At 39.1% G+C, this 72,089-nt stretch overlaps 2 protein-coding genes across 3 annotated transcripts; both read right to left on the minus strand.

Moving 5' to 3' along the window:
* Positions 1 to 17,574: 17,574 nt before the first annotated feature.
* Positions 17,575 to 38,615, minus strand: cbsb (cystathionine beta-synthase b). Of its 2 annotated transcripts, none has more exons than XM_067409180.1 (15): positions 38,486 to 38,615; positions 34,257 to 34,604; positions 32,603 to 32,709; positions 30,119 to 30,253; positions 29,610 to 29,689; positions 29,275 to 29,479; positions 28,163 to 28,254; positions 27,797 to 27,922; positions 26,912 to 26,996; positions 26,730 to 26,835; positions 25,169 to 25,246; positions 24,789 to 24,923; positions 22,940 to 23,048; positions 22,455 to 22,539; positions 17,575 to 18,690 (listed from the first exon to the last, which is right to left on the minus strand). In XM_067409180.1, exons 2-15 carry the CDS (start codon positions 34,595 to 34,597, stop codon positions 18,554 to 18,556), a joined length of 1,821 nt encoding a protein of 606 aa, XP_067265281.1. In that variant the 5' UTR covers positions 34,598 to 34,604; positions 38,486 to 38,615; the 3' UTR covers positions 17,575 to 18,553. The 2 variants fall into 2 exon arrangements, with proteins under 2 accessions (XP_067265281.1, XP_067265280.1); XM_067409179.1 differs by having other exon boundaries at positions 17,575 to 18,732.
* Positions 38,616 to 42,121: 3,506 nt separating this feature from the next.
* Positions 42,122 to 52,153, minus strand: u2af1 (U2 small nuclear RNA auxiliary factor 1). The gene is made up of 8 exons (XM_067409418.1): positions 52,017 to 52,153; positions 51,405 to 51,492; positions 51,232 to 51,295; positions 51,053 to 51,102; positions 49,148 to 49,246; positions 43,592 to 43,725; positions 43,290 to 43,382; positions 42,122 to 42,635 (listed from the first exon to the last, which is right to left on the minus strand). Exons 1-8 carry the CDS (start codon positions 52,058 to 52,060, stop codon positions 42,488 to 42,490), a joined length of 720 nt encoding a protein of 239 aa, XP_067265519.1. The 5' UTR covers positions 52,061 to 52,153; the 3' UTR covers positions 42,122 to 42,487.
* Positions 52,154 to 72,089: the final 19,936 nt, after the last annotated feature.

Consider the following 72,089-nt stretch of genomic DNA (forward strand, 5'->3'; position numbering starts at 1 on the left):
TCCTGATAATGAGCTGCAGCTGGGTGTGGTGATAGTGTGGAGTGATTGTGAAGTAAGTGCAGGTGATGAGCAATGGAGGATCATGGGAAATGTAGTCCGGGATGTGACAGGAACATAACAGGAACAGATGGTGATCGTGACAGATATGTTCTACATGTCTAAAATATAAGGAAAGAATAAACTAATCTTATAAACTCATTGATGTCACTTTAAAACAACTTAAAATATAATATACATGTACAATAAACCATAGTAAAATATATTCACCTCTCTATTGACAGAAATGTCTTTGCAGGGTTTTAATAAAATGTTATTTAATAACAGTAGTCATAGTAAGCATATTTCCAGAATGTGCCTCAGGCTTGCATTGTATCATCAACTTACATATTAAAGGAAAAACAGCCAACCCGTGTCCAGTGTCATTCATAAACTCCTTCAGTACTGTTTAAAAGCATCTCAGGATGCACTTCGTGAGGATGGTTGAGTGAATGTCCAAAGGAAGATGAACTCTTTAAAATAAGTAAGTTTTGATTTGTTTTAAATTTAAAATTACTTCCATTTGTGTTATTTTATAGTTTTGGTGATTCAGTTATTTTAAAATGTGTGAGTAATCAGTAATTGTGTCTAAACAGATATTAGACTCTAAGCTGTTCATGTGCATTTCTCCATCACACTGTCTCTTTTAAAGGTGCCCTAGAATCAAAAATTGAATTTACTTCGGCATAGTTGAATAACAAGAGTTCAGTACATGGAACAGACATATGTTGAGTTTCAAACTCCATTGCTTCCTTCTTATATAAATCTCATTCGTTTAAAAGACCTCCAAAAAACAGGCGAATCTCAATATAACACCGACTGTTACGTAACAGTCAGGATCATTAATATGTATGACCCCAATATTTGCATATGCCAGCCCATGTTCAAGGCATTACACAAGGGCAGCCAGTATTAACACTATCGGGTCGGCGGTCACGCCGGCGTGATCACTGCGTTTTTTTTCTAACCTGTGTGAAAGAGACTCAAAATACTCTGTCAATGTTGCACATACAATTAAGAGTTATACACCATTTTAATCTGTGGAATATCTTCCTTTATTTGTGTACACTCAGAGTAACAACAAAATGTTGTGCTTTTTGTAAAATAAAGAAAACTAACATGATGCGTGATCTCTCGTCTCCCTCTGAACGAAGTCCAATCTGATAATTCTCAGAAAATGAACTGTAACTTAGTGAATACTAGTGACAAAAAAAATTTGACTTATGTGTAAAAAAATGTTGAAATGTCAGGTTTTAAATCATGTAAGTCAAATCGAAAACAAACCTTCTGTTTTTATGTTATCTGTATGAAAAGAGAGCCATGTCAGAAGTCCGTGATTCAGCTCATTATCCGCTAATGCGGACACGCCCACGGAGCCAGCGCTATTCAGACGCAAATTCTGAGTCAATGCATGCATTCATCGTCTCAATCGCGTATTCATTGTCTTGAAAAGTGTTTTGAATAGCCATAGTTAGCGATCTCTGGCCTCTGTTCGTTCAGTTATTTCCTGGATTACCTATTCTTCTTTAGTGCTCAGGCATTTGTGGACTAAAGGTGTACAGAGCGCCCTCCGGCTGCGAGTATAAAAACACAGTATCCAGCACTCATAGTAATGACAATAAATCCTGAATAAATATTACTCCTCTGTATAGAAAATTGACAAACATATGAGAATCCATCAGTATTTCTCCAAATGTGCATGCTTTTAAGCTAAAAGCCTATATGCAATGCCATAGAGGTAACATAATTGTTCAGACACTTTGCATCACAGAAATACATTATATTTTAAAGAATATAATAGAATACCATTATTTTAAACTGTAATAATATTTCACAGTATTGCTATTTTTTCTGTATGTTTGATTTACATTATGATGAAATTTGAGACATGATCAACAGAGGGGTTTTTTCACAGCCTACCTGACTGAAAGGCCTCATTATTTATGCAGCTCATTAGAGCTCTTTATGCAATTCTTTTGTCTTCTCAGGTGAGAATCATCCATTATTCATGATTATTCACGCCTCCACACATACTGTGTTTCTTAACCAAAGATGCTTTAGAAAATTTAAATCTCTCTTTTGTTTTATATGAACAAGCAGGCAGCATAGTTTTTACCTAATTTTGAAGCAAAAACTCTTGTCTACAACCTAAAATACCCAGAAGTCTTGTGAACAAAGAATTAATATATGTTTTTTGGCTTTATTTCAGTTACTTAAGTTTTTAGTTTTTTCAATAACCACGCATAAACGTTATTCCTTCAAAAACACAAACATGTACATACATGTTCCTTACATATTATTGTAGCCTAGTTTGTGCTGAATACAGTGTAATTACACTTTTTCCAGTAATATGTTAATGAACAACTTAAAAAAGCACAAATGTCAGGGCATGTCAAAACTTCTCCAAGGCCCCAAAAATCCTCAGACCCCTGAGGGTTAATGTCTGGATCTGTGCACAGCAGAATCATCAGACTAGGTAAGCAAGCAAGGACAATAGTGAAAAATGGCAGATGGAGCAACAATAACTGACATGATCCATGATTACATAATATTTTTAGTGATATTTGTAAATTGTCTTTCTAAATGTTTCGTTAGCATGTTGCTAATGTACTGTTAAATGTGGTTAAAGTTACCATCATTTATTATACACTTGCAGTCTGTATAATTCATAAACACAACTTAATTCTTTGTAAATCTCTCCAACAGTGTAGCATTAGCCCGACAGCCACAGAACATAGCCTCAAACTCATTTGGAATCAAATGTAAACATCCAAATAAATACTATACTCACAGGAATAGATGCATGCATGCAGCATGAATGAAGAACATCAATAGTCAGATGACTTCACTTCCGGTGGAGAGAACGGTGGCGCATGTTGGCTGCCGCTTCTCCGTCCGTGTTTTTAACTAATTACCTCATTCGTCTGTTTTAAACCTTTTATTATTTGGTGTTTTCATGCTGTTTTCTGACACTGGAGTTCTACTATGGAGTTTCTCTTGGCTTTTGGGCAAAACATCGTGGGATTGCGGATCCTGCTGACTGGGAACGCTGCGGCCTGTGTGATAGCTATTTACATGCTGCGGTGTGATAACGCGTCTGGACTCTATTTCAAGTGACTCAATTTGGATATTGCTCCTCATATCATGCGGATTCCTTTGCTTTGCATTATCATCATCATCATCATCATCATTATTATGACCCTGTCTGGGCTTCGTGGAGAGCGGGTCCTTCAACAGTTGGATTTCATCATGTTAAGGTACTCTTTTGCTGAACTTCTCTGACTGGAACATTACTTATTTCCCGACGCCTGTGTTCTAAAGACCTTGAAATCATGTCGGCTTTTACGTCGGCCGAAATATTTACACAGAGGATCACGGCAGAATGTTCATACTACTGAGACTGGCATTAAAGTTTTATGCTCTCGATCCAAGGACTCTGATATACAAAAGCATTCTCTACTACGTGGTGTTTGCCATGCAAACTTGTGTTATCCGCAACTGACTCATCAGAAAATGCGACTTGAAACTGCTCGATTTGCACACCTAAATGTTCGTTCACTGAATAATAAGATTGCTGTACTTCATGATATCATATGGAACAATTCTCTGGACGTCTTTTGTATCTGTGAGACTTGGCACCAGCCAAATGAATTTATTAACTTAAATATGAGTGCTCCAGCGGGATATACATATATATTGAGAAGCCACGTCTAAGTGGTAACAGCGAGACCGCGTCCTTTATCTACAGAGCTGATATATCCGTCACAGAAATTACCATTCCCTGTGTAACATCATTTGAGTGCATTGCTTTTAAAGTGAACGGTGTCTCACCTGTCCTTATTGTACTCATATATCGACCTCCAAAACCAAATCCTTTGTTTTTTACTGAACTCACAGAGCTACTTACATCTCTTAGTGCTGTTTGTCCAGCAATGATTGTGACTGCTGACATTAATATCTACGTGGATAACTCTAATAGTAATCTAACAGTTGATTTCATGGATGCATTAGACTGTTTTAACATGACTCAGCATGTGAAATTTCCCACTCATAATAAAGGTCACACACTTGATCTGGTATGTTCTGTTGGGGTGGACATTGATCAGCTAGATAGTAGTGACTTGTGTATCAGTGATCATAAGCTTCTCACTTTTAATTTAAATTTTCCACTTCTAAGAGGTACTCAAAAAAGGGTCATTAGTTTTAGAAATGTCAAGAATCTTAACTTTGACAGTTTCTCCTGCCTGATCTCAGAGCATTCAGATGTTGAAACTGTTGATCACTATAATTCTATTTTGTCATCTGCTTTGGATGAATTAGCTCCTAGGAGGGAACGTGTTGTTTCATTTAGTAAATCTTCTCCTTGGTACACCACTGAGTTAAGGGCCATGAAGATAAAAAAATAGGCAGCTTGAACGCCAATATAAGAAATCAGGATTAACTGTTCATAAGCTTATGTATGACGATCACTTGAGTCAATATGCTGAAGCACTCAAAGCAGCAAGAACAAAGTACTATTCGTCTATCATAAGTGATGGTGCTGCAAACCCTAATAAGATTTTTAAGACGATCAACTGCCTTCTTGCACCAATCAAGTCACCAATTTGTTCCTCTGTGCAGGAGTGTAACAAGTTTCTTAGTTTCTTCATGGAAAAAATTGAAAATATCTATAAGTCCATCAGTTTGGTACCTTGCTCTAAAGTTCCTGTGACCTTTCCACCTAGTTTTCCTGAAAGTGCATTTTCTAGTTTTAACATAGTCACCAATGATTGTATTCTTAAACTAGTGATGGCAATGAATACAACTACATGTACTCTTGACCCAATCCCAACATCTGTTCTAAAGAGGTGTCTCTCTTCAATTAGTCCCCTCATCTTGAACATTGTGAACACCTCTCTCACTACTGGCATAGTACCAAAAGCCCTCAAAGTTGCAGCTATTACATCAGTCCTTAAAAAGCCTGGATGTGATAAGTCAGATCTATCTAATTACAGACCTATCTCAAACTTAACCTTTCTTGCTGAAGTTCTGGAACGTGTCGTTGTTGCTCAACTCCACTCACGCTTGTCTTCCAACAAGCTTTTTGAACCTTTTCATTCTGGGTTTAGAAAGGGACACAGTACAGAGACAGCCCTGGTTCGAGTTATGAATGATCTGCTTGTCTCAGCCGACTCTGGAGCCTCCACCATCCTGGTCTTGTTAGACCTTAGTGCTGCATTTGATACAGTGTGCCATTCTATCCTGATAAATAGGCTGGAGAGATGGCTTGGTATCACTGGTACGGTGCTTAACTGGTTTAAATCCTACCTCACTGATCGTACCCAGTTTGTTGTCTTGGGAAACAAATCTGAACTTGGACAGGTCTGTCATGGTGTTCCTCAGGGATCTGTAATGGGTCCTTTATTGTTAAGTGTGTATATGCTTCCTCTGGGACAAATTATTAGGAAATATGGTTTGGGGTATCACTTTTACGCTGATAAAACCCAAATTTACATCAGCTCCAAATCTGATCCTACTCTCACTTCAACAATTCTTTCAGAGTGTGTGCAGGAAATAAAAACATGGATGCACCATAACTTTCTAAAATTGAATTGTTCTAAAACAGAGGTCCTACTCATTGGTACACCGGTTATTCACAAGGGTAGCAATCTTAATTTGATTATGGATGACAGTGTAGTACTTCCATTTGCTCAGGCTCATAAACTTGGAGTGATTTTTGACACTCATCTGACACTAGACTCTCACATTAAGAGTATCACAAAATCTGCTTTCCATCACCTCAGAAACATTGCAAGAATTAGGCCTTTCCTCACTCCGCCTAACGCTGAAAGGCTTATTCATGCATTTGTTACTTCTAGGATTGACTACTGTAATGCACTATTCATTGGTTTACCTGCTAAATCTATCAAACGTCTGCAGTATATCCAAAATTCAGCAGCTCGTGTTCTCACATATACTCCATCACGTCAGCATATCACAGGTGTGCTTCATAGTTTGCATTGGCTTCCAGTACAGTCATGTATTGTTTTTAAAACTCTCACATTAACATACAAAGCTATACATGGAATGGCCCCTTCTTATATTTGTGACCTAGTGACCCGTTACACGCCTTCTCGTTCCCTTCGGTCTGCTGACTTCCTTATTCTTCAACAGCCTCCCTCTAGATTTAAATCTATGGGGGAGAGAGCTTTTTCTGTTGCTGCACCCAGGTTATGGAAAGCGCTTCCCGTTGCTGTTAGAGATGCTCACACACTAGACAGTTTTAAGAAGCTGTTAAAAACTCATCTCTTTAAAATTGCTTTTATGGACTGTTAGTAATTTACTATTGTGTTTTACTGTATTGATTATTTTAGGTTTTTAGTTTCTACTTTGCATTACATTTAATGTAGTTTTGTATTTCACTTGTTTGTAGCGCTTTGGGTTCCAGAAAAGCGCATTATAAATAAAATGTATTATTATTATTATTATTATCTTGTAAAGATCCATTTGAGGGTTTGCTGTGTGAACTTTGTTTATGCACTGTATAACTGCACTTATAGTCGAGAGCTCGGGAGGGCAGAGAGCGAGAGATTTGAAGGGGCTGCAGCCTGAATCGGAGCATAGTTAATGATGCCTCAAAATAGGCAGTTAAAAAAATTAATAATAAAAAAAAAAGGGGGTATTTTGAGCTGAAACTTCACAGACACATTCAGGGGACACCTTAGACTTATATTACATCTTTTGAAAATATGTTCTACAGCACCTTTAAGAGAAACTCACTCATGATCTGTATGTCCATCATTACCGGAAATGAGAAGGACTGAAACCAGATGTTGGCAGAGACATTTTTGCAATAAAAGTTTGTCATGCTCTTGGAGGTTGTCCAACATGCTGCATTTAAAGAAGGTTATATACCAAGTGATATAGACGTTTGCACAAACATTCCCTAAACCATCCTGTCTGAGGAGCTTTAAAAACATAATGATGAGTTTGCCTGACCACAGCCTGAGGATGAAAAACCACTGCATGTTCTTGGCAGTGTAACTCCTGTTATACGAGTCTTTACAACTCTCCAACATACAAAACAGACAAAACCACACCAATGTTTCAAGTTCAGGGAATTCTGTGGCTGAACACTTTAGCCGCAGCAGTGAGTGATGGATTGCATCCTGTCAATCACAAACTTAAGAATTTAAGAACCGGCTCCCTCTAACACAATTTTGGCTCCTTTTATTATAGGCTAGACTGTAATGTTTTTGTTTGTTTGTTTTTTAATGACTTTATTTCTCATGTTGGGTCCCCGATCCTAAAAGGCAGCTACACTGTATATTTTCATGTATAAAGACCCAATTGATATTAATTTAAATTGTATACCAATTTAAAATATTATTTGGAAAATATTTATTATCTGTTAAAGACCCCCTGTTTTGAAAATCAGGTTTTTTAATGTTCTTTATGTCTACGTGGTATTTTCAATATGTTTTAAGTGGGCTTTAGCTGATCATTACCTATGCTGCGAAGCAGAGAAGGTAATCAGAACAACTTTCACCTTCTCAAGATTGATCATCAGCCGGAGGAGAGATCCAGGAGCTCTCAAGCCAATCACAACCAAGCCAAAAATGAGCTCTCCTTCGAGTGCTAGCGGCATCAAAATAAAGACCACGCATTGACTGAAGTCTGTACACCCCATCATTGGACAACCTATCAGAAGGCAAACAGACAGAACAAGAAAGAGAAGTGAGTGAGAGAGAGAACACAGCACAACAAAATAAATACAGGAAACAGAGGTCAAAAGCACATTTTTTCAGTTTCACTTCCCATTCACCACAGCAGTCAACTTTTAAAAGAATACACTCCTGGCTGTAGTCAGTTTCAAAGTTCTTTATCCTTTGTGTTTCGATTAGTTTTCTTCTACAGTATTTTCCACACATATTCCTGTCATATTCGCCATGATCATGGACAGGAGAGGTTGTATCAACACACAGAGAACCACTTTTACGTCTACATTCCCAACCCAGCACCATTGGGTTACTTATTTTGAACGATTATCAACACCAACTGCCCAGTTTCCTAAGTCAACAGTCTCATCCAAGCATTATATACATTATATGGACAAAAGGACTGGGACACCTGACCATTACACCAACAGGGACTGTAATGACATTGCATTCTAAATTAATAGACATTGATATGGATTTGGTCCAGCTTCCACTTTCCTGGGAAACTGCTACCACTGAGTTGGAAGCATAGTATCACCAAAATGTCTTGGTATGCTAAGCATTTAGATTCCTCTTCACTGGAAGCAGGGGGGCTAGCCTGACCAAAGAAAAATAGCCCCATAACACTATATCTCCTCCACCAAACACACAATTCAGTCAGGAAGGCAATTTTGGCATCCACCAAACTCAGTCTTGCCCATCAGACTGCCAAACAAAGAAGTGTGATTCATCATCCCACAGAACATGTTTCCACTGCTCCAGAATCCAGTGGCGGCATGTTTTACACCACTCTGTCCAACACTTGCCATTGTACTTGGTGATGTAAGGTTTGCATGCAGCTGCCCTGCCATGAAAACCCATTCCATGAATCTCCAGTTTTTGTGCTGATATTAATGCCAGTGGAAGTTTGGAACTCTTCAGCTATAGAATTAGCAAGAGCATTGGTGAAATTATGGGCCATGCCTCAACCACCATACCTTAACCACGTTTCGTGGTTGAGTTTCTTCTCATTGCAAAAATGGCATTCTGTCACAGTACCTCTGTAACAAAGCGACGGGACTCAGGCAGGGATCCAATTGCAAGCTTTTATTAAAGGTGAGCATGGTTGTACAGGCAGGGTCAAACAGGAGCAAACAGGAATAGCAAGGGACAGGCAGTATCGTAGTCAGGGTACAGGCTGTAGATCGAGGCAGGCAGATATCATTCACAGTCCAGGAAACAATACACAGTCCAAAGGTATGCAGCAGTGAATCGTAAACGGGTAAACAGACAGGATCGGAAACAGACAGGCAGACAGGATATAAACGCTCGAAATTGTAACACAGGTTAACAAGACTTCGCAAAGTGTGGTGAGTGTGTGAGTCTTTTATAGTCCAGGTAATGTGCTAAGCTTTATGTGCAACAGGTGATTGGTGTGGAGTGTGCATGTGACTGGCAGGGAGGATTATGGGAAATGTAGTCCGGGAACTGACAGGAACTGACGGTGATCGTGACATAACGCCCCCCTTCCGGAAGGCACGTCCTCGTGACGTACATGGCACAGATAGGGAGGGGGAGTGGGTGCATTGGAGACACAGACGGGAACGGGCTCTCCAATGCAGATCCAGGAACTCAGGCAGCCACGGTGGGTCAGGTGCCACGGGTAGCCATGGCAGGTCAGGTTTCACAGGCAGCCATGGCGTGTCAGGTGCCACGGATAGCCAGGGCAAGTCAGGAGTGTCAGGAATCCACGGCAGGTCAGGTGGCTCAGGCAACCACGGTAGGTCAGGTGGCTTGGGCAGCCATGGCAGGTCACGTGGCTCAGGCAGCCACGGCAGGTTAGATGGTTCGGGCAACCACAGCCGGGGGCTTGAGAGCGAAGCGGCCGGCGGAGGCTTAGGAATGCCAGCCGTTCGCGCTGACGTCAGCGGTGGATCAGCCACACTGGAACGAAATCCTCTCCACTCTCTGACAAGACCAGTGACCGGACGTGACTCTGGGCGATCAGTGGAGAGGTGACGTGACTCTGGGTGATCAGCGGAGACGTGTCGTGACTCTGGGCAATCAGCGGAGATGTGACTTTGCTCATGAAGATCAGCTTTGACTTGACTTTGCTCATGAAGATCAACGGAGTCATGGACTGGTGTTGTTGTTGTGGCAGCCACGGTGGGTCAGGTGCCACAGGTAGCCATGGCGGGTCAGGTGCCACGGATAGCCAGGGCAGGTCAGGAGTGTCAGGAATCCAGACAGGATATAAACGCTCGGAATTGTAACACAGGTTAACAAGACTTCGCAAAGTGGTGGTGAGTGTGTGAGTCTTTTATAGTCCAGGTAATGTGCTAAGCTGTATGTGGCAACAGGTGATTGGTGTGGAGTGTGCATGTGATTGGCAGGGAGGATTATGGGAAATGTAGTCCGGGAACTGACAGGAACTTACAGTGATCGTGAAAACCACACCTGAATTCACTTTTACGAATGATCCATTTTTTATTTTTATTTTTTTTACAAATTTGTAAATGCTGACAGCAATGCACACTGACAGGTAGTTTTCTGTGTGCTGCTAAATGGTCACATGCACACAAATATGTCAAAATCGAAGTATTCACATAAAGCAGTCGGTTTATATCTTGAGTAAATAGTTGGAGAATTGGATTTTTGTATTTGTTTTGTTTTGTTGGTTTTTTTTTGTTTTGTTTTGTTTTGTTTGTTTGTTTGTTTGCTTAACTCAATCTTACGGTAAAATGACACATCTCTCAAGTGACATATGCCGGACTTCCAATCTTTCAGTCTGCTTAAACCCAACCCCTTTCTTACAACCAAGTGCAAACTCACATTTAGCCGATCTGTCTCCATCCTAATAACCACAGAAACAGATTCTGTTTTAAAAACATTTCCTGTAACGGTAAGTTTTATACATCATTTGTTCATCAGAATATTGAAGCTCAGGTTGAAACGAGCCATGATGTGTGCTCATACTCTTGATTATGTAGGGAAGGTTCCTGTATGAAAACAAAGGCAGATTTCCCATAACAAGCAGAGGCATAGTGCCAGGAAGCTTCCACTGTAGAACTAATGACGTTATTGGTGGTCAGTGGAGATGGAATTGAGAATCAGCCAGAAGATGAAAAGTTTCCAAAACATCCTCCGTGCACTCATGTAGGCTCGCACAAGTTCAGGCATGCACATTTATTTACACTGCTGTTACATCTGTATAAGTTTTTAAACTTGAGTGGTACTAGAAAAAGTGTGTATTGTGTGCAACTGTTTTCCTGGTCCTCAATATGGTATACTCTATAGGCCAATGACCCTAATAAAACATTGAGCTGCACATTACTATCAGTTTCTTTAGTAAAGACATATAAACAATGAATTTTATGTAAATAAAAGACAAGTATGACATTTTGCACTTGTGCGGAAACAGTAAGTAAAAACAGGCTTTATGCACACAATGCTCAAAAGACACCAGCACAATTGTCAAAACATGGCCGTCTAGTGCATATTTAGCCTATAAAAAACAATGGAGAAGCAGCACAGTTTAAATGCAAATGCCTCAGTAGGAACACCTCTGCATGATTGTATCTGAAGCATGTGTGTCAACTAGTCCAATGGCTGAGACGAAATGTCACGGGTGGGTGACATCATGACCAGGTAAGCATAAAAGCACACCCAGAATGACCGGCGTTACCTTCAATTAGCCAAAGCATGTCAATCACAGGTATGAAGAAAGTACGGCAGGGCGATACATCATCTTGTTTCCTTCTCAGGGAACAATGGTTACAGTCATAACATTAGACGTTCCCTTTCAAAGGAAGTAGTGATGTGTCAAGGATGCTTTGAGAATGATAATGCCCAAACGCCATGCTTACAAGTGCCTGTCCGTGTAAATACTCTGAGCTCAACTAAGACATGAGCACCTGTGAACCTAGGGCAGCGCCCAGGTTCAGGTTGTAGTACCTTACAAATGTGAGTGGAGAGGACCAGCCCGCCACATCACAAACATCTTGCAGGGATATTACATCTTACAGGTGATCCAAAACAGACAAATAGCTGATCAGTTTTCCTGCACAGGGCAGCACTGTGGACATAGGTATCCAGGGCACACAAGTTTCAGCTTTTTCTGGTCCTGATCTCTGAAAGGAAGAGGGCAGAAGGCTTGTAAAACAATAAGCTGTGGTACATTGGTCGGCACCTTAGGAACATAGCCCGGCTAGGAACGCCATGACCATCCCTGGCGCAAACTCAAAGCACATGGGGGATACCAACAAGGCCTGGAGATCTTCTACTCTTTTAAGAGAAGATATTGCTAGTAGAAACTGTTTTTAAGGTCAGAAACTTTTCTGGAAAAGTATCAAGGGGCTGTAGATAAACCTTCTAGCATAATAGCCAGGTCCCAAGCTGGAACTCTGGTGCGAATTGCAGGCCTCTGCCTCAAAGTGCCACAAAGGAAATGTGTCACCAGCAGGTTCCTCTCCACAGATACACCACCCAAGTGAATGGAGGTAGCTATGGCTGCCACGTACAACTGAAGAAATGAAACAAAGTACAATGAAACAATCTTGCAGAAATTCTGGCACTTAACCAACTGGACAGTTAACTGGATCCCACAGACGCATTCTGCACCCAGAAGCGAAGACTCTCCAGGGTGTAAAATTTCCTCATGTATGGAGCTCTGGAGTGAAGTATGATCTCCATAACCTCAGTTGAGAGACCTGAGTCAATGATTTGGGCCCTCTCAGAGGCCAAACCCACAGGTTCCAATCTCTGGGCGGGGGTGAAGGATCATGCTTCTCGCTTGAGACAGAAGGTCCCTCCTGACCGGAATCTCCAGGGGAGAACCGTTGAGGAGGGACACAAGGCCCAAGAACCATATTCGGCTCAGCCAGTACGGCGCTACTAATAGTAGGCTTATTCCATCCCAGCAGACCTTTTCCAGAACTCCTGGGAGCAGAGTAAAGGGGAAAAGTGTACAGACGTAGCCTCTGCCAGGAGTCTGGGTGTGTGAGGGAGAACCAAAGTGGACAGTGTGTCATGTCCAGAGATGCAAAAAGATCCACTTCTGCTTGGCCATAAACCTCCCATATATGCTCCACCACCTCAGGGTAAAGTCTCCATTCCCCGGTTCGACAGGATGTCTGCTCCCATGTTTTGGTTCCCACGGGATGTATACTGCTCTCACAGAGAGCAACTTCACTAGAGACCACAGGAGGATCTGGTGCACCAGTTTTTGCATAGTGGATGCGAACACAGACCACCCTGGTGATTTATGTAAGAGATCACCGAAGTGATGTGCAAACAAGCACAAGATGGCCACTTATTTCTGGGAGGAAGTGTTTCAATACCATCTCCAGGCAATTTATGTTGAAAAGATGATGACTCCTCCACAGACCCTGAGCTGAGCGGCCTTCCATTAACACTTCCCATTCCATGACAGAAGCATCTGTTGTGAGTGTGACGCGATGACATTGAGTACCTAACACAGGACCCTGGGACAAAAACCAAGGTTTCTTCCATATAACCAAGGCGCAGAGACACCTGCATGTAACCTCGATCATACGAAGTGGGTTCCCCCTTGGGGAAAACCCCTTGGTCTTGAGCCACCACTGCGAGGGTCTCATGTACCCTTGCAGTTTGACATGATCTGCTTCAACATCTTGAACTTGAGATTCTTGACTGAACGATTCAGATGATGAAGATCTAATATAGGACACAACACTCCATCCTTTTTGGGAGCAATAATGTACCGGCTGTAAAACCAGGACTCTCTGTTGGGCAGAGGAACCCGTTCTATAGCTTCCTTTGCTAATAGAGATTTATTCTTGTTCCATCACCAGAACCTGCTCGGAGCACACCAACATGAGAAAAAAACAGTTGGAACTTGGTGGACGAGAATCAAACTGGATTCTATAACCTTTTACTATGATCTGCAGGACCCATTGAAGATACATTTGAGATTACGATGCTGGTCTCTTGGGTACTCAAAATAGCCACTTCGGTGACCTCAAGCAAACTGGCAGGAAACAACTGACTTGACTGATCTTTGACCCCTTTGTCAGGGTGTGAGCCTGATGCAACATCTTGTGTTGGACGTTGTGTCAAAAGCTCAATGGAAACCACTGTGCCCCAAGGCTCCAAGGGTGGCAGGGTTGGCAGAACGGCCTCCTGAGGGCACCGAAGTAGCACAGCACCCTTTTACACACTCTTTCACAGTTCTGTCCATCTTTACTTCTGAGAGACTCTGCCTCTCTAAGACATCCCTTTTATAGCTAATCATGTTACAGACCTGATATCAATTAATGGGGTACTTCGGGTCAAAAATGACCCGAAGCGTTTTATAAATTTTTTTTAAAAATCGTAGCTTCATCAGAATGGTCAGAAACTTGGTGACTTTATTGGTACTTGGTATATGAACACCCCCCAAAAATTGGGGACAGGATTTGAAAAGTTTAAGTGGTCATTAAAAAAATAGTCACACTCAGGACCTTCGGGTCAAAAATGACCCCCATAGGAAATGAATGGGAAATTGGCAAAAATATGAAAATACAGAGGTTTTTTTGTGCATACAATCTACAAATCAGCCAGGATGCATAAAAAAATGACTCAACAGTGAAGGGGTGAATCTCTAAAACATCAAGGGTGCAAAACAGACAAAAAAACTCGCACACACACACACACACACACATACACAGACACACACACACACACAAATGAACACGTGTCATTCCAAAAGCTAATTTTGTGAAATGTGTGAAATAAAAGCAATTATTCATCAATGTAAGAAATAAAGTGCACAGCAATGAAAGCATGAGACAGTAAGCCATCAAGGTCGCAAAATATTTTTCTATTTTTCTAATTTTTCTATTTTCCATTGTTTGATAATAATTATTATACTTTTATTGTTGTTTTAGTTTTTTGTTCATTATTTGATGTTGCCAATTTTGAGTTACTGTTCATTGAATTTGTTCATTGAATTGCAAAAAATAATTTTAATGAAAATGTTTATTATGAAAGAGTAATACAAATATGTTATGACTTAAAAAATTGCATTTTTATTAAGTTAGAATTAAAACAATGGGTAACAAAATGCTTTCCATTTGTTCTCTTTCTAATGCAATGTTCAGTTTTGACTGTATTATAAAGTAAAACTGGCACTTCAAATTACCATTTAAACCAACCAAACAAACAAAAAACTTGAGTCTTTGAGAATCTGTTATTATATATTAAAATCAACAACCTGAAAAAAATTGGCAAATATGTGCAAAAATCACTAGAATTCACAAGCCTTTCTACAGAGAGCTGTAATCCACTATAGTGGTAAAAATGTGCTATTGCATGATAAAAATGCTCAATGTGTCCACCAGATGGCACCGATCTCATTTAAAAAATTCATTGTGCTTTGTCATTGTAACAGCTTCATTCATTGTAATGGCAGTTTTGGCAAGTGTCCAGATAAACTCCGGCTGTGTGACTGACAGCTTCAGCCATTGTTTGTTTGTTTGTTTGTTTTATAAAGCACAATTAAAACAACACCAGGTTGACCAATGTGCTGTACAATAATAATTAGAAAGGGGAGACCAACAGCACAAGGAGAAATAAATAAACATGGCCTTCAGCCATTGTAAAGGGAGCGCACTTTGATAGCTTTCTGTTTGCAATTTAATCACAATTGAAAAATCTGTTTATTTTCATGCTTCTAAAAGAAACAGTGTGAAGTTGATCGTTTAGTCACTGGCTTGATTTATAAATAGTATTAAACGATAAAGAAAATCTTCCTGATCTTGAATAATTGCACATCAGATATCACAGATCACAGATCAGGCATTAGAATGAACACTGATACTTATATGTTTGTGGTGTTACTGTTGAGTCCATATCGTAAAAGTCTGCTTGCAAAGCATGTGTCGATATTGCAAAAGAATTACCAAATAATCCACAGTGAAATGGAATCTGAAACTGAATCCATTTTTCTCTGACAGCTTATGCAAAGATTATGTTATTATCACAGCCAGGAACAGGTTGGCGTGCCATTGCAGTCTTATTATTACCTCAATCTTATTGTAATCATCTAGACCTACTTTAAATCTACTCTATCCACACAATAAAGCTCAGATGTAAATGAAACCAAGATGCTTTACTGAAAAATCACAGGTGGGATGTCTGAGAAAAGAGGGAACATTCAGAACCTGATTTCATAGCCTATTAGAAACAGTTCCTGTAAGTTTTATACGTCATTTGTTCATCAGAATATTAAAGCTCAGGTCTAATTTAGCTGTGATGTGTGTTCATACTTGAGTAGGGAAGGTTCCTGTACGACAACAAAGGCAGATTTCCCACAACAAGCAGAGGCATAGTGCCAGGAAGCTTCAAAGGAAGAACTAATGATGTTATTGATGGTCAGTGGAGATGGAATTGAGACTCAGCCTGAAGATGAAAAGTTTCCAAAACAACCTCCATGCACTCATTGCACAAGTTCACATGTGCACCTTTCTTTACATTGCTGTTGCGTCTGGAAATGTTTTTAAACTTGAGTGGTACTAGGAAAGGTGTGTATTGTGTGCAACTGTTTTCCGTGGATCTCTCCTCTAAATGTAATTGCTCACAGGTGAATTTACAAATGAGAGATGACCTGATTGCTGCTGGGAGTAATTTATGCAATATCAATGTTATTTTAATTTTATTATAGTACATATCAGCTTTTATTTTTATATTTTTATTTTTCATGTTATTTTTAGTTTCATTTATTTAGTCATTTTATTATTAGGCCTATTTGTGGCTTTTTTTATTTTAGATAATTTAGATTTATTTATATTTCAGTTTCAAGTTAATAATTTTAGTGCTTCAACAAACTTAATTGCTAACTAATATTTATATTTTATTTTATTTCAACTTTATCTCAATAAACAGAAATGTTTTTAATAGTTTTAATGATATTAATGATACCAATGAGCCAATTTTATTCTGTGGTCCTTGAGGATGGTTCCAAATCTGACAGGTGTCCATTACTCAAAATAGGTTGAGATTCACTGCACTAATACTACTACTAATAAACATATTTACTTTTCTCTAAAGCCATACACAAAAGTTTTTATACAGCTGATTTAGGCTGCTCTGAGCATTTGTAAAGATGCAATGCTACATAAAAACATATTTATATTTTCATTCTTTTAATATTTAGACATGTAGACATTTTCAAACTTTAAATGTGGACCCCAGAAACACTTTGGCCTGTTTTCACAGATTAGGCCTTAGCTCAACTAGGACATTAAGGTATCTTATATACACGTGCCTTTTAAATAATAATAATAATAAAAATATTTCTGGTGATCTTGAAACAAAACAATGGCGTTGACTTTAAAGATATGTCAGTGCAAGTTACTTTCAGTTAAGACAGCTCAAACATGCATTTTAAGACGCCTTGTCCATGAAATATTATTTTCTAGCTTTCTTTAATACACACTAAGGGGTAAAACCACTGACAAAAAAAAAGAGACAAGACAAATATTGAGAAATGGCTCTAATTCAGTCCAGCAGTAAGATTTTTTCTACCCCAGCAGGTGGCACTATTGATCAGGTTTATACAGTTTGAGTTTTTTTTTTTTTTATTATTATTATTATTATTTACACACTAAAATTGGAACTTGAAGCACAATGTCCTTAAAAACAAGTGGAGAAGAAAAAGATCTGCCAATGTGTTCAGAAAAATAATCTAGTGTACCTTTTGCAAAAATGTTAATTTTTCTTACCCCACTGACATATTTTTTTAAGTTGATTTCTTTTTCCTCAAAAACCTGTAATTCTCACCAGCCAGAATAAAATGTTTTGTTAAAAGCTAGCCAGTGGACTAAAAGACAAGTGTGATGACAATACAATTTACACAACCATTATTCCTTCCCGAAATAAAGCCTTTATTTGTAAACAGTATTACAATAATAAGATTCGAGGAAAAGCCAAATCAAATGACATAGAACATCATAACAAAAGAGTAAAGACATTCTGAGCCAGAGACTTCCAGCAGCATGCACAAAAACCATAAACATGATCAACCTTATGCACATTCATTCACTTCACATTAACTCCTATATACAATCAATCTTATTCAGTCTCCATAAGTTACAGTTTTGATTTACAAGAAATCAGCTGAAAATAACACAGAAACATGAAAAGAATGATCAGATTTGCTTAACACAGAGTGGTGTGTTTTAAGCAACTACAAACCACCATTAATTATTTACACTCTATATCATATCTTGTTTCAATACAAGAAAAATACCAAGTCACCCCTGGGTGCAGTTTGGTTTACCAAACACACTTATTATTTGCTTTGCCAAATATTATTAATCATGCCTGCAAACCCCCCACACACCACAGAGATCATTGTGCCAAAAAGCAGAGCATGATTGATGAAGATGAAAGTCTCCATGCTTGTTGTAAACTATTGCAGTCACTAGGTGGCAATATAGCTGTAGATCAGACAAGAGAGCACCTGAATCTAGTACTTAAACTAATCCTAGAAATACTAAACTGCATGAGTTTTCCAAAGAATAAAATACAATCATTGAAATATATACACCTCGATAAAATCAAATTTGCAAAGGGTGGTTGATTTACCTGTTAGATTACTTCTTTATGTTGAATGGTTAACAAAGCACATAAACTGAACTAAAATTAAGAGTAAACAGAGTACAAATCTGTTAGAATGAAATGTCTGAAATAACTGACTCTTACCTATAAATAGTATAATTGTTCTTTAAAACTGAGCATGCCACTTGCTGAGAAACAAACAGAGAAAGACAGAGAGAAAGAAGAAAATAACGCTCCACCACTGTTCACACACTCTTGATCGCTCACTGCTCTTCAGACAGAGAGCATTCAGACAGCGAGCGTTCCCTCCTCTCACGCGTGGCCACGTAGTTCAGAAGGTCAATGGCTGTCACCACCCCAAATACCATCTGCCTCATCTTGGGAGATCCGTCACTCATGTCTGTAAGACAGGAACTGCAATTCAGACTGCTGACATCATCCACTGCAATGACATCACAACCTGCATTTACTGTACTTCATCTGCATGGGGTCCATGGGATTATTACTGTTAACTAAAACCATTAAAAAATAATAACCATTTTCTTTACTTGAAATAAAAAAATATTAACTGAAACACACACACACACACACACGTATATGTGGCTTTACATGGACTCTCCATAGGCGTAATGGTTTTTATACTGTACAAACTGTATATTCTATCCCCCTACACTACCCCTAAACCTAACCATCACAGGAAACTGTCTGCATTTTTTGAATTTTTCAAAAAACAAACAAAAACACAGTTTTGTATGTTTTTTAAGCCATTTTGTTTACGAGGACAAAGGAAGTGTCCTCATTAAACATACACATTTTGATTTTTAAAATGTTGAAATAAACATTGTTAATCCTTCATGTTAACTAATGTAGTTGACTAATTTTAACAAATGAAACCTTATTGTAAACAGTGTTGGTGGTAGCACATTTACAATTAACTAAATTTTACGTAGTCCGATTACTTTTTCAAGTAACGCATTAATCTGAACTTTACAACAAAATATCTGAGTTACTTTTTCAAACAAGTAATGCTAGTTTCTTTGTTTTCCCACTTATTGACTGACAGCTCTCCTGTCCCCATGTTGAGAGAAATCTGGAGTAGGTAGAGGTGTTGTGTGTGCTGTGTGAACATGATTGTTATTGTAGATCTAGATCTAGTTTACTCGTCTCACGTGCACAAAAACAGATTCAGAATTCCTCAAAATGAATAAATAATAGTAAAACTCAGAATATTGCAATAATTAAAATGTTAAAAGGTATAATATGTAATAATTTTGTCCGCTAGAGGTCGCTAGAAGCCTGTTCAAAACAAAGGCGTAGCTTGATGATGCCGAGTTTTAGAGCGGAATCTTGGGACATGTGGTCTTTACCTCAACAGCCAGTGCAAAAGAATAGGGATTGGACTCGGGAAGAAATCAGTTCATGGATGAGATTATTAACATCGTTGTAATATGAAACACCGAGTGTTGTGGGAGCTGAACGAGGCCGCTGGAGCGATTGCGCAACACACGCAGCGAGCAGCGGAACTTTTATTATGCCACAGTCGCCGCTTCCGCTTTTCCGGTCATGAGTATGAGGTAACGCAGCTCTGTTTATCATATTAGATACATTTGAGAGTGTTGAAAATGATGTTATAACGTTACTCTGTGCGTTCACTAGGCAACATTAAAACGTATTGTATGATGGAGAAAATGCTGTATTACTGTTACAAAAAATAAAGCTGCATCTGATTATGCTATGTTAGCTATTAAAATAACAAAATAGTGTTTTTCTCTGAGGCATGAAAGCATGGTACTCGCGCAAAAAAAATAAATAAATAAATAAATAAATAAATCAATAAAATTAGATTAACAATAAGACTAAACGTGTTGAGCTATATAACAACAATTCGTTTTCTGTCTATAAATATATCAAAACAGTTGTTCCCTTACTGGCCTAGCGGTTTTTGGATATTTTACTGCAAAAATATTACATATTGCACCTTTAAATTATACAAATATACTTTATGTATTTAATCTCACTTTATTAACCAATGTCTTTGCTGATGACCTTCGATGATTCAATTCAACCATGCTAATAAGCAAAAATTATTCAGAATTAGCCTGGGTGCCAGCCCGAACCCCGCCCACAACATTTTTTGGACGGGAAGTTCGGTCTGGACTCGATCCATTGTGGAGTAATTATGCTCGGCTCCCAGAAGGCCGAGCCAATCAAATTGTCAGGGCGGGCTTTAATCGATGATGGACAGGCTATCTGCGGTTACGTAACCACCCACGTCATCAAAGAGCGCGCTTGGGTTGAATTGGTTTTCACCAACGATGACTGCAGCTGGAGAAGTAAGATGTTTAGATTCCGCTATCACGTCTGTAATAAAAGAAATCGACAGCGCATTCATTTTAAAAAGACGAACAAAGAACCGCAATCAAGGCATTTGTCGATGGGAAAGATGTGTTTGCCGTCCTTCCAACGGGATTCGGCAAAAGTTTAAGTACAAGTTCAACATACGTCACTTACTGCGTTGCTCTGATTGGTTGTAGGTCTATCCAATTGAGTGCAGAGTTGTTGTTTTTTACTGGTTCGGTTAAGACACGCCCCATAATTCAAGTGCAATGGAGCAGTATCAGACTCACATTCTGCCTAGAATATGAGTATGACGAAGTCAGGCTAATTCAGAATGGCAGTATAGCTGAAAAGTTTGTTCTCTACTGTACAGACATGAATTTGCATTTCCTTCAGCCCGAGGCTTATTAATTTCACTTTTGGTGTGAAAGGGCCTTTACATTAGCCAAAAATAGAACTTTTCGTTGACGTTTATTAAAACAAACAAGCCCAGCCAAGATGAGAAAAATTATTGCAAAACGTAGTGAATTACTTTCAATAAAAAGTAAGTATGTAACACAGTTAGTTACTTTTTTCAGAAAGTAACGCAATATTGTAAAATAAAGTAAACTTCCCCAACACTAATTGTAAAGAACCACAAAACCTATATTACTATATCAATGATGCTACAATAACATTGGTTATTTTTATTTACAATGATTACAATTTTAATGATGTTATGAAAGTTATGAAAGCAGCCCTGTCTTCTTATGTAATGTTTGTTAACCTTAGTTAGAAAAAAGTGGTGTCATTTTAGCACTTGGCTGAGTATATGCCACAGCAGGTGTAATGTCCCTCAACAGGTACACAATGTAGCAATGTCTTTGCCACAAAGAGCAAACAGAGGGGGCACAGTGATCCGGAGTTCAGGAAAACACGTGTCCTGTATCAGGAATTGGTGCTGTATTGAATTAAGCTTCATGAATAAGACTGTTGTTCCTGAATAGTGCAGTGTTTTATATGGAAAAACTTTTGTACATTTTGTACAATGTTAATTCAGTCATGTGATGTAGATGCTTGTCCATGACGCTTTTTTGAGAATGTTTTACATTCTTTGCACCAATGGTTTGGATTTAGGATTGTATGTCAGGTGGGGACCAAATACATTAATAAATGTAACCTGTACTGAAGGGAGTCTGGGTCACATTTTGTTTTAAGGGTATAAAACTGCCACATTAGACGGATTCCCAAGTGAAAGATGAAGGATGATTTGATGGCAATGCATTGAGTTTTTGGAAATAGTGTTAATACCCTGGTTTCACAGATAATTATTGGCTAGCGATTATACTTTTATCATTCATGTTTTTACCAGAGAACAAAACCTATGCATGATTAACAGATTAAGACTGAACAAAAGCAAAAAGGATATTAGATCAATGAAATTATGTATGGGGAACGCTTTGTTTTAAATAAACTCCAAAATAAACTACAGTTCAAATACAGTTAAAGGTTTCATTTATTTGATCAGAAATACAGTACAAATAGTATTATTGTGAACTATTATTAATTTGTTTTCTGTTTGAATATATTTTAAAATGTAATGTATTCCTTTGATCAAAGCTGAATTTTCAGCATCATTACTCCAGTCTTCAGTGTCACATGATCCTTCCACATGAGAAATCATTCTAATATGCTGATTTGTTGCTCAAGAAATTAACAGTGTTGAAAACAGATGTGCCGCTTAATATTTTTTATATATTTCAGGATTCTTTGAGTAGAAGAAAGTTCAAAAGAACAGCACTTATTTTAAATATAAATCTTTTAAAAGAGTTAAAGAACTTGACTTACACTGTATCTGTTCATGCACAACAAGGGCGAAATGGTCCGTCTCGAGGATACGTGAGAGTTTGCCCAGGTTATCAGTTAGGCGCACCTACAGGAAGAGAGACAAGTTGACTATTGAGAGATCACATTACCTCTGTCAGTACTGGATACTAAGTAACCAAGTACTGATATTTACTCTGACATGTACAATTAACACATTATTATTCAGCTATTATTTGCTTCTTCATCCAAGCCTCAGAAATCATAAACAGCGCAAGTCTTTGCAATAGATCATCATATAATTAGATCCAACCCTCATTTAGAGCCAGAGGGGAAAAACACAACCTGAACACTATGCTCCTTATAAGGATTTCTGATGTCTCAAGGTTTATTTGAACATGTTGTGTGAATATGTTTTCTTGAACCTTCTGTCGCGTCACGTGTACACTATGCCAGAAAAGGGGGTGTGTGACTGTGTGTACTGTATATGTTTGTGTGTGTGCGCCCACCTGTTTAAACTGTTTGTAGAGAACTTTGCTTATGGGATCAGATGGCCTAACCTTCCCAGCCAGAACAGACGAGAGCATGTTCCCCAACGTGACCATGCCCAGAATGTGCCTACAGGGAGAAAACCAGACACCAGACTGAGCCACACCTTCCTACACTTACCATCTGTTTTATCATCTTGGTATTTTTGGGGTCAATGACATGTCTAGGTCTATCAAGTCTCAATCTTGGTCCTCTAAGATGTCAGCACTGTACATTTTGGGTGTCTACCTTGTTTGAAACACTTGGGAAACTCTGCTAATGAGCCGATTATATAAATCAGGGAGACGTCCAAAATATCAATATATGCAGCTTTTCAAAATAACTATAAAAACAATTCATACTGACTTTCTGTTGTAAGTTTTTTTTAATATCTTAATTAAAATTATTTGTAAGAATTTTAGAAAAAATAATTATATATTAATAGTACTTCTAATGTTATATATAATATAATATATATATATATATATATAATATAATATAAATATATAATATAATATAATATAATATAATATAATATAATATAATATAATATAATATAATATAATATAATATAATATAATATAATATAAAATATAATATATAATATAATATAATATAATATAATATAATATAATATAATATAATATAATTAATTATATGCATACACACATATGCACACATACACAAACAACATTTCTGGTGGGGCAAAATTAGGGCGTTCAACTGTCTGTAAAACATAATAAAAGAGAAAAAAGATACAATAGAATTAAAAGTTCCATGACAAGAATACGGAAGAGGATTAGGGCCAAGCAATAATAATAATAATAATAAAAAAAAAAACATCTTTAGATTAAGGTTGTTAAATTTCGAGAAAAAAAATTCTAAATAAAATGTTGAGAATAAACTCGTTAAATTACGAGAAAAAAAGGTCGAGATAAAATGTTGAGAATAAACTCATTAAATCAAAAAGTAGTTAAATTACGAATTTGTTCTCATAATTTAACGACTTTAACAACTTTTTTAATGACTTTATTCTCAACATTTTATCTCGAGCTTTTTCTCGAAATTTAACAAGCTTTTTCTCGTAATTTAACGGGTTTTTTCTCAACATTTTATCTCGACTTTTTTCTCAAAATTTAACGAGTTTTTTCTCGTAATTTAACGAGTTTATTCTCAACATTTTATCTTGACTTTTCTTGAAATTTAACAACTTTAATCTCAAGATTATTTTTTTTTTATTATTGCTTGGCCCTAATCCTTTTCCATACAAGAAAATTAAAATCCAATTATTTTATTAACAGCATTATATTATTATTTTTACTTTATTAAAATTAAACAGAAGTAGTCATTTAAAAATATTTGTTTTAATATTGTGTATCAATATCAATAACTTAAGTAACTTAAATATCAGATATTTTGACCTTTTTATTACTTTAAAATTTTCAGCTGTCAAATGCAATGAACCATAAAAACCACACATTTATAAAATATTTTACCTAAAATATATTTGGAAATTGGTTTAAAATATGAACACACACATGTATTCAAACATATAATACTACAAAAAAAAGTATGTTTTCCACTATATTTCTAAGAACACGGCACATGTTTTACCTTCTTATTGTCTCAGACATGCTTATTTACGCAGAACGTGATAGGTTCAGTGGAAACATTAATATGTGGAACTAAACAATCAGTACTTGTTACACTGCATTGATTTGAGTGATTAGCACTGATATGTGATCTCCTTAAACAATTACACTAAAATCTTAAGAGGCTTGACAAACGACTCAAATTCTGGATGAAACGGTTTCTGAATGAATGACCTACCCGGCCTCATCCACCACAGGTGCTTGGTCAAAGGCCTTCTCTTTCAAGATCTGAATGGTCTTCTTGATGGACACTAAAGGCAAAACAGTTAGGGGGGCGGAGAGCCGGAGCTCCTGTAGAGTCAGATTCCACCACCTACCAAGAGATGAGGGCAGGGTGAGGGGGGGAGACAGTAAAAGCTCATGGCAAGAGGACACACAGACAGAGTAATCTGGGAGAGTGAATATGACTCCTCATATAGAAGCTTAACTTTAGCAGTAATGCAGCCTAGTGTAATAACAGATGCAGAGAGAGACTATATTTGCATAGGATATTGGAGTGTAAATAACAAGGATGCTTGCAAAGACAACATGTGTAGGTGGGTATGTCTATATACTCACCATGGCTTCTTGACAAAGAGATCCTCCTCGCTCAGGAAGCCCTTTTCACACATCCACTTGTCACTAAGAAATTTAGACCTAAAGGGGATAATAAAGCATTTAAATCTAAGGGTGTACTAACATATTATCAATGGCATATTATTTAAAAAAAAAATAATCTGAAGTATAGTATGCCATGATAAACAGTTCAAACCGCAGTTTTAAAAGCATGTTATACTGTTGTCACATGACCTATGTTGAACTATGTTTACATCACCATGTGGCTTTTCAGTTCTGTGGAATGCTGAGTGCACTACATCATGGGAAACGTTAGGGGAGCACTTTTTTTTTTTTTTTTGGGATGGGAGGATTTTTCTAATTAGAAAAAAAAAAATGCAATTGATTTAAAAAATAAATAAATAAATAATCCAGATTTTCTGTGCTTGTAGGGCTGCACAGTTTGGCCACACATTTTGTGAATATATATCTATATGAAATAAATAAAATATCTATATGAAATAAAATGTATATAATACACACACACATACATTTAAATTATACATAATACAACAAAAATTTAATTAATAATAAATAAAATAAAATAAAAATATAAAATAAAATAAAATAAAATGAAATAAAAAAATAAAAATAAAAAAAAATAAATAAATAAAAATAAAAATAAAATAAAATAAAATAAATAGTATGGTTACTATTATTGCTATTACTTTGGCGGAAAACCGCAGGGAGCTTATAAAAGCTTATTACAAGTTTGGGAAGATGGTTGGTGCGCATTGCGTTTCCTAATGCATGGTATGACTCAAACTCGTATCAGATGCAGAGATGAGCTCACGTAGAGCAGCATTTACTGTAAATAGCTGCTCTGAGACCCTGAAAACCCCGGATCACAACCTGCTCACATGTAAATAAACACAGCTGAAACACTCAGCCGTAAACATTTAATTACTTAAAATCACAGCCCATGTGATTTGATAATCACACTTAGCTGTATCGTGATTTTGGATTTATTTAGATCCATAATGCAAGCCTAGGAAACAGTATCCTACACAGTGGGCAAATATGCATACTATATATTTATTGTACACATACTGCATTTGAGGAACAAGCATGCAGTGTTGGGGAGTAATGAAATAAAAATAGTGAAAATAGTGAAATTTTTCCTGAAATCTGTTTCTCAAAAAAAGCATGTTTTAGTAAATTGGTTCATTTAGACTTAGGTTTTGTTTTGAATATTTATACATTTGTAAAAGATTTTACCTCCTTAAACAGTCTCAATGTCATTAGCTACTCTTAGTGCAGCTAATTGACTGTAATTTACCAATAATTTAAGATTAGCATAGTTTAGTAGACAAGACTAAATTTAACCATTTTGGGAAGCTACAACATCAAAGCAGATTCTCAACTCTGGTGGAACGGTGACATAAACCTGGACAGTCGGTATGTTCGGAATTTTAAGTCTTAAACATCACAATAGTATTGTTGTCGCTTAATCTACCAGGCAACACAAAACACACATTCACACCACAGCTAAACACACTAGAATTCTGGGAACACCGAAACCTACATGTAGTTGCGGATGGAGTCGGGAAGGATCACCACACAACGCTGGCCTTCCTTCAGCTCTTTGGCTACATGCACTGCTGCAGACATGGCTGTGCCTGAACTACCACCTACAAAGAGTGATAGAGAACAGACTTTAGATACACACCTAATTTCACACATATTAAATGTGGGAGAGTCACATACCGCACAGAAGTCCCTCCTCTCTGATGAGCATACGAGACATGGCAAAGGACTCTTCGTCATTGGACTTGTACCAACTATCCACCACCTGAGATGCAAAATGTGGGGAAAAAAAAGAAAATTTGGAATGGATTTTGTCTAGCATGGGTTGGAATGAAGTGTGACACATTTATTATTTGCTATTTTTCATTTAGAGAAATTTATCAAATATACAGTATCATAAAAAAAAAAAAAAAAAAAAAAAAAAAGGTACAAACTGGCAAACACTTATGAAAGTCAACAGAAGGGTTCCTGACATTTCTTCAACATTCTCACTGTGGCTCTTTTAGGGTTCACAGCAAGTATTCACACTTGGCAGGTTTCATTAAAACAAACTCTGGTGCGATTGCTCTGTTAGGGTGGTTCATTTGAATAAGTGTAAATGCTGCCAGCTGAACCTTGGTGCGCACCAAACAAGCAGACCGAGACCCACCTTCCAAACAAACTCTGGTGAGGTTCGAATGAAATATGAATGCAACAAGGACCAAAGACATCTTAACAAACCAAAAACAGGATGTGATGTCACAAGAAGAGACCCTAAAAACCTTAAATTTATTGTTTTCTGTTTTGGTCCGCAAAGAACCAAGAAAACCAAACTAAAAGTGTGAACTTTGTTATTATTGCCTCTACTATGACTTAAAACAATATGTAAAAAGGGGTGAGACATCCATGCACTTCAAGATTTAAATATCTGTACATCCTTTCTAGGTAGGATGGCAACCACTGCAAAGGCATGACAATTTTAGGAGGTAACATTTAAGGTGGATCATGGTGAATGATCATTTGCCATCAGTAAACATCAAATGTCATTTCAACTGCATCACACCTACTGTGCAAATACACACTTACAGATCTGTCCAGAACAGTGGGGATGAAGTCATATCCGATGCCCTCCACCTCATACTGAGTCTTATCAGTCTTGTTCAGTTCCTCTGGCTCAGCAAGGATGGAGCCCTCAGGATCCACTCCAACTATCTGAGCAACAAAGACATTAACACGTTATAGGCTGTGTATAAATGTGTTCATATAAATGAATGCAGTGTTTCTTCAAATTAATGATTATTCAGAATTTATTTGCATGACTATGATTTCTGAAATAAAAGCATATTCTATAAAAAAACAGGATAGGATAGGATAGGATAGGATAGGATAGGATAGGATAGGATGGAACACGTTCATTGACTGCTGTATCAGAATTTATGAACTGAGTCTCACCTTGATATTGGGGCATTTCTCCTTCAGCTTGCGGGCGACACCAGTGATGGTGCCACCAGTGCCAGCTCCAGCCACCAGCATGTCTATTTTACCTACAGAGGGCAAAAAAAAAAACAAAACATGGCTTCAACATTAGTCAGATTCTCAACCTTTTTGACTTTATTTGAACCTTTTGTCAATATTTGAAGGCCCTATTATCTAATCTGATGTCAGCTGTATATGTAAATCAATAATATAAGTATAATATAACAAAATTTATATTATAGGGCTTTTTTACCCAAGGGCTGATATTTTTTAAATCCCAAGAATCTTTAAAATGACAAATTAACAGAACATTGTATCACGCCTCCCATCCAATAAATTACAATAGGCTTTGAGCTTTGTTACTTTTTATATGAAACAAAGTCTTAGATTTTAAATTCTGTTCATTACAAAATGCAAACAATAAATTCAGTTTTGCTATTCCTTAATGTGTTCTAACAGATCACTGTAGCACCTCAGATCAAGTGACATGAACTGATCATCTCTTCTGCATTACAAGTTACAGCACGAAATAAACATGAATGAACATCAGAAGGTATGTTGAATCTGTATCGTTATATTATTTTACTGTTCAACATTTAATGTATGTTTGAATACATCAGTCAAGTTTTCATGTAGCCACAATTTGCATGTTTATATTTCTAAAAAAAATGAATGACTAGAAACATAATTATGCAATTATGTTAGTATTAAAACTTTATTAATATAAAACTTCCTTGTGTGCAATTTAAGTGTTTGTATACAAATCATTTAATTTTAACCTTCATTATTATAGTAATGTAGTACCAACTGACTCCTTGTATAATTTACAGCATTAGTTGAGAGATTGTTGCCATGTACTGCATCTGATTTATATCCAAATTAATCGATATTGAATCAAAATTTGTGTCAGTACCCTGTCCTACTCAATATAAATATTTTTAAGACTTATTGGGGCTTCATGGACCCCTGGTTGAGAACCACAGGTAAATTATGAGCTTTTTCATAAAAAGAATGAAATTGACTTAGAGAGGCGAATGTTTAATTTTGAAAAAGCCACAATGTTGCTTCTACACAAATTCTGCAGTTACCGTCACACTGCTCCAGAATCTCCTCTGCAGTGGTGTCATAGTGGGCCAGGGGGTTGCTGGGATTACGGTACTGATCCAGAATGTGAGCATTAGGAATCTCATTCTTCAAACGCCAAGCCACACCCACATGAGACTCAGGAGAGTCAAAACGAGCAGAGGTAGGGGTACGAACAATCTCGGCACCAAGAGCGCGGAGCACGTCCACCTGGGAGCATGCAAGGACACGAAACATGTGACTATGCAAACACACATTCACACACACTACAAACATTGACAGAAGTCTTCAGATATCAAGTGGATTTACACCCACACATTATTCATTTTCATAATTTCACCTTTTCCATGCTCATCTTTTCAGGCATGACAATGATGCAGCGATAACCTTTGACTGCTGCTGCCAGCGCAAGTCCAATACCTGAAAAAACACTTACATTTATTGATTTAGCAGACACTTATGCAAAGCGACTTACAAAAGAGGAAACAACTAGAACAAGGAATGATATAAGAAATAGTAAGAGCATAGAAAAACTTTTCTTTCTTTCTTTTCTTTCTTTTTTTTTTGTCTCAGTCTGTATCACTATTTAAGACCAATAATCTTCACTAGTTCATTGATTAGCAAGTATTAGAGATGTTGAATAACATCTAACAGAGATGTTGAATAATCATTTTTTGACACACTAGCTGGGCACATAACATGATTAACCGGTCCTACAGCATTCCAGTGTCTGGATTAAACTAAAGGAAACATGGCACAGTTAAAAACAAAGTACTTGCTTTAAAGAAAAACATTAAAGACATGAGAATAAATATTATGGTGCTAAATGGTGCACACACACACACACACCTGTGTTTCCTGATGTGGGTTCAATGATAGTGTCTCCAGGTTTGAGGATGCCGTCTCGCTCAGCATCCTCTACCATTCGCAGACTGATTCTGTCCTTCACGCTGCCGCCGGCATTGAAGAATTCACATTTAGCCACTAGACAATGATAGAAAGACAAAATATATATATTACATATAAAATGTGTACTTTTTTGTAATTTCTAGAGCTGGAAAAGTCAAATAACATAGATCAGGTAAAAAATTGTGAATGAAATATTAAACATCAGGTTGTGTTCGGGTCATTTCACCTGGAGAGGATTTTCTTTTTCTCGAAAAAGCCAGTTGCATTGGACTAAAACTTATTGACTTTACTCACCCATGGTATAACTACTACTACTATTTTTTTCCTTGACTTTGTTACACTTGTGTACCTGAATCCTGGTCAAAAATTCCTGGCCTACAAAACATTGCTTTTTAAATCTCTCACTCTATTACTCCTTTGAATATTGTGGACAGTGGTGGGCTTTGGAATTTAAAAAAAATAAATAAATAAATAAATAAATAAAATTTACAAACCACACACACACACACACACACACACACACACACACACATTCAAGAACTCAAATGTAATTAGTCAGCTAATTCTATGTCTGTAATGCCAAAGCCTGTCGGCTCAACTGGCCAAAGGGTAATCTTGTTCACATGAAAACGCTAGACATATTGAATCCCAATTATAAAGCTCATTAAAGCATTTAGAATCAAAAGGCTTTGACTTCCACACAATAACACTTTCAAACAACGTTCGTTAAACCAAAGAGGGGCTTAACTACAGCCCTGCGACACTTCTGACCAATACGGCTAAACTCGCTCACCTTTCACAAAAAAAAAAAAAAAGGATTGACTACAGCCATTTTGTGAGCCTGGTTTAGTCAAAGTATGCACTGAGTTTCAGTTTAGGTCCTTGAGCACATTCTGACAATGTTTTTGTTCCAAACCAAAGCCAAAAATACAACGCAACAACCAGGCCATGTGAGGTATGCATCTTCTGCAACACCTAATGCATTCCTCCCTGTAGGAGTTACTAAAAGGTATTTGGAAGGCCTTTGATTTTATCTGAGGATAAGAAATGTACTTTCCAGCAGATTTGTTTTAGTTCAGTTACAGTGTAGAAGATCCAATGGAATGCTCTTCTAAAAGAGACTTTGGAGGTATTCCAGAAAGCAGGTTAAGCGATTTACCCAGGTAGTTTTACCACAGCTTTGGTCCCAATATCTTTTAGGGAATGCTAGTAGCCATAGCAATGATCATAACTTTCTCCAGAGCAGATTATATTCCAAGTTTAGTATGCTTCAGGTAAACATTTGGTGCATACATGCCTTGTTGATGAGGCTCTACTCTACAGATTACACACATTATTATATTATTAAGTTATAGACCCTTATGCACCACAGAAATGTATAGAGCTACTGCAAACACAGAATTCTAAAGATGGCTGTGCACTTGTTTCTATGTAATCACTGTTGAAGAGTAATTAGATCCCAGGAATTCCAGATTCACTCTATGGTTGCATCCAAAAAACCGGAAAACGTTTTAAGCATTTTGGCCGTACATGACAATGGTTTTTTGGGGTCCCGAAAATGCAAACTTTTGAAAACGGGTTCAAAAGTACAAGTTTTTGAAAACGACGCCATTATCATCTCTGTGTAAACTGCAAAAACACGGATTGACGGCATGCACATGCCTATTACGCGTTTAGCCTACAGGCATGCAAGTTTGGCTTAAGTGCTCTGTACAAGAATGCATTGGTGCAGAGGCGCGTAGTCTTTCTTTACAAAGTGACATCGTTCTGCTTTTACGAGGTACGTTTTTAGTCGTTTTCGCCGATCCGTGTGAACAAGGATTTTTGAATGCGTTGTCATCTATACAAAACAAACGTTTTTTTTTACATCATTCCCATTGCTTCGCTGCCATTCACAAGTCCTCTCCCATGACCTCATAGGAAAGTAAAGTGTCCATTGGATACACACTTCAAAATCTCAGCTGCAGTAATATGTCCATTTTTGCCTACTTTTTCAAGAAAATGAATCCATACATAATATTCACAAATGGTTTTTCACCTACTATGTAGTAGAGAAGTATGCATATTAATTTTTATTTCTAAAAAAAAAAATGTATGGTGTTAACTAAGTGCATGTGATTTGAGCAAATAAATAAGCTCATGCACTTGAATGAACTGCGACTCAGTACGGTCGGTCCAGGAACGTTGGCTTCTTCACGTCTTCGCTCAGCGGAGAAGACCGTAACCCTACACCTGCATTCCTCATTCCAGCACACAACCCCTTACTTCCCAACCCAGACACACGTGCTTACACATGCACTCCACAGGCTGTCCTTAAATGATCATGTGATCTTTTGTGTCATTATAGGACACGACAGTAGAAAAACAGAAACTAGAAACCAGGTGTGAAGACATTCTCTTCACCCATATTTTACAGATACTCACAAAGCTCACACTTGAGGCCAAAAGCATTGGGAATCTTGTTCATGCGGACCATTGGGGTCTCTCCAATCTTGCTTAAGATGTTGGGGAGGATACTGGGTGTCTTTGTCCTGTGAGAAAAGGGAGCATGTTAAGCAGTTACACATGCTCTACCACAATCACACATTAAAGTCAACGTCAGCCATAGAAGAACCACAACGGAACTGACTGAATCACTGTGACTCTGCTGACTGTGACATTGGTTTATGTGTATGGTAAAGGTGTGGTCATTCACTGTTACATTTCTAGATGAGTCATTCTTCCTGAAAGAGCACTGTTGTCAAACAGGAGTTACTTGCATGATCATGAATGTTCGTGAGACTGTAATCCCTACCAATATTTCCAGCAAAAAAAAAAAAAAAAAAAAACAGAATTGAATTTATGGTGTTGCGTGTTTTTACTCATAAGTTTTTCTTTCAGAGTCAAAATAGCAATGCTGTCTAGAACAATCACGTGCTCAGATTTTGTAGGAAAGTGCATATATTATACATTGCAAAAAAAAAAATTAAAAATGCTTTTCTTAGTAAGGGAAGAAAAGAGAATCAAAATTAAGCTAGTTTTTGGTTAAAACAAGAAAAATAATCTTAATTTGAATGGAAACAACATTTTCTTATCTGATCTAGTAAATGCATCTTGATTCAAGAATTTCTAGATATCCGGACTGGAAACAAGACAAAAAAATTAAGGACATTTAAAAAAAAAAAAATTATAAATTGAAATATTACTTCTTACTCAGAAGGTCTTTAAGTTCATACATCCTTTAAGGTCTAAATGAATTGGGGGGAAAAACTTTGCAAGGGTCAACTCGAATGTGTTTCAGTAATCATGAGGTGAACAGTTAAAAAAATTAGTTATCATAGGACACATTTCCCCTGTAGTTTTTTTTTTTTTTTTGATTCATTCAATAAAATAAAACAATACTAGAATAATAAAATAATTACTAGAATAAATACTACAATAAAACAATTACTAATGTAATAATACTACTGTACTGTAAAATAAAAAAATATTTAATACTAACTGTAAAATTATAATATATTTACTTAATTACTTAATTTCTTGATTTTCAAATGTATTTTGCCAGAAAACTGCAGGGTGTCACTCATTTTTTTTTTTTTTTTTAATATAGTATAGTTTATTTATTTATTTATTTTATTTTATTTTTTTTTTTATTAATTTAGAACCTCAAAATGTTCAACAAATATAAAGGTAACACTTTAAACAATAAGGTTCATTTGTTAACAATGTATTAACTAACGAACTAATCATGAGCAATACATTTGTTACTGTATTTGTTCATCTTTGTTAACATTAGTTAAGAAAAATACAGCAGTTAATAGTTTGTTCATGTTAGTTCACAGTGCATTAACTAATGTTAACAAATACAACTCTTGATTTTAATAATGTATTAGTAAATGATGAACTTAACATTAACAAAGATGAATAAATGCTGTAGAAGTGTTGTTCATTATTAGTTCACGTTAACTAATGTAGTTATTGTAAAGTGTTACCAAACAACCTTATGCCCTAACCAGTAAATACCCTCTTAAAACCTCTGCACTGACAAATATGAATTTTGAGGAATGCATGTAACAGCTTTAAGATGCTGCATTCTTACCGTTGGAAGTGTTTGTGGGGCGAATCTGTGTTTGGGTCACCAAGTTTCCAGGTGCATCTGCTGGGCAAATCTGGTCGAATCCATTTCCTCTCCATTGTGACCTCTGATCCATTCTCCATGTGATCTCCATTCATGCTCTTCACATGGTGACCGTTTGTTTCATTCACATGGGCTGTGCCATTCTTGTGTCCAGCATTTCCGTTCAAGACGGCATCGACTTTCAGCTTGGCGTCCACGTTGATGCCAGTTTCTCCATTTGCAGCATTCGTGAGGACCTTGGCAGCATGCGGGCAGACGGGACCAGTCCCAACTGACTCTGAACTAGATGGTACTGATGGCATGGCTTACCTATGAGAGGAAACATTTTAAGTATCAGTCCCCAGGGTTTTCCTCTGTACTTACTGCTTTACAGTATCCGATCAACCAAAGAAGTGTTATAAACATTATTAGGAAACATTATGCATCCCTTATAAATGTGGGCGTATCGCTCTAGATGTTCATTCTGATTTGCTTTCTTTTCTTTTCTTTTTGTCTTTTTTAATGCCATGCCAGCTTCTATGGCTATTCATGGCAAAATAGGTTTTGTTTAAAAATTGTTTTGATTTACTTGGTTAAAAACCTCTTCAAAAGAATCAACAGAATAAAACAATTTTCTTAAAAGGGTAGAAGTGTTACAGTCCAGTAAAATGTTTAATGGACAGTGGATTCAGGTAAGATGGACACACTGGATAGTTTTCTCCTGAAAGTAAAAATGTCTGCGTTAGTCTTGAGTGTCCTATCTGGCATCTTGTATAAACAACTTGATACCAGCGAATATTAAAAAGGAATGTTTTGTTCCAACATCCAGATTTAATTCATGTTTAATTCATAGAACATTTTACTGGTTCTTTAGATAATGCTTCTTTGGCAACATTGTCTGCTTGCTCATTATCAGAGAGTGGCCAGCAGAATAAAATGTTATTAAAATGCTGCGATTCGAGAGATGACAATTTAATTAAAATCTTAACAATAGTTGGATGATCAGTTTATATCAAGGCATGATTTTGAATGAGTTATTGTTAAAAAAAAACTGTGTTGGTCAGGGATACGTATCTGACATTGTTGATTAGTTGCAAAGCTGCTGCCACCTGATTCCCAGATTTAGATCAATCTGTATATATTGGGATATGCTATGGGAATGTTTCTCTTATGTCAAGAAATTGTTAGTGATACTCATTTAGATAAGTTTTTGATTCTTGGTTTCTTACTAAACCCAGATGATTTTTGGATTTCTTAAAGGGTTAGTTCACCCAAAAATGAAAATTGTCATTAATGACTCACCCTCATGTCGTTCCACACCCGTAAGACCTTCGTTCATCTTCAGAACACAAATTAAGATGTTTTTGATACAATCTGATGGCTCAGCGAGGCCTCCATTGCCAGCAAGATAATTAACACTTTCAGATGCCCCGAAAACCACTGAAGTTATATTTAAAACAGTTCAGTGACTATCAACCTTAATGTTATGAAGAAAAAAAAAATAAATAAATAAAATAAACGACTTTATTCAACAATGTCTACTGACGGGCGATTTCAAAACATTGCTTCATGAAGCTTTACAAATCTTTTGTTTCGAATCAGTGGTTTCAATTCGTAAAGCTTCATGAAGCAGTGTTTTGAAATCGCCCATCACTAGACATTGTGGAATAAAGTTGCCATTTTGGTTTTTTTGGCGCACAAAAAGTATTCTCATCACTTTATAACATTAAGGTTGAACCACTGTAATCACATGAACTGTTTTAAATATGTCTTTAGTGGCTTTCTGGGCATCTTAAAGTGTTAATTATCTTGCTGTCAATGCAGGCCTCACTGAGCAATCAGATTTTAATTAAAATATCTCAATTTGTGTTCCGAAGATGAATGAAGGTCTTGTGGATGTGGAACGACAGTTCACCTAAAAATGAAAATTATGTCATTTATTACTCACATTTTCATTTTTGGGGGAACTAACCATGATTGATCCCATGGAGGAATTCTGCAAAAATGTGGCTGTTTCAAAATGTTTAAATCCACTTTTAGATTCTCCAGGTGGCTTTTAATGCGTAGACGAATGAAACTCGGTTTTCTTTCATATATTGTTGAATGCGGACTTGAAAAACCTGCTGAATAGGTCGGATTTTCCTTGTTTGTTTTAAGTTTGACTGCATACGGTGAAGACACTTCAGACTTCTGATGTCCAAGGGAGGCTCATTAGCTTCCACATATAGATCTTCTGTAGACTCCTAAAGCAAACCTTACTGGTGGTGTGTACAGTATCCAAAAATTGTATATATGATTTCCTTGCTGATCCATAAATGACACTTTCATAGTATAGTTTTGAGCGAATCAAAGTTCTGTACAAATTCATAAGAGTTGAACAGTCTGCGCCCCATTTGGTTTTGGATAAAACCATCAAAACATTCATGGCTTTAAAACATTTCTTTTTAAGTAATTTAATGAATAATGAAAGACAGTTTGCTGTCAAAGGTGATACCAAGAAACTTTTTCAACTTTAATGGGTACTCCATCCATGAACAACTCTGCTTCATTGTGCAATAAAGAGAGCTGGCAGAAATGCATACAGACAGTTGTGTTTGTGAGAACATGAAACTGTTCTGCGTTGACCAGGTTTGAATGCTTATGTAACACTGACAGATCACAACATGCCACATAAGAAGCCAAACCACTGTACTGTACAAGCTCCACAGAAGTCTCAAGCACCATCTAACAGATAATATTTAAGTGCTTTACTTCAAGTGGGCAAGCAGTGTATCTCAAGGAATGATAACACTGTTTTGCGTACTTAAAGACATTGAGAGGAAGAAAACAACTCCGTATCATTCAGAATGTGTACAAAAACACTCACTTCTTGATAACAATATCTATTAGATTAGACCTCTAAATCTCTATATAGTCAAAAATAAAGATAAAACAAGCACACATATCATTGCCTCAACTTCCTCCTGGTGAAAGCATGAATAAGCAAAAAAATGATCCCTTATACAAAACAAGACTAATGATCGACACATTAGAGGAGGAGATGCACTGGAATCCAAGTGAAATGGTCAAGTTTATCCCTGTTGAAAACTGCCATTGGCTTTCTCTTAGTTCCAACAGGAGCTGGAGATGTTTAGGTTTCTCTTTTAAACAACAAGGCTATACTTGCTCATGTTCATACCTCACACGTTTGCAAGTCTGCCAGGAAGTGACTCTTATGCAATAAACAGTACAGTACAGTGATACACAAACAAAGCCTTTCAGCCAAAAGTGCGCTTTACAGCCAAGCATTTCCAAAGAGCAAAAACAGTCCAAGAATTTGACTGCAGCTTTACCACAAACTGCGTCATCTCTGCTCTCAACTGACAGCAAAACATAATGACAGTAATCCATACTCTGAAAAGAAGCTACTCTAAACCAAACAGTGGAGTAATAAACTTCTGCTTTCCACAGACAACCTTCAGGGAAGAGGTGTGACTTTCTAGAGCACTGAGAAAGCCAGTTAGTCTGTACTGAGAGGGATTCACTGTCATGGTACTGTACACAACAACACTGAAACAATATCTAAGAGGGAAAAAATGTTATCAAACATTCAGAAAAATTATTAACCTGAGGAAACGTACTAAATATGGGAGAAAAAAAAAGGAAAATAACTGATTAAAAACATATATATATATATATATATATATATTGGTATACTCTTCAACAGCCGTTGACATTTATAACGTCATACATTTATTTAAAACAATACAGTTTTGATGGGCAGTCATCCAGTGTCATTACAGTGAAAAGATAACGTTAATGGTCTAAAAGAAAACAATTAATGACTCAAATTAACTGTAAGTTGGCGAAATCCACCGCAGGTATGTGTACTGAAAACATGTAATACCATCATATTAATGTTAATGAAAGCGCATATAACGTTACATTGAAGTGAGCTGACGCAATCGCTCGCGCTGATTGTGATGCTGTGACGCAGGGGGTCGATTTCATCATGATCAGGCCGCACATTCTCATCATCACTCATGACAGGCGTGTTTTATGTGACAAAATGTCTCTTTAGTGAAGCACAAGCGATTAGGTTGTGTTCCTCGGATACAATCATCACTGAGCATCAGTGTCGCAGATTGATGCTTTTACCGTATCTTTTGTCGTCATCAATAATATGGTTTTCCTGACGGCTTAACGACTAAAATACGAGCATTTGTACTCACCTGACTGTCAGACAAACAGGAACTTGCGAGCCGGTGAGGTCCGATTACACAGATGACCTATCCGAATGTGAAAAGAAGTCGGCTTGCCAGCTGCTCACATGCGTTAAAGAGTCAAGCCGACGTCCAATCGGGTGCCAGCATACCTTGTTCGGGTCGAGCGCTGATTGGCTACGGCGGGCGTGCCTGTTCTGTTCTCCAAACCAATGGAACATCGTCATTTAGACGTGCCCTCGTAGTTCTGCTCAAGCGAGTGGATTGTGTTACTCAAGTACACAGTGAACTAACACTGAAATATTATATAAAATATAACTCATACTAATTTATGTTGTCTCTCATCCAGCTCTTTGTGTCCGACCGCGTTGTTGTTTTTGCGAACGAAGTTTTCGTTTTCTTGTTTTTATTAAGAACTCCTCCTGAGCTTCTAACTTTTATCAAAGGTTTTATTCTTACTATAAAATTAATAAAACTGAGTTCCCAGGCCATTTTTAGTATTTAAGATTATTCGTACTATTATTTAAAATATTGGTAACACTTTACAATAAGGTTCATTATTTAACATTAGTTAACTGCTTTAGTTAACATGAACTAATAATGAACTTATACATTTATTCATCTTTGTTAATTTCAGCATTTACTAATACATTATTAAAATCTTGTTAACATTAGTTAATGCACTGTGAAATAACATGAATAAACAACGATCAACCGTATTTTCATAACTAACGTTAACGAAGATTAGTAAAAACAGTAACAAATGTAGCCTGTTGCTCGTGGTTAGTTCATGTTAGTTACAGTTTTTTACAGACGCTAGGACACATTTTTCAATACTTAGGTCACTTTTGCAAAACTCTTCACACAGTGAGCACAACAGAAGTCTATGTGGGCTAAACTGAGGATCATTTATCATTGCTTTGGCACAAAATGCATTCATTGACTACATCTCTCAAATTTCATGAATTCTTTTCTCACTCAGACACAACAACTGCCAAAACTCTGTGTACGTACAGGCCAATTTGCACATGCTTACATACTGTTTTCAAAACTGTTAAACTTGTGTTCAAAACAGTAACATAGTACAAAACTGAATAAGACAGCAATTTGCTGCATTCCTACAGTAATATTTTAATGAAATATATTTTAAATCTTAAAATTAAATGCTATAAAAACAATTGAATTGTATCTGTATCAGTGGATGGTGTGTATACAAATTCTTGTATTTTGGAATTATAAAAAATTATAAAAATAAATAAACGGCATAAAATATTGACGAATTCTGCATCACGTCTGATTCATTCCAGTAACATATATTGCAGTGAATTATAAACAGAGATGTGTCCTTGTTTTACACAAGAAAACATTGTATAATGCTACATGTTGTTAGTGTTTTTTAGGTCATTGTTTTGTGGGTGACAGAGTGTGTTTGTCGGCTGTCAACCTTTGCTAGTGTTCTGGAAGAATGAGTTGATTTGAGACCTGAATACAGTGTTTTGGTAGATTTAGTGCATTTTGAATGTGAAATGAACTGCTTTGCCAAGCTGAAAGTTGGTTAGGAGAACTGTGTGAAGAGTTTTGCAAAAGTGACCTAAGTATTGAGAAATGTGTCCTAGCGTCTGTAAAAAACTGTAATACATTAACTAATGTTAAACTAATGAACCTTATTGTAAAGTGTTACCAATATATTCTAAATTATGAATGCAGATGGAACGATAGAATAATAGTAGTAAGTGCATGGTAACCATCAAATATAATTGTGTTGTCATGATCTTTGATCGCTCAATTTCATTAACTAATCAGAATCATGCATGCATAAGTACGCGCCCTTTGAAAAGTATAATTTTAACCAATATCTCAATGAACACAAAAACAATTTACAAAATGTTCACAAGACTAAGTTTTATATAACATCTGTTTAACTTATAACATGAAAGTAAGGTTAATAATATAACTTAGAGAACAAAATGTTCAGTTTTACTCAAAGTAGGGTGATGCAAAAATGAGTACACCCCACTGAAAGTCTCTGGAGCAAAGCTAAATTTTAGACTACAAATGTCTAATTTAACAAGAATTCATCCACAGGTGAGTCTAATTATTCATTACACGGGTGTCCAGCAGACAGTTGACTATAAAAGGGTGTTAAAACCCCTTCCCATGTCATGCTGTCAGCAATGACACCACATGGAAGAGAAATGTCAAAAGACCTGAGAAAGAAAATAATTTATTTACGCCAGAAAGGTGAAGGCTACAAGAAGATCAGCAAAGATTTACTTATCAGTCAGAATACAGTAGCAAAAGTGATAAACATTTAAAAAAGAAGGAACAGCAACATCTCACAGAGACGTCCAGGTCGTCCACAGAAGTTAACACCTCGACAGGAGCGTCTTCTGATGAGAAGGGTTGAAGAAAATCGGCAAGCAAGTTGACTGCAGTTATCTAAAGAAGTAGAAAGCCAAACTGGGGTGACTCTTTCCTGTGACACAATACGGCGTACACTGCAGAGGAATGACATGCATGGGTGTCGTCCACGAAAGAAGCCTCTCCTAAAGCCCAAGCTCAAAAAAGCCCACCTAGAGTTTGACAGGGCCCATGCTGACAAAGATGAAGACTACTGGGACTCTATACTCTGGAGTGATGAGACCAAGATAAATGTTTTTGGAACTGACGGCTTTAAAACTGTATGGCGTCGCAAAGGTGAGGAATACAAAGAAAACTGCATGGTGCCTACAGTGAATCATGGTGGTGGCAGTGTCCTTATGTGGGGCTGCACGAGTGCTGCTGGTGTCGGGGAGCTGCATTTCATTGATGGCATCGTGAATTCACAGATGTACTGCTCTATACTGAAAGAGAAGCTACCATCACTCCGTGCCCTTGGTCGTCGTGCACTTTTCCAACATGACAATGATCCTTAACACACATAAGGCCACTGTTGGATTTCTGAAGAAGAACAGGGTGAAAGTGATTCAGTGGCTCCTGATCTGAACCCAATCGAACACCTATGGGGAATTCTGAAGAGACAAGTTGAGCATCACTCTCCATCTAGCATCCAGTCTCTAAAAGAGGTTATTCTTGAAGAATGGAAAAAGATAGATGCTGCAAAATGTCGCCAACCTGTTCATTCCATGCCTAGAAGACTTGATGCTGTTATTAAAATTCATGGAAGACATACAAAGTACTAGATGTAGTAGTTTTTGTTGTGGGGTGTACTCCTATTTGCATCACCCTAATTTTAGTAAAGCTGAAAAATGTGTAATATAAGTTATATTACTAACCTTACTGTCATGTTATAAGTTAAACAGATGTTATATTAAACTTAGTCTGGTCAACATTTTGGAAATTGTTTTTGTGTTCATTGAGATATGGTTTAAAATGTTACTTTTCAAAGGGTGTGTGCTCATTTATGCTGAGCACTGTATATACCATAGTGCTGTGCAATAAACCAGGTGGATAACTCCCAAGCAACATTCAACATCTAAAAAGCCTAGTCTTCAAATAAATATTCCTTAAATGAATGTTAAAACATTAAATTGTAGTGTTACCATATCAGTCAATTAGTTAATCCAAATAGGGTTGTTACAAACACCCAGGCCATTGCTTGTGTGACCCGATACTATTTTATTATGTTGATATCACCCTTTCCTGCCATTAAAATAGCTTTTGCAACATGCATTAGACACTTCTTGAGATCACAGCAAATTTGAGAACAATTTGATCATTTCTGCTAAAAGAATAAGAATTAAATCACTAGATTAAGAAATCAAGAAACAATAACTACTGCTTTCATTGTTAGAGAGTACAAGTGGAAGCACATAATAACATAAGAATAATATAACTACTGAAAAGCAGTAAAATGACTAAGGTATTTTTATTGAAAAGCAAACAAATCCTGAATAAAAAGATGGGAGCACAAAGAAATCGGGGAGAAATAAATTCAACATTAATCACATTTCATCAGGAGAGACCTGGGCAGGGTTTGGGGACAGAATTATTTCCTGGAAAGAAAAATTTTTAAAATCGTCCGGAACGTTCTCGATCTCTTGACCTCCGTCTCTCTCTGTCTCTTCCTCCTCCTCCACCTCCACCACCACCACCACCTCCTCTATTGCGTTCCCTAGAACGAGAACGGCGTTCACGGGAACGCGAGCGGGAGCGATGTCTGTGTAGGAGAGAGAATACATTTACTAACAAGACCAAAACCTGTCCATTTATACATTACCATATATAGTCTACCGTACAGAGCTTTAGGGGTCAATACGATTTTTTTTAGTACTAAGAAATGTTTCTTAATTTTCTCAAATCATCATATTAGAATTTCTGAAGGATCATGTGACACTGAAGACTGGAGTAACAATGCTGAATTCAGCTTTACATCGTAAATAAATTAGAATAATTACATTATAAAATATATTCAAATAGAAAACATGTTAAATTGTAATAATGACAGTTTTACAGTTTTTACTGTATTTCTGATCAAATAAATACAGCCTTGGTGAGCAGAACCTCTTTTAAAAACATTTTTTTTTTTTTTTTTAAATCTTAACCCCAAACATGTGAACAATACAATATATAAAACTTGCTATTTGTCAGTTGTTTCACAGAAGAAAAAAAAAATAATAATAACTTGTTTTTGCAAGGTTAAACATTTGAACAAAGTCAGTATGCTATTACAATAAAGACCTTTTATCTTCATAGCAGATAATGAAGCAAGACCTTGCAGAGGCCTAAATGACGCCAATGTTAGGATAACAAGTAGATCTACTCAAATGTTCTGCCATTATGCGTTTGAGTTAAACAAAAACAAAAGGCATACCTCTTCCTTCTGCGGCCATACAGTTCTCTTCGGAGTTCCCTTGAGATTGGCTTCAGGTGCATGAAATTGCAGAAGCCACCTCGAGTGCACTCCCTGCAGGAAGACACAAGTACTGCAATCAGTCTCAGTGAAGCCAGTGAAAAAAAAGCAGCTTAAAAAGGTGAAGCATGCAAGATTTTTTTGTTAAAATACGGGGCATTGTGTTGAAACATGCTACAATAGTCTCTTCAATACCATTTTTTTTTTGTTTTGCGCTCCTGTATGGAACGTGTGCCCCTCTCTCTGCTAGTTTAGTCACTTACCCCATTTCATACTGTCGACAACAGGCCTCTCTGAAATCGGTGACAGGCGAGAGCTCAGCATGGATGGGCTGTCCATTAAACCAGCGGTTATTCAAGTTAATCACCGCTTTCTCTGCATCTTCCTCACGGCGAAACTACACACACACAAGAAAGGTTTTTGGTTGTTTCTTGGCAATAAGGAGAGTTTTTAAGCACAAATGATAAAATATTGTAACAGCCTCAAGGTAATTACAGTTTATCAAATGGTGGCAATATGACACAAAACACCAATTGTCCACACACAGTTACTTTTAATAATAAATATAGCTGTTGAATGATGCTGAATGTGATCAGCATGATTAGAGGAATCAGGTTTACTAAATGTCATTTTTCTAGAACAAAGGGTTCAAAAGTTGTTACCATTTAAAAAGTGAATTTGAGGTGGTGGCGGCACTAAAGAGTGGGTATCACAGACCCCAAAGTTGGTCAGGGTTCTACTGAGAACCAACCCCACCATACCCCTTTTCCACAAGCATGAACTTGATGCCAGTTCAGAGCCAGTGCTTTTTCCAGTTCGGAGTTGGTTCGTCTGCCGAGTCTTCTAAGAACAGGTTTGCCTTTCTGTGTGCTAGAGAGGCACCACAGAGTCAGGTCTTACGTCACTGTATACATCTCATCTTTCCCAGCCACACTATTGGGGCAGCGGCAAAAGCAAACACCAACAATAGTGGACGTTGCATTACTGTTGATGCTCATGGCTTTGTGAACCTACATTGGCATCTAAACATGGCGAAATACAATGTGTTCATGCAGCTCGCTGTAGTTTGTACAGACCGAGATTACAATCAAGCTGTTATTAGCTCGATAAACTGCTATTTAAAAAAATAGCTGTCAAGTTTCTGTTCATCTTGTTGGTCAAGGAAACATAGAAGGGGCTGGGGGTATCAAGTTTGATACTTTTAAAGGCACAGACTGAATTGCCTCGATACCATAGAGTATCGTAAATCGGGTTAGGTATCGTTTGAATTTGAACGATTCCGATTTCAATTCCGGTTCCTAACGATTTTCGATTTCGATTTTTTTTAAGAGGCAAGGGGCAAAAAAAAAAAGTTTAGGATATTTTAAATGAGCTAGCTAACCAACGGTCTTTCTGAAGGAAATAGTCTGACCTTCTCCATCAATTTTAATTCTATGAACTTTTTACTTTTTATGAACTTTACTATGAATTTCTCACAGGGCTTTTTTCAACTACAATATAAATATCAAATCTATGAACTTGAATATAAATATTATAAATTATGAATATATTGAAAACACATTTACACATGAGTGTATGGCTGCATTTACACTGCAAGTCTTAATGCACAAATCCGATCTTTTGACCATATCCGATTTTTTTGGCCAGTGTGTTTACACTCACTTTAGACGCGACTGGTATCGATATCTGTGTTTACATTAGGCTACTTCCTGCCCCAAAATGATCGTCACTGATAGTTTTAAATGCACATAGTAGATCCTCGGGTTTAGACGTAGGTCGCATGTTCAGAGATCGGATATGTATCGGATTTAAAACCACATTTGGAAGTGGCTCAGATCAGATACGAAAAAAATTGGCTCCGAACCCCAGCCTGGCAATCCACACGAGATCCGGAGGAAGAGGCAGTGGAGGACGGTCAGCGCAGCGCATCAAAGACATTTATATATTTCTACTCCATGAACTCGGAGGTGCTTTATCATGTTCGACATGCACCCTCCTATGCACGAAACAATCTTGCCGCAAATGTTGCATTTTCCCGAGATTTCGTTCTATTTAGAAAATTGAAGCAACACTTTGGACCGCCGACGCACGCTTTCCATGTTCGACTCGCTCGGTTATGCCAACACTTTCGGTGGACGCTTCTTCGTTGGTGTTAAGCGGTTTCTTCTTCCAGTCGGCGGACTGGGAATCGAAACTAGTGCTGCGTCCCAATTCGCCTACTTATACTACGTCCTAAAAGTATGTACTGTTTTTGTAAAGAAAAAGTACATACTTTTGAGTGTGTAGTAGAAGAATATGCAAGTTTTGGGACATACTACCTCGTCATAATTGCGTCATTAACGGACGTTCTGTTGCTTATTTACTCAACCTGTAACTGTTTAAACTACCCTGTCAATCATCTTGTCACAGTTAAAATCCTCCACATTGAATTAAATTTAATTTCCTACTATGGAGTCAAATTAATGCCTTAAAGTTTTGCACAAAAATAAAGTTTTGTAAAACACAAAAAAGAATTGAGCTATAAAAAAATGTTTTGCAAACAAAAATAAAGAATTGCAAAGGAAAATAAAATATTGAGTGGAAAAAAAATAAGTTTTGCAAACAAAAATAATAAATTGCAAAATAAAATAAAGTAGTGCAAAAATAAAAATATAATCAATTACAAAAATCAATGACAGCTGTAATCCTATTTTATCTTTGCCACATATTTTTCATGCTCAAACCTACTAAATCATTTGCAACACTCATTTTACTCTGCGTTTCAGTCAAGTGTGCGCTCACGATGCCGGTTTTCTTTTGCGCTGCACTGTTCTGTGCGGATCTCTTTATGGCACTGGTTTGACGTGGGGGTGGAGTCAAGAAACGGGGGCACGCCCCCGCGAAACACGTCATCGGCAGGAGACGCAGATCACAACAGAACAGGGCAGCGTTTCCCAAAAGCATCATAAGCTTTTGGAAACCAATGGAGCTACGATCAACTTAGGCTTACGATGCTTTTGGGAAACGCTACCCAGATCAGATCAAGCATAGAGACAGAGCGCATTTATTATAATCTGAAAACCACGCCCACCGGGGGAAAAACAATCCAACAGTCTCCATTGACTTTGTATTGCGTGAGGCTGCCTTCTTGTCTTTTCTGACTCATTACGAAAAACAGAACAATGCCTAAAAGCTGCTGTGTGACAAGGTGTACAGCTAACAAGCTAAAAAAAACAGAAATACGTTTTTATAAGCAGTCGACCCCAAAAAACGAATGTTTAAGGACACAAAAGTGGATACAGGCAGTGAGACAGAGCGCGACGGGTCATATTACTATAAGAAATGCATTGGAGGGGGTAATCGGTGACAGCATATGCTAAACAAACCAACAAAAACAAACCATTCATTATTTTTCACCATGTCAAAGAATTATTTCACCTGTCGCCGATTACGTTCCCTTCCAATGTATTTCGCGGGGGCGTGCCCCCGTTTCTTGACTCCACCCCCACGTCAAACCAGTGCCATAAAGAGATCCGCACAGAACAGTGCAGCGCAAAAGAAAACCTGCATCGTGAGCGCACACTTGACTGAAACGCAGAATAAAATGAGCGTTACAAATGATTTAGTACGTTTGAGCATGAAAAATATGTGGCAAAGATAAAATAGGATTACAGCTGTCATTGATTTTTGTAATTGATTAGATTTTTATTTTTGCACTACATTTTATTTTGCAATTTATTATTTTTGTTTGCAAAACTTATTTTTTTTCCGCTCAATATTTTATTTTCCTTTGCAATTCTTAATTTTTGTTTGCAAAACATTTTTTTATAGCTCAATTCTTTTTTGTGTTTTGCAAAACTATATTTTTGTGCAAAACTTTAAGGCATTAATTTGACTCCATATCCTACCGTTTCGGAGAGAAATGTAGTCGCACGCTGATCTGCCAGTCATGGGTCTTTCATGCAGAGAACTCTCCCCATCTTTGCATAATGATGCATTTAAGTGTTAATGACCAAACACATCGTTATAAAAGTTCACAATGCTGTTGCAGATGAAATATAATGCGGATAACATTTAATAAATATCTTTTTGTCAGGTTAGACACTGCTTATTAATCATTCAAGCCCCTTTATCTTAACCATCGTACCTCGCACGTCCGTCATGTTTGTAGTTTTTAAACACTTTTTACTCGTATTTGTAGTTCTAATCGAATCCTCGTCCACAGCGCAATGTGTTATTAGCAATATTAGCCGTTAGAAGTGTGCATGGATCTGCACTTCAAATTCTAACCGGAAAAAGTACACCATCCGGGTATCTTTGGAATACTCATTTCAACATACTACCATTTGGGACATACCAATTCTTTTTTCGAATACTATTTAGGACGCATAGTATGCGAATTGGGACGCAGCATAGGAATCAAAATTTAAACTTTTGAACGATTCCTGGAAAATCGCAAAGCTAGTCCCGGTTCCAATCAATACTCGATACCCAAGCCTAATCGTAAAATGCTTGTCATTCGATACCAAATTTCATCAAGGTCAGTGAACCAATAAGCATGCACCATGACTGGCTGTGGCAGAAAAACACTAGTTTACGCCGCTTCTGCCAAGACAGGCAACACGACAAATCTGAAGCAGTGTGTCACAAATGGACCAAATACTTCAGTATATAGTGTACACGAATTCGGGCACTGGTAAGGACAGTAAAGGATGCAGGTTCACTACACATTGGGATACTTATGACTATTTTCAGCGACATGACGTCCTCATTGTACTATATCACTACTGGTATTTATAAACAACAGCAGAGCTGATATTTTCTGACATGACTTTTAATGTTATTTAAAAGTACATTATGATAAATTATTCGCTTGGTACATATACATGCAACTTTTCAGCCGTAAATTATAAATGTTAGCTAGATTATGTTCATTACCCGTGTAGCGATACACGTTTATGCTGAAATAATAAAATAATGGTTTGTATTTTTAAAAACATCTATTGTGCATCGTTATGTGTAGTGTGTTGGCTCACGTGATTTAAGTTTCGCACTTCAGAACTTCTGTTAAGGGAACATAGTGAGCATCGATGCTCCCTGGTTTTCATGGTGCATTGTGGGACTTTTTAGGGAGTGAAAGTTTCAGTGCCCTGGAAGGATTCTGCGATTGAGGCAGCCCTTAAGTGGCTGATTATCTGGTCAGTGCCCTGACTACTGAACTAGGGAGCTAATTGAGACACACCCTCAGAAAACACTAGTTGGAGGTAATGTAATCTTGTTAAAAAGGGAAAATAAAATCAGTATCATTCAGGAACCAGTACCAAAGTCAAGGTATCGATATCAAAAATTGAGGGATACCCAGCCCTACTTCTAGACCAGCAATGTTTTGGTGCTACTCATGAACCACTTCTCCTGGTTCAGAGCTGGTGCTCTGGGTGGCGAAAGACAAAGAACTGATTTGAAACTAGGCTCTGGCTCTGAACCAGCACTCAAAACCTTGGTGGAAAAGGGGTATCAGTGTGCCAAATTGCATCATTTTCCTACTTAAGGTTCATAGGGGTTCTATTAACTCCTGATCGGGGATAATAATAATAATAATAATAAATAAAATGTACAATTCCGGACTAGGCTCCTAATACTAATAGAATAATAATGTTAGCTGGGCAACATTTTTACAATGGCCCAAAGTAACTGTAACAAGAAACACTGGCTAAAACAAAATTTAACAGTTCTAAGTAGTCAGTAACTGTAACATGAGCACCATTAATATAAAACATGCAGTCACAGGTATGAGTATACTGGCATTTTACCACTGACAAGACAGTACTGTAAATTCTCACCTTCACATAGACATTTCCCACCAGGTGATCTCCTAAATTATCACACACATTCATCTCCTCAACCTCTCCATATTTCTCCTCCATTTCAGTGAAGACCTCCTGAAGAATACATTTGCAAAGATTGATTTATAGCCTAAAAACACAACTGATGCAACAAACGTATACATTATTCTGAAAGAATGTTTGTGAAAGATACTGTACAAACGTTGGTAAGATTGATTAAAATTCCATATAACCGTTTTCTATTTTAATATATTTTAAAGTATAAAAAAAAATGTATATATATATTTTATTTATTTATTTTTTACAGGATTCTTTAATGAATAGAAAGTTCAAAGTTCAAAAGAACTGCATTTGTTTGAAATTGAAATCGTAACAATGTAAAAGTCTTTACTGTCACTTTTAATTTCTTAAAAAAAATACAAATTCTATAAGAATGATTTGCTCACAAATCAGACATCACAAGAGAGTGATTGCTAGAGAGTAAATTTACTCTAGTCTACAGCAATGTCTAGCCTAGCCCAACTCTGCTCTGCAACAGTATCAGTGGCACATGACACCAGTGTTTCCCACAGGATTTTGAGAAACTGGTGGATGGACCATGGTCCCTCTAGGGGGGTCCGGGGTCCTTAACGTTAGAACCACTTTCTCTGCTACAGCAATCATTCTCACCACATTAAAAGAGCACCAAAATGGTATTTATCGTTTAAATTTCTTAATAAAATGGACAGAATTTAAATTTTTTTGAGCATTGTGTTTGACTGCTTCATATCAAAAGTAATAAAGCACAAAGCTTATTGCGTTTTATTAGATAGAAGGCACGATACATTCATCAACTAAAAGCAGCATTGACTAAAATATTGATTCTTGGGATTTAAGAATCAATATCGGTTCATAAAAATGAGAATTAAAATCGAGAAATTGTAATTTTTGTTTATCCAGCCCTAGCCATTTCCATGACTTTGAACTTTTGAATACCCCTTTCAGGTGTGGAAAAAGACAACTTTGAAATTCCCTAATTTTTCAATTGTTTCTCTCATTGTGGGGAGTCTGAAACTGCTTGAATCTTAAAGGGTTGGTTCACCCAAAATGAAATTTCTGTCATTAATCACTCACCCTCATGTTGTTCCAAACCTGCAAGACCTTTGTTCATCTTCGGAACACAAATTAAGATATTTTTGATGAAATCCAATAGTTTCTGAACCACACATAGGCAGCATTGCACCTTTTGAGTTCATAAAGGTAGTAAAAACATGGTTAAAATAGTCAACGTGACTACAGTAGTTCAACCTTAATATTATGAAGCGACGAGAATACTTTTGTGCGCAAAAACAAAACAAAAATAATGTCTTTATTCAACAATCTCTTCTCTTCTATGTAGTATTGGCCGGCTCTTGCGTCAGCATCAACACATGCGTTGTGCTGCTCTCGTGTACAGCATCGGCCAATACTGAGCCAGCGTTCGGATGTAGAAACTGGAAACGCGGCACTGTATTCACTACATCAACAGCGTAAGAGAATAACACAGAAGAGAAGACATTATTGAATAATGTCTTTATTTTTGCGCACAAAAATTATTCTCGTCGCTTCATGAAGTTAAAGGTTGAACCACTGTAGTCACGTGGACTATTTTAACGATGTTTTACTACCTTTCTGGACTCAAAAGGTGCAATGATGTTTCTGCCTATGTGTGGATCATAAATCCTTGGATTTCATCAAAAATATCTTAATTTGCGTTCCGAAGATGAGCGAAGGTCTTACGGGTGTGGAACGACATGAGGGTGAGTAATTAATTACTTAAAATTCATTTTTGAATGAACTAGCCCTTTCAATATATTCTAGATGTTGTGGGCATGCCTGTCTTCCTCTCCATTTCAACATGACTTTTGAAGAATGACCACCTACCTCAAAGAACTCGTCATAATGTTCCTGCATCTCCACATCACTCACAGCATCTGATACAAGAGAGAAGACGCAATCAAATACAGTAGTGACTTCAGTAGCTGTTCATTTCCGTGAATATGTAGTCTGACTTCACACCACTCCAGAATATCAAGCAAGATGTGTGTAAGAGGAAGACTTACTTATGCCATCAGCAGACTGAGCTGTGTTTTGTGGGTTCCGGTAGATGTTCAACAGAGCAATGGTCTGAAACACAAATCAAATACGAATTACGAGGCAAATCTACTAGAAGAACCGCGCATTGCAGAACTAAATGAAGAAAAAGAAAAGAAAAAAAACTGGCGCGTAACGTTACCTGACTGAACGTGGGTTTGTTATGGAGTCTCGAGCATCGGTCTCCATGGCGACATGCTCCAATTTTAAAGTAGAAAGAGCAGTTTACCCTGTTGAAAGCAACAGAGGTTCAAAATACACACACTCGGTCGGATTTGTTCACACATGATGGTTAGTTTGGATTTCTGTTCATATGACTATGTATTCACACGCTATTAAACTACAAAATAACGAGAAGACAAACGCAGCTTATTAAACTAAATGAAGACATCATGATTTTGCTATAAGACCGACCAACAAGCAACACAATGAATGAGACGCACTGCAGCCGCGCGAGACGGAAACAAACAATACAAAACCAAAATAAACATTTTAATATATAATGATTATTCAGCATACGAAAGCTATGCGATGTGAAACAAACATTTATTATTCTTATTATTATAAATATTATTGTTGTTGTTTTAATAGAGGCGAGGTTGGCAAACAGGTCAGCTCATAACCACACGAGGCATGATATAAGAAAGGTAAATAACCTTATATTCTACCCGTAATAGGCAGTTTGTAACAATGCATATACGATTACTATGTATAATCAAATGCACGCAATATTTTAAGGGGAATTTATACTTACTTGTCTTTTTCTGTACCGAAAATCGACGCCAAGTATTCGGCCATTTTGAAAAAAGAAAGGCGATGGGCGCTTTTTCTTCTACTGGAGAATCAAGAAAGGAGACGCTGAACACAGAGAGCCAGAGTACTGCCACCTCGTGTAGTGAGGCGCAAACTGCAGTGCTGCTTGTGCTTCTTCTTCTTTTCCTTCGTCTTTATGGTTTTGGTGCATATTCCGCCACCTACTGGGGTGGAGTGTGGAGCATTGAAGTTGGGGGACAACTACATAATGTTGGGGGACAACTACATAATAATAATAATAATAATAATAATAATAATAATAATAATAATATAATAATAAATTAATAATAATACATAAAATGTTAATAAAATAAAATAAAATATATAAAAATAATAATATAATAATAAATTAATAATTTAAAAAAAGAGGGAACCAACAAACTACATGCACATCTTAAGGGGGGATACAGGCAAAAACAAATTTTCAATTTTGCACTTTAGTTTTTTCAGACTGGTGGAAAGAAAACATCAAAATACACTTTTAAGTGTTTTATTAGCACTTGATCTCTATTTGTGTCTATAGATTTCAATTACAGTAAATTTCTCAAAATGATTTTTTTTCTTAATTTTTTCACAAATCTCCTCTTCAGCAGAACTTACATGCACCAATTTTATTCCTATCTATATTCTGAAGGATTTTACAAAGGGATTTGTTGATATATAATTTGCCTGATTTTATATACAATTTTATTCCTAAAGAAATGGTGAAAATTATTATTTATTTATTTTTTCTGGCTGTTGATAGTATTTTCTGATTTATGGAGTGATAAAAAGAGATAACCAAAATTCCCTTTGAATTTAACGAGAATTTTGTTCTAGAAATGTATGCAAATTAGCACATATTTAATTAGATAACGACTAATTTGCATATTTAAACATAACATTTTAAAAAACTACAACAAAAAAATTTTTTTTTTAATATTTTTAATATATTTAATCAGCTGGGGAAGTATGGGGAAATTTACACAGTTGAATCTTTGTTTAACAAATTCTGCAGTGAACGCTGATTAACTCCAATATCTCTAAGTGCTTCTAAATTGTAAACTTTCATTGTCATAACACTTCATTAAAACATGCTCGACTGTTTCAGGAAGATCACATCTGACACAACATCTGGATTCATGTTTTCCAATCATATGCAGAGAGCCCAATTCTGAGATGAGATATTACGCAGTCTGTTTCCAAAACTTCTCCTCTCGCTCCCAACTATTCTCTGAATATTATAAAGATGTTCTTTATTTTCACTGTATACTATTTCCTTTGCCACATATCCTTCACAGCTGCTTTAATTAGCCCTTTTATTTCCGATTTACTCACTGGGATATTCAACTCTGTGTTCCTTCTACCCTACATGACCGGGAACCCATGATATAAATGTTCTTGTTTGATGTATTCTGAACAAACTTTGTAAAATATCTGATAAAATGTATTGCCTAATTGACGATTTTCCACTATTTTGATAATGCTGCTGAACATATGAACACTTCAGGTGTTTTGATCTCTTCCACACTGAAGAGCCAGCAATATTGCAAGCATTTCAGTTGTATAGACTGATATATTATTAGATGTTCTTTCTGCTATTTTGTTTGTAAACCTTGGTTTTTACACTGCTGATGCTGTATGTTCAGGATCTTTCTGTAACTGAATTACTGATACATACTTTCTGTTGCAAATATTTATGTACTATTGTGTCTTTATGGTTCTTGTCTGTTTTTATATTTTATACTCACTATAGAATCTGAAAGTCGACTACAGGTATTGGGAATAGTCATGGAGGTGCTATAGGGAAAACAGCAGTTACTTATTCCAGTTTTATGAGCCTCTTTATTTGCTTTCCATCCAAAGCTATTCAGATTTATATATTCATGTTCCCAGCAATTTTCTATTATTCTTTAAACTGGATGTACTTCTCAATGCCCTTTTACAGTTACCAGTTTTAACATACGAAACTCCAACGGCAGCTCAGCCATTTAAACTTAGAGTTGACACTGGAGATGTTGTAATGCTCCACAGTCCACAGCGTATACTTAAAGGGTTAGTTCACTTTCAAATGAAAATTAGCCCAAGCTTTACTCACCCTCAAGCCATCCTAGGTGTATATGACTTTCTTCTTTCAAATGAACATAATCAAAGAAATATTAATAAATATCCTGACGGATCTGAGCTTTATAATGGCAGTGAACGGGCCACATATGAGCTTCCATCCACATCCATCAGCTCCGGTGGGTTAATAAAGGCCTTCTGAAGCGAAGCTATGCGTTTGTGTAAAAAAAATCTTATATTTAAGATATCTCTCATATTTAAAATTATGAAGAAAAAATCATAGAACATATTCAAATTATGGAAAACTGTTCCTTAAGTTGAATAGAGAAGGCGTAGGACATACAGTGTAAGCTTTTTGAAGAATACGGAAGTCGGTCTGGCGGAAACACTTGCAAGGTGAGCATTTGTGTTTATAAAACCTTTTTTTTTTTTTTTTTTTTTTTGAAAATGAGCAATGGTTTCGCTAGATAAGACCCTTATTCCTCGTCTGGTATCGTTTAAAGCCCTTTGAAGCTGCACTGAAACTGTAATTTTGTCCTTCAACCGTTTGGAGGATATTGAAGTCCACTATAATTATTCTAATCCTGGAATGTTTTCATCAAAAACCTTTATTTCTTTTTGACGGAAGAAAGAAAGACATGAACATCTTGGATGAATGAATGAATGAATGAATGAATGAATGAGGCATTTATATAGCGCTTTCCTATGTACAACTGTACACCCAAAGCGCTTTACAATCATATCAGGGGTCTCTCCACAACCACCACCAGTGTGCAGCATCCACTTGGATGATGCGACGGCAGCCACAGTACAACGGCGCCAGTGCGCTCACCACACACCAGCTGTAGGTGGAGAGGAGAGAGAGTGAAAGAGCCAATTCAATGCATGGGGATTATTAGGAGGCCATGATTGTTAAGGGCCTATGGAGGGAATTTGGCCAGGACACCGGGGTTACACCCCTACTCTTTACGAGAAGTACCATGGGATTTTTAATGACCACAGAGAGTCAGGACCTCGGTTTAACGTCTCATCCGAAGGACGGATGGATGACATGGGGGTGAGTAAATTATCAGGAAAAGTTTATTTGAAAGTGGACTAATCCTTTAAAGCTCAATTTTGTATTATATTTACTTTATCGAGTAGAGATTCTGAGGCTGTTCCTTCAATCATACTTCCATAATCTACTGTTTACTTAAAAAACTGTTTACAGTTTTTTTATGAGTGCACAATATATTTCACAGACTGCCGGTCACCTCAAAACATTCATTCCCTCTCTTAATTTTATCTATCATCTGTTGAGTGTGTGCTGCAAATGTTATTATTGAAACCATCCAAGTACTTGAAAATCTGATTACATATTCTTGTTTCAGTTCTTGATCATAACTTCGATAGATGGGGTTTTCCTCTTTTTTGAAAAAACGTATTACAACCATTACTGCATGCTTTTCTAGACACATTTCTACCCCTTCTCAATAAAGCACCATCGACTTTCCTATGCCATGCCCAATACTATTCAAAATATCATTTATCATTGAGCCATTTTAAAGCAATGTTTGTTTTGTCCATTGAGTGGCGCTCTGACACTGCTGTGTATACAGTTGCTTGAAGTGGTTCCCACAAAGTGTGATTCTGATTTGAACCCTTTCCAGCATAGACTATATGATTTTGAGATACATTGTTTCACACTGAGGACAATTGAGAGTTTTCACCCCTCGGCTCTTAATGCATCGTGTTTCCCTCTGGAGCATCAGTGAATGTTTGAACCTTTTTTAATAGCTGTGTTTGAGTCTCTCAATTGTCCTCAGTGTGAAAAGATGGATCTCAAAATCATTAAATCGCTGCTGGAAAGGGTTCAAATATGCAAAAAAAACAAAAAAACAAAACAAAACAAAAAAACCTTGACAGAGCTCAGTTGAACTGCTCAGAACAAACAAAAGACTCATGAACAACCATCACAAAACAAAAAAAAAAAACAGTTGTGGATCATCCTTGTAATGACACACAGTATTACAGGTTTTTTTACTCGCTTTGGTACTGTTTTCACAAGTCAGGTGTACATTTTCAAACCTCTTACTACGAATCTCACAACAGATCATCAAAAGTGCACTTTTTTTCAAACATTTCAACATATTTTCAAATGTTTTAGTACAATACACAAAATCACAAAGTATCCTTTTCACTACGCAAAATAAGTGTTTCATTCAGTATGCCTTTCATGATGCTATTAACATCAAAAATATCTTCTCGTTCAGTTTATATAATGTATAATAATATATTATATTATATATAATACATTTGTCTATTATTTAATCCAACTGAACTTCATGGTAAATCAATGAATCATTTGGTAACCCTATAGATTTCTATATATACTTGTTACGAATGGAGACTCAGGCAGGAGATCCAAGTGCAGCATTTATTTACAAGTGAGAGTGGTCGTACAGGCAGGGTCAATCAGGAGCGAACAGGAACAGCAAGGAACAGGCAGAATCGTGGTCAAGGAACAGGCAATGATCAGGACAGGCAGATATCACTCACAGGTCGGTATACAAGCAAGAGGTCGAGGCAGGCGGCAGACAGGGATAAACAGGGTAACAGTCCAAACGGTAACAGGCAGAACAGACAGGCAATAAACGTTCAGAAATGACACACAAGGAAATCAAGACTTCGCGGTGAGGTGGTGTGAGTGAAAGTCCTTTATAGTCCTGATAATGAGCTGCAGCTGGGTGTGGTGATTAGTGTGGAGTGATTGTGAAGTAAGTGCAGGTGATGAGCAATGGAGGATCATGGGAAATGTAGTCCGGGATGTGACAGGAACATGACAGGAACAGATGGTGATCGTGACATAACGCCCCCCTCCCGGAAGGCGCGTCCTCGCGACGTAAATGGAACAGCTAGGGAGGGGGGGTGGGTGCATTGGGGACTGGTATGCGGACATGAACAGGGTCCCCAATGCAGGTTCCAGGAACTCGACCACCATGGCGGGTCAGGTGCTTCAGGCGGCCACGGCAGGTCAGGTGGCTCAGGCGGCCACGGCAGGTCAGGTGGCTCAAGCGGCCACGGCAGGTCAGGTGGCTCAGGCGGCCACGGCAGGTCAGGTGGCAAGGGCGGCCACGGCAGGTCAGGTGGCAAGGGCGGCCACGGCAGTTCAGGGACCGCTGATGACCGCGGCCGTGCAGGGTTCCCACCCACAAACTCCCCACCCCTAGGTATACTGCCCCCCCCCAAAAAGTTCTTGGGGATTTCAGCGGGGCCCGTCGCAGGTTCGTGGGCAAGGGGTTCGGGTGGCGGCGGCAGGGCCAGGCGTGTGGGTGAAGCCGTCAGGGCAAGACTCCTGAGTGGCGTTGGCAGCGCAAGGAGTTTGAGTGGCGCCGGCAGGGCTGGAAGCGTGGATGGCGCCGGCAGGGCTAGAAGCGTGGATGGCGCCGGCAGGGCTAGAAGCGTGGATGGCGCCGGCAGGGCTAGAAGCGTGGATGGCGCCGGCAGGGCTAGAAGCGTGGATGGCGCCGGCAGGGCTAGAAGCGTGGATGGCGCCGGCAGGGCTAGAAGCGTGGATGGCGCCGGCAGGGCTAGAAGCGTGGATGGCGCCGGCAGGGCTAGAAGCGTGGATGGCGCCGGCAGGGCTAGAAGCACGGGTGGCGCCGGCAGGGCAAGAAGCACGGGTGGCGCCGGCAGGGCAAGAAGCACGGGTGGCGCCGGCAGGGCAAGAAGCACAGGTGGCGCCGGCAGGGCAAGAAGCACAGGTGGCGCCGGCAGAGCGAGGAGCACAGGTGGCGCCGGCAGAGCGAGGAGCTTGGGTGGTGCTGGCAGACCGAGGAGCTCGGGTGGTACCCGTAGGCACTGGCAAAGCAGCCATCTTGTCCATCGCGTCCAGGGCGCTTGAGTCCATGGCAACTGGTGAGCTTGAGTGCGTTGCAACCGGCGAACTTGAGTGCGTTGCAACCGGCGAACTTGAGTGCGTTGCAACCGGCGAACTTGAGAGCGTTGCAATAGGCGAACTTGAGAGCGTTGCAATAGGCGAACTTGAGAGCGTTGCAATAGGCGAACTTGAGAGCGTTGCAATAGACGAACTTGAGAGCGTTGCAATAGACGAACTTGAGAGCGTTGCAATAGACGAACTTGAGAGCGTTGCAATAGACGAACTTGAGAGCGTTGCAATAGACGAACTTGAGAGCGTTGCAATAGACGAACTTGAGAGCGAAGCGGCCACCGGGCTTGAGAGCGTAGTGGCCGGCGGGCTGGAGTGCGAAGCGGCCGGCTGGCTTGGGTGCGAAGCGGCCACCGGGCTTGGGAGCGAAGCGGCCGGCAGAGGCTTGGGAATGCCAGCCACTCGTGCTGAAGTCAGCGGAGGATCAGCCACACTGGAACGTAGTCCTCTGCGCCCTTGGATAGATCCAGAGACGTGACGTGACACTGAACTGTCAGCTGAGACGTGACGTGACACTGAACTGTCAGCTGAGACGTGACGTGACACTGAACTGTCAGCTGAGACGTGACGTGACTCTGGGCGATCGGCGGAGACGTGACGTGACTCTGGGCGATCGGCGGAGACGTGACGTGACTCTGGGCGATCGGCGGAGACGTGACGTGACTCTGGGCGATCGGCAGAGACGTGACGTGACTCTGGGCGATCGGCGGAGACGTGACGTGACTCTGGGCGATCGGCGGAGACGTGACGTGACTCTGGGCGATCGGCGGAGACGTGACGTGACTCTGGGCGATCGGCGGAGACGTGACGTGACTCTGGGCGATCGGCGGAGACGTGACGTGACTCTGGGCGATCGGCGGAGACGTGACGTGACTCTGGGCGATCGGCGGAGACGTGACGTGACTCTGGGCGATCGGCGGAGACGTGACGTGACTCTGGGCGATCGGCGGAGACGTGACAGGACTCTGGGCGATCGGCGGAGACGTGACAGGACTCTGGGCGATCGGCGGAGACGTGACAGGACTCTGGGCGATCGGCGGAGACGTGACAGGACTCTGGGCGATCGGCGGAGACGTGACGTGACTCTGGGCGATCGGCGGAGACGTGACGTGACTCTGGGCGATCGGCGGAGACGTGACGTGACTCTGGGCGATCGGCGGAGACGTGACGTGACTTCTGGGCGATCGGCGGAGACGTGACGTGACTCTGGGCGATCGGCGGAGACGTGACGTGACTTCTGGGCGATCGGCGGAGACGTGACGTGACTCTGGGCGATCGGCGGAGACGTGACGTGACTTCTGGGCGCTCGGCGGAGACGTGACGTGACTCTGGGCGATCGGCGGAGACGTGACGTGACTCTGGGCGATCGGCGGAGACGTGACGTGACTCTGGGCGATCGGCGGAGACGTGACGTGACTCTGGGCGATCGGCGGAGACGTGACGTGACTCTGGGCGATCGGCGGAGACGTGACGTGACTCTGGGCGATCGGCGGGGACGTGACGTGACTCTGGGCGATCGGCGGGGACGTGACGTGACTCTGGGCGATCGGCGGGGACGTGACGTGACTCTGGGCGATCGGCGGGGACGTGACGTGACTCTGGGCGATCGGCGGAGACGTGACGTGACTCTGGGCGATCGGCGGAGACGTGACGTGACTCATGGAGATCAGCTGGGACATAGACTGGTGTTGTTGTAATGGTGGCCGCCATTTTGTGAATGTTCTTTGATTCGGCGTCCATTACGTGATCAAGCATGGTGTCGCGTTCTTCTGCGACACCCACAGTAAAGGGAGATCCGCTCAGTAGTAAAGCCTGTTCAATATACTGTTCCAACGTCCCGTTGGGATCGTCTATCGGCATGACGGCACTGAGCGGGTCAGATAGTCCACCGCGAAAAAATATCATAAGACACTCCTCGGTAAAGCAGGTCAAATGTGCCAGTTCAATAAAGTCTGTTACATAATCCTCAATGCATCTATCTCCCTGACGGAGACCGATCAACTGGGCGGATGGATTCATGGTGGTAATGACAGGAACACTCACGAAAGCTGCTGGATCTGTGTTGGCGAAGTCTTCTGTTACGAATGGAGACTCAGGCAGGAGATCCAAGTGCAGCATTTATTTACAAGTGAGAGTGGTCGTACAGGCAGGGTCAATCAGGAGCGAACAGGAACAGCAAGGAACAGGCAGAATCGTGGTCAAGGAACAGGCAATGATCAGGACAGGCAGATATCACTCACAGGTCGGTATACAAGCAAGAGGTCGAGGCAGGCGGCAGACAGGGATAAACAGGGTAACAGTCCAAACGGTAACAGGCAGAACAGACAGGGAATAAACGCTCAGAAATGACACACAAGGAAATCAAGACTTCGCGGTGAGGTGGTGTGAGTGAAAGTCCTTTATAGTCCTGATAATGAGCTGCAGCTGGGTGTGGTGATTAGTGTGGAGTGATTGTGAAGTAAGTGCAGGTGATGAGCAATGGAGGATCATGGGAAATGTAGTCCGGGATGTGACAGGAACATGACAGGAACAGATGGTGATCGTGACAATACTGATAGTTTCTAGAAATTATTTGCAATTTCCGATATGGATAACCAAATGTAAGGAATTATAAGCAAGTTATCTTAGACGATTACCACAATTTTCAAAGTGAGTGTGTAGTCCTGCAACACTGCATTGTGAACAAATTATCCCAACAAGGATGGTAATACCAGTAATTTTAGACCTTGTTTGGACTTTTTTTTTTTTTTTTTTTTGTCCCCATGAGGAAAACAGCTTATAAATCAAACAAAAATCATATTTTTATAAAATGTAAAAATACAGAAAGTTTTCTGTGATAGGTACGTTTAGGGGTAGGGTTAGTGTAGGGGATAGAATATACAGTTTGTACAGTACAAAAACCATTACGCCTATGGAGAGTCCCCGTAAACCACATATACCAATGTAACGTCGATAAGATCAGTTATAGATTCAGTCATATGGTACAGTGAGAACATTTATTGTGGCATCTGTAGCCTCCTGTGTAAATGTTTCAGCAATAAGGGCGATTTGAAACATGTATCTTGCATTGTTTGCTATTGAATTAACGGATTGTTAAAAGTACTAAACTGAAAGAAGATCAAACTGCTGTGTTTCGTTGATTAAACCAAATGTTCTCATTACATATTACAATGATCTTGTGTTTTGACACAGTGATTATGTAAAATGAAAATATGTTCAGCTAGAATGAAAGCATGAGATCAAGTTTTGAAAGAATGACTAGCTGATTTTTGTTGTACACCTTACTTGTGAAAATAGTATCAAAGTGAACAAAAAAACTGTAATGTGAGTGAATGGGAACTCTATCAATAAGAGTTGAAAAAACTTGCATGGTAATGCCTAACAGAACGGGACTCAGGCAGAGATCCATTTGCAAGCTTTATTTAAAGTAAGCGTGGTCGTACAGGCAGGGCCAAACAGGAACAGCAAGGGCTAGGCAGAATCATGGTCATGATACAGGCAGTAGATCAGGGCAGGCAGATATCGTTCACAGTCCAGATAACGATAAACAGTCCAAAGGCAGAAGGCATGCAGGATCAATAACAGACAGGCAGCGGTGCTGGAATGAGCACCGCGATGCGACCGCAAAAGGCACTTTCACGATCAAAGTGCACGCCACTGATAAGCATTGAAATGTGTCAGTATTACAGTATTACAGTATACACCAGTGAAACGCACAGATCTCCTCTCGTGCGTCCTCCACTGGATGAGGCAATATCACTTTCGTTTCTATTTCAGGTATCTCTTTTATGGATGCCATCAATGCTTTTTCCTTTCAAGATGTAATTACCGAAATCAAAACAGTCCATAAACTATAAATCCTCATGAAAACGTCAGTCAAGCCAGCTCGCGCGTCAACCTGAGAGATCAGCCTCCTTACCTTAAAGTGTCAAATTTCTCGGTTTCTGAATGGACGGTTTGGCTTGATTGACAAACGCTAACGTTCGGGCATGATTTGTATACCATCGACCTGTCCTAAAACGTTAGCACGCTTTGATCGATGGTTTGGAGATCGTGTGTTTCTCCGTTTGAGAGCGCATTTCCTGTTCACATCCGCGACAAAACAGCTGATTATTTACGAACGAAAGCTCACAGAAACGTGAAAATGGTCTCATTTGAAAGAAAATATCCTAAGCTAAAAGGTGATACAGTGTGACTGAAGCAGCCCTTATCAAACGTGCGGGGGTCGACTTCTATATTTTCAAAACCGCGGGGGTCCTGACCCCCCTGTCCCCCGTGCCAACGGCGCCCCTGCAGTCAGTCCTTACAGTCAGTTATACAGTTAAACCTACCATCACAGAAAACATTCTGCATTTTTACATTTTAGAAAAATATAATTTTGTATGATTTAAAAGCCGTTTTCCTCATTGGGACCAAAAAATAAATAAACATTTGGTAAACTCTGCATTGTGAACCAAATGTCCAAACCAAAAGGATGGTAATACCAGTAATTTTAGACCTAGTGGGGACATTTCACAGGGTTTACCATGACCCCACACACTCACTTTGACAACTGTGGTCATCATCTAAGATAAATTGCTAATAATGAAAAAAGAATTAATTACATTTGGTTATCCATATCAGAAAATGCAAACAAGTTCTACTATGCCTATATAAGCAATATCTATAGAAATCTATAGGTGTACCAAATGATCCATTGATTAATCATTAAGTCCAGTTGGATTAAATAATAGACAAATGTATAAAACTGAACAAGAAAAGATACAAATCAAAAGTTTGATGGTAATAGCATTATGAAAGGCAGTTACTGTGAATGAAACATTTATATAGATGAAACACTTTGTGTGGTGAAAAGGATACTTTGTGATTTTGTGTATTGTACTAACACAGTTGAAAATATGTTGATATGTTTGAAAAAAAAAAATCAAAAAAAAAAAATCTGTTGTGATATTAGTACTAAGAGTTTTGAAAATTTACCAGTTACTTGTGAAAATTGCACCAAAGCAATTAAAAAAAAAAAAACCTGTAATAATATGTAATACTCCTTTTAATCTTTTGGCCAATGCTCAAACAATTATTTATAATCATTGTTTAATAACAGTATTGGATGTCAATTATCTAATAAAGTAATGTTTTTTTACTTGGCTTGGGAATTAAAGTGATCAGTCCTTGGCACAATGTAGTGGGACTGTGGGAGAGATTATTTATTTATATGTTAGACCATATGTACCAGGGGATTTATTGATTTTTAAAGATTTAATTGCTCCATCAATTGCTTTTAAAGCAATGGGAGAATCGCAAATGGCTTGATCATAACGACTATTAAAAAAATCATGAGCATGCTGTTTGTTAAATTTGTAAGATGTATATAAATCATGATAGAAATTGTCACAAAATTTGCATTGTCTTTTTGGTCTTCACAGAGAGATCCATCAATTATGAGCTTTCCAATTTGATTTTTTCCCCCCCATGTGTTGTTTTTCCAGTCTAAAAAAATAAGAACAGTTTTGCTCACCTTCCTCAATCCATCTTTTCCGTGATCTGCTCCCTCAGCTTTTTGTTTATAAAACTCATCTAATGAGTTTTGATGATTTTCAGCATCAGACAGAACCATTTTAGATAGAAGATTTGAGATTTTACATATAATACTTTATACTTTCATCATTTATTTTCTTTTTAGTCAATTTACTACTAAAATGCAAGTATTTACCAATTTCATATTTTGCCAATTCCCAATTACTGCAAAAATCTTTTCCTTGTTAGCTTTTCCCCAATAATTAGTGCTTATAAAATGAATTGCATCCTTTACTTCCTTGTACTTAAGCAATGAAATAATTCAATTTCCAATATGAGTGAGTTCTATGTAAATTAGCAGTATCTAAAAGAGAAATGCATATAAAGATGCATTTGTGATCAGAGAGCAGCGATGGAATAATATCAGATGATACATTATTAAAAATCTCTAGATTCAAGATTCAAGATTTTTATTCGTAAAAATCCCCATAATAGAAAGTTTTCAGAATTGCTGGCAAAACCCTGAATTTCCTCAACTGTCGCAGTTTTTGCCTGGATGTCTTTAACCTGAGTTTATGTGATGTCCAAGTCAGGTCCTCAGAGATGTTCACACAAAGGTACTTGAAGCTGTTCACCCTCTCCACAGGATCATGCTCATGAGAGGGGTGTAGATCCACTGCTGTCTTTTCCTGAAGTCCACAATCATCACTTTGGTTTTGGTTACATTCAGAGATAGACAGTTGTCCTGGCACCATGATGTTAGTTTCTCTGCCTCATCCAAGTATGCGGTCTCATTGTTGTAAAGGAGGCCCAGAACCGAAGTAACATCAGCAAAATTGCTAATAGAAGTGGAGCTGTGGGTGGACACACAGTCATGTGTGAAGAGAGAGTAGAGCAGGGGAGCTCCGACACTCAAGATTATGGAGTTGGAGGTGAACTGACCTACTGACCATTGTTATTGTTTCTGTTGCCTGCTTGGTTAACGTGTTTACAAAGCATAATGCTACATCTGTGAACTCGTTGACGTGAGATGAATTCGCCTGGAACATGCCAAAGTCGATGTCATCAAGAGCCACCTGTAGCATGGTTTCTGAATGGGAGGACCAGCGTGTCACTACTCTCCGTGCCAGAGGTTCTTGAAAGAGCCTCTGTTTATATTCCGTCATGAGGTAAATGCCGGCATGGTCCGATTTGCCAGCTTTGTAGGCATTCTAAAACTGAGAGTAGCAGTGATCCAGTGTATTTGGCCCTCTAGTAGGACAGGAGACATGTTAATAAAAGTTCGGCATGACCTGCCTGAGTTTTGCTTTGTTAAAGTCCCCCGCGATGATAAAAGCAGCATCTGGATGTTTATGTAGCCGCTAAGTACATCATGAAGCTTAGACAAAGCCAAACTGGTGTCACATTAGACTTTGAACATGCAAAAATTTTTCGGATGCTGTAACGGTCGTGATATGACGTCATGGTCTACAGCGTCTTTTTTTTATAAACATGAATTCAACACATAACTTAAAGTAATACATTTAAAATCTAAAAATATAGAACCTACTCTACTTTACTGCAAAAATATAATTCTTTTAATTCAGCCAAGAGGTCATGTCGTGACGAATCGATCTTCTACTGGTCGCACGTTTTCACCAAACTTGAACTTTGGAATGCAGCGAAATGCGGAATTTTCCGCACGAGCTTGCGTTTCCGGTCTGAATCATTCGTATGCATTTGAATGGAACTCAATGGAATGAAAAGTGCAGTGTGACCGTGAGATCATCCATCTTATTCTCCAAGGATTGGACATGGGCGAGCAGAATGCTTGGCAGAGGAGGGTTGTGTGCTCTTTTCCTCAGTCTGTTGTGAATCCTAGCACATTTCCCACTGTGTTTCTTGATCCATTGCCTTGGGGGGTTAATTCAAGTGTCCATTGTTCATCTCCACTTTCCGCAGAATCTCTGATGGCCACAAAGGGTTATTCAAGGATAAATTGTCCCGAAACAGGTCAGTGTAGCGGTGTCCAATGTCCAAAAGTGTTTCTTTGTCATAACTAGTCAGTGCAGACGTTATGTGTGTAAAAAGAGAAAGTAAAAGTGAGCAAAATAGTACGTAAAAGCACAATCTTAGTGGAGCAAACTGGACGGCATCCAAACACGGCGGCGCCATCTTCAGTTCTTCCAGAGAAGAAGCCACATATCGATACGAGACTGAATTATTGCTCCACTTAAATATGATAGTCATACTGTTGAACAATATAGAGTCCAGAAACATGACATCAGCAACGCAATGCATGCTGGGACTTGCTCTCCCTGCGTTCCATTTGGAAGGGCTCACCCCTACGCACTACTCCCTTTAATCCTTTACAGAGTGAGAGCTTGTAGGGTGAGCTTGAAGGGTGTAGGGGTAAAAAAAACTTTTTTGGAATACACTTCTGCATCATCTTAACAAGACAATCAGGGAGGCGCCTTCGTTGCACATTTTGTATGCTGGTTGACCCCCCAAAAAACACTCTGAATGATGAGTAGATTGTGCCTTTTGTTTAACATTAGTTTATTTTATTTTATTTTATCGCACCATATCGTATAATGTGTCTATGTATTTGAAACATTTGAATGGACTGATAAAGTTAGTTGTAAAGCCCATTCTGTGACACCAAACAACTTCCCTGTGCAAAGGACCATCGGGGCCCGAAGTGTCCATCAGTTGAACCCATCAAAATTCTTCATTCTGAAGGGCTCTTTCAAGTGACCAGTTTTGAGCACTTCCGTTTTAGATTGACCCTTCAATATGGCGGCCATGATTGTTTTCACTCCAAAGTGCCCTTCGCCTTCGGAGGGCGATATATCTCATTTGGAATGCACCGTTAGTTGGATTGGAAATAGACATGTTAGTTTACTTTATACAGCTTAAAACACGTTACAATGGCAAACGCTTGTTGTGTAATTAACTAATCGCACTCACAACCGGCATGGAAACTGAATCTGCCATTTTTCAGCTTTCTCATCTGGAAAGAGCACCTTGGATCTCAGGTCTCTGAGTTAATAAAACAACGTCGCATCACATGGAGCAGCAGTAAGACAGAAAACAGTGCCATCTTTGTGCTGACACAGCTTCTTCTACCATGCCACCTCAGTTTGTAGAGGCTTTTGGCAATCATGTAGGAGCTACTGTGAATTGCTTTGAAATTTGAACTGAAGGATCATCAATCTCTAAGCTAAAGCACAGACATTTTCCCAATACAAACTCACCACACCCTGAAATATCTCACTGGCAATACACCACGAGGATCAATATCTTTCATTTCCAAAGGGTGGGGAGGTCGAGTCAGGGACAAGAAAAGTGGCCTTCTTAATATATTATTGCCTGGGGATTTGGTGTTGGAAGACTGATAATTTGACATTGACAGTGTTGGTCTAATGCATGCAGAAGTGAAATTATGCAACCAGCTGGATGCAAAAGATGTGGAGGAGATATTCCAGCTCACCTCAGGGTTCATGTGGAGAGGATGACTGGATGTGTACGCACAAAGTACACCATAGTAAATGGAATTGTACTAGTCAGAAGGGCTGGGCGGTATATCAAGTTTGTACGGTATATCGATATATTTTTATATATGATACGGAATGAGGCAATACCGTTTGTAACGATATACAATAGTTTTATATGAGCGCATCTGAAACATAGCGGTGGATGTCGCAGAGTGCAGCTGCAGGAAAAATGCATTTGTCCTAAACATGAGACATGCTTATATTAAGGGCTTTAAAAATAGCCTAACTCATAAGATTAAGATATAGTTAACATGTACAGTTTAAAGTGGCTTGCCCCGTCAGATGCTGAGTACTTTGTTTTAACTGCCTATTTTGGGGCATAATTAAAAATGTGCGTGTCCCCTTTAAATGCTTGTGATCCCTGCTCCCAAGCTCCCAACTCTATAATACAGTGGTTCCCAACCTGTGGGCCGTGGCCCACTAGGGGGCCTCAGTGATCCTCCAGGTGGACTGCGAGATAAATTAAAATTAATTGAAATATATTAATATAATTCATTAATTTAATTATTAATACATTACATTTAATGAATTAAATTAAATGAATTAAAAATACATTTAAAACAAAGCACCACCTTTCTCGTACGTATTCTGTGATTGTTTTGGTTTAGCCCAGTCTGTTTCTCATCGTGCTGCTGTGAAATACAGACTGAATGGTGGCTCAAAACGCAAACTCTCTCAGTTGGAAAAAGAAAACCAGTGTTGCTAAAAATGTTTTGATGGATGACGATAGTAATGAAGGTAAAGACGATAGTGACATACAGCAGTCATACATAAAGCGCAAGTTCGCAATTATTGACGCGCAAACAAACCGCACATGTGCGCTCTCGTGCCATGTTGATTCAGAGAGGACGTGGACCTTGGTGTAAAAAAGGTTGGGAACCACTGGTATAATACATTGCATAAACAAAGTTCACACAGCTAATATAACAGTGAAAATGGATCTTTACAAAGCATCGTCATGCAGCATATCAGATCATGTAAGTATAGTATTTTTTTGGATGTTTACATTTGATTCTGAATGAGTTTGATAGTAGCCTATGCTGGAGCTAATGGGGCTAATGTTAACATTACACACTGTTGGAGAGATTTATAAAGAATAAGATGCATTAATGAATTATACAGACTGCAAGTGCTTAATAATGAAAATAACGACATGGCTCTGGTCTCAGTGAATACAGTAAAAAACAATGGTAATTTTAACCACATTTAACAGATTAGCAACATGCTAACAAAACATTTAGAAAGACAATTTACAAATATCACTAAGTATATCATGATATCATGGATGATGAACAGTTTATCAATCCATCTGCCATTTTCACTATTGTCCTTGCTTGCTTTACAATAGCCTACCTGCATAACTTCTGTTGATTTGGCTGTGCAGCTCCAGACGTTAATACTGGCTTGTCTAATGCCTTGAACATGGGATGCCATATGCAAAAGTTGGGGGCCAACATATTAATGATCCCGTATGTGTCACGGTCCGCAGATCCACTGTGTCATTCTGTTGTCTGTGTGTGGGTTGTGGGGTGTGTCACCTGATTGTTCTGTGTGGGCGTTTATAGATCTTGCCTATTTAACGCCTTGTCTTTCGTCTCATGTTTTTCAGACCGTTGTTTTGGAGTCCTGGTGTTGTCTCATGTTTGTCAGATCGTTGTTTTGGAGTCCTGGTGTTGTCTTGTGTTTCCATGTTTCTTGTTTCCTGGAGTTGGAGTTATTGTTGCTGTTTCCTGTCTGTTCCCCTGGATACTCGTTCTGGATTTACCTTGCTCATCTCATCTCACGGATTCTCACCACGGAGCACCACTCACCACGGACACCATCGCCCATCCAGTCCCTGTGTTACCATCTCTCCTGCTGTCTGTGTTGTGACTGTATTGTGTGTATATATCTGACTAACCTGGCATGAAGCACTATTAAAGTGAATAAATTGCTATTGCATCCAGTCTTCTTTTCACATGACAGAACGATCTGACCATCTACCATGGATGCAGCGAGTTCAGCAGCTTTCACGGAGTTCATCAGTCACGCTGTTAATCGTATGGACCAGCAGCAGGAGAGTCTTTCATCCACCAGACGCGCCGTCCAGGCGCTGGTAACACAGGTGTCCGGAGCTCTCCCAGCAGCTACAACAACTTCGCGCTCCCACTGCGCCAGCCCCACCGTCCGTTCCCCCGCCATCACCCGCACAAAGAGACCTGTCGGAGGCCCGCCTTCCCGTTCCTCAGAGCTATGCCGGTGAGCCAGAATTTTGTCGAGCGTTTTTGAATAAATGTTCTCTCCATTTCACCCTGCAGCCACGCACCTTTGAGAGGGAGGATTCCAAGGTGGCGTTTGTACTGACCCTGCTCACCAGGAAGGCGGCGCTATGGGGAACGGCGGTTTGGGAAAACCAGGACCCGTGCTGCTCCTCGTTCACGGCACTTGCCGCAGAGATGAGGAGGGTGTTCGACCGTGCGGTTGCGGGAAAAGAGGCCGCCCGCAAACTCACCGCTCTCAAGCAGGGCAACCACACGGTCGCTGACTATTCCATCGAGTTCCGAGTGTCGGTGGAACGAGGAGGCGCAGTGGGACGTGTTCCTGCATGGGCTGGCTGATCGTATCCACTGGGAAATATACACGTTGGACCTTCAACAGGCTTGAGACATTCAACGGGCTTGTTGAGCTGGCGCTTCGAGTTGATTCTCGCCTCCGACGAGTGGAGTCACTAGTGGAATCCGGAGAGAGGCACAGCGGTCTTCCTGTCAGCCCGGTGGATGCGGTTAGCCCAGCACCCGATCCTGAGCCCATGCAGGTAGGGAGAGCTCGGCTTTCTCGGGAGGAGCGGGAGCGGCGGAGGTCCCTTGGTCTTTGCTTATACTGCGGGACATCGGGACACATCATCAGGAACTGCCCGGTAAAAGACCAAGCCCGATAGTAAACTCGAGGCTACTATCGGGCGGGATCTCCGCCGAGAAGTCCTCGCCATCGACCCTCCTCCCGGTTCGACTGAGATGGGCTACACACGACATCACCTGTAGCGAACTCTTGGATTCTGGGGCGGAGGGCAGTTTCATGGACATCACGTTTGCACGACAACATGGAATTCCTACATCATCCCTTGAGCACTCCATTTCAGTCAACGCACTCAATGGACAGTCTCTTTCCAGTCTCTCCCACACTACGGATTACATCACCCTCGTCACTTCCGGTAACCATTCAGAAGAAGCACAGTTCCTCCTCATGGACACCCCTCACGCACCTGTCGTTCTTGGACACCCCTGGCTCACCAAACACAACCCTCGCATCGACTGGCAACTCAGAACTATCACTGAATGGAGCACCCAGTGTCACAAGTATTGTCTATTGTCTGCTTGTCCCACGGTGTCTGTTTCTGTTTTGCAGGATGAGGCGGTGGATCTGTCTAACGTGCCCAAGGAGTACCTTGACCTGAAGGAGGTGTTCAGTAAGTCCCGAGCTGCTTCTCTCCCTCCGCATCGTCCCTACGATTGTGCAATAGACTTAGTTCCGGGTAAGTCTCCGCCTAAGGGCAAGTTGTACTCTCTATCTGTTCCCGAGAGGGAGGCCATGGAGAAATATATTTCTGATTCTCTGGCAGCCAAGTTCATCCGCCCTTCCTCATCTCCAGCGGGGGCGGGGTTCTTTTTTGTGGGGAAGAAGGACGGGTCTTTGCGACCTTGTATTGATTACTGGGAGCTGAACAACATCACGGTAAAGAATACTTATCCTTTGCCGTTGATGTCTTCAGCCTTCGAGAGGTTGCAAGGAGCGTCCATTTTCACTAAATTGGACTTAAGAAACGCATATCATTTGGTCCGCATCAGGGAGGGGAAGACCGCTTTTAACACCCCTAGAGGGCACTTTGAATACTTGGTCATGCCCTTCGGGCTGTCCAACTCGCCCGCGGTCTTCCAGGCACTCGTCAATGACGTGTTGAGAGACATGGTTGACCAGTTCATATACAGCTATGGAAAAAATTAAGAGACCACTCCAAGTTCAGAAATCAATGTTAAGTGGTCTCTTATTTTTTTCCATAGCTGTATGTCTACCTGGACGACATATTGATTTTTTCATCGTCTCTCCAGGAGCATGTTCAACACGTCAGACGAGTGCTTCAGCGGCTGCTAGAGAATGGGCTTTTTGTCAAGGCGGAGAAATGCGAATTTCATGCGCAATCTGTTTCTTTCCTAGGGTACATTGTCTCGTCTGAGGGAATTCGCATGGATCCTGACAAGGTTAAGGCTGTGGTGGATTGGCCAAGTCCAGATTCCCATAAGGCCCTACAGTGGTTTCTGGGGTTCGTCAATTTTTACCGGCATTTTATTCGCAATTTCAGCCGCACCTCTGACCGCTTTAACCTCCTCCAGAACGACCTTCAGGTGGTCAGATGCAGCCGAGGCTGCATTTGCCAAACTGAAGGGCCGCTCCGTTTCGGCCCCCATTCTGATAGCCCCTGATCCTTCGCGTCAGTTCATGGTGGAGGTGGACGTGTCAGAGGTAGGGGTAGGTGCAGTTCTCTCCCAGCATTCTCCCTCAGATAACAAGATGCACCCTTGCGCGTATTATTCTCATCGTTTGTCTCCCGCTGAACGCAATTATGATATTGATAACAGAGAGTTGTTGGCAGTCAAATTAGCGTTGGAAGAGTGGCGTCACTGGTTAGAGGGTTCAGGGGTACCCTTTATCGTTTGGACTGATCATAAGAATTTAGCGTATATACGATCGGCTAAAAGACTCAATTCCAGGCAGGCTCGGTGGGCACTTTTTTTCGGTCGTTTTGATTTTACATCAAAATGTGATGTTGCATCAAAGTCGGCATTATGTTGAGATTCGGCTGTTTTTCAGTGGTTTTTTGCACAAATCAAGTTTACATAAGAAGGAGGAAACAATGGTGTTTGAGACTCACTGTATGTCATTTCCATGTACAGAACTCTAAGGCCGTGTGTCCACCAAAGCGTTTTTAGCCAGCTGAAAACCCTAGGCGCTCTGCTTA

The sequence above is a fragment of the Chanodichthys erythropterus genome, chromosome 14 (genome assembly GCF_024489055.1).
Source record: "Chanodichthys erythropterus isolate Z2021 chromosome 14, ASM2448905v1, whole genome shotgun sequence".
Classification (NCBI taxonomy): domain Eukaryota; kingdom Metazoa; phylum Chordata; class Actinopteri; order Cypriniformes; family Xenocyprididae; genus Chanodichthys; species Chanodichthys erythropterus.

Excerpts from the sequence above, each read along its gene's own strand:
- cbsb (XM_067409179.1), bottom strand. The coding sequence starts at position 34,597 with ATGCCATCAGTACCATCTAGTTCAGAGTCAGTTGGGACTGGTCCCGTC. Across the intron at positions 32,710-34,256 it reads CCCCACAAACACTTCCAACG|GACAAAGACACCCAGTATCC; the intron begins GTAAGAATGCAG and ends CTTTTCTCACAG. Across the intron at positions 26,997-27,796 it reads CCACTGTTCTGGACAGATCT|GTGGTGGATAGTTGGTACAA; the intron begins GTAAGTGTGTAT and ends TTTGCATCTCAG.
- u2af1 (XM_067409418.1), bottom strand. The coding sequence starts at position 52,060 with ATGGCCGAATACTTGGCGTCGATTTTCGGTACAGAAAAAGACAA. Across the intron at positions 51,103-51,231 it reads TCAGTCTGCTGATGGCATAA|ATGCTGTGAGTGATGTGGAG; the intron begins GTAAGTCTTCCT and ends CTCTTGTATCAG. Across the intron at positions 43,726-49,147 it reads TGGGAAATGTCTATGTGAAG|TTTCGCCGTGAGGAAGATGC; the intron begins GTGAGAATTTAC and ends GTGTGTGTGTAG.